This window comes from Engystomops pustulosus, chromosome 9 (genome assembly GCF_040894005.1).
Source record: "Engystomops pustulosus chromosome 9, aEngPut4.maternal, whole genome shotgun sequence".
Lineage (NCBI taxonomy): Eukaryota > Metazoa > Chordata > Amphibia > Anura > Leptodactylidae > Engystomops > Engystomops pustulosus.
The window spans coordinates 26,029,888-26,098,131 of NC_092419.1; the positions used below are offsets into that span (position 1 = coordinate 26,029,888).

General features: G+C 42.6%; 1 long non-coding RNA gene across 1 annotated transcript; it reads right to left on the minus strand.

Moving 5' to 3' along the window:
* Positions 1-37,829: 37,829 nt before the first annotated feature.
* On the minus strand, positions 37,830-39,504 carry LOC140077237 (uncharacterized). Its single transcript, XR_011849737.1, has 3 exons — positions 39,025-39,504; positions 38,328-38,422; positions 37,830-37,876 (listed from the first exon to the last, which is right to left on the minus strand). It is a non-coding gene; the product is annotated as an uncharacterized lncRNA (long non-coding RNA).
* Positions 39,505-68,244: the final 28,740 nt, after the last annotated feature.

Here is a 68,244-nt window from a genome sequence, read left to right on the forward strand (position 1 = left end):
CGGCGCGGGAGGTTCGCGGCGGCAGCATCAACAAACACAGGTGCAGATCACAGGTGCTGTATCTCATTTGCCATTGGCGGATCAGGTGAGTAAATTTGTATATATATATATATATATTCTCATTGTACTAACACCTTATTACCCCTGAGAAAGCCACGGACGTGGCGATACGCGTGGGGCTTTTGCCCACTCTACACCCTGTTGCAAGCCAGCATTTAGGTAATATCAGCACACCAAGGTGGTTTCATGACTTGTTCGATTTCAGGCTATTTTAGCCTTTATGCTCTGCTTGGATTGATGTATCTTACTAGCACTGGTGTTTGCATGTGATTCATTTGTATCTTCTGCTTATCCAACATTACTGCTATGGGGGTATTGTGGAGGGGTTTTATTTTGGTTGTATTGCAACCAAACCCTGATTCAGCATGTTTAGGGTACATGCTTTTTAAGGGTTTTTAATGGTGTTTGTTTAATAAAATTGATGATTTTTTGCTACATATCGGATAGTATGTGGACATTTGTTACACACCACCCTGGTCTTTTGTAAATCTAAATTGGGCTTCAGAACACAGAACTTTTTTATGTTTTTCCCTGCTCAAATTCCAAAAGACATAACTTTTTAATTTTTTATCTGACATGAGAATATGAGGGCTTGTGGTTTGCGGTAACATTTGTATTTTCCAATGGGTTCATTTTTATGGTAAAAATACCACGATGATTCAAATTTATTAACTTTTTCCTTTCAGCAGAACAGAATAAAACAGCAGTTTTGCCACTTTTTTCTAATTAAAACTTTTACATAGTTCACCGTGCAGTACAATAAAGATGATAAAATTATTCTATTGGTTAGTACGATTAAGGAGACAACAAACGTTACAGGTTTTCTTATGTTTTTACACTAGGGAACTTACACTGCACACCTTGATCTCTCATGCAATACATTGCATTACTGTGCTGAAATGTATTGTATCTATCAGTATTTTACTGACTTGTGCTGGGTCTCTTAGGCCACCGTACATAGCAGACACAGTGGTCTTTGTCAGACCTCCGGCTGTTATGTCAACCCTGAGACCCCACAATTGCGCTGTGGGGGGCTGCGGGAGTGATGGGGGGAACTGTGTTCCCTCTGTCTCTCTCCTTAGCTGCTGCAATCGTGCTTGATCGCTGGATTAAACTGCCCGGCAAGGAGAGATATCCCTGCCAGGCATGGACAGACGGTTTTCTGCTGTGGATTGCACTGAAACACTGACCAAATATTTTGTCCTGTGTCGCCAGGTAAGGCGAGTATGGTGTACATTAGAGATGGGCAAATTTTTCGAAATAATTCGATTCGACACGAATCTGTCAATCACTTTAAAAAACAGGTATTTTCTGGCTCCAGCGAATCTGTAGGGTGTTGTAGAATGTTGTGCCATGTTCAAATATGCATAGGGAGTGGGGTTTGGTCTTCAAACAATGCTGTGTTTTAGTATGACACGCACATGACAGAGGTCAGAGAGTGGCACAATGACAAATTCTTTAGCTGACAGCAACATGGTAGGCCACAGAGTGGCACAATGACAGAGTGTGGAGGTGGGTGACAATTCCAGTCCCTGGTAAAGATTGTGGGAGGCAGATGGAAGAACTGGCAGCAGATGTGTGGCATTAGGTGGGTGGCAGCATCAGAATAGTGGCGGAGGCAGGTAGTTAGAACCCAGACTCATTTCACAACATTTGGAGGAGGAGGCATTATGGCTGACCTTATCTGATGCATAAGGCATTGGTGTGTTGAAATCCTGGCCGATCCAAGCCTGATTCATTTTGACAAAGGTCAGTCTCTCCACTTTATGGGTGGACAAGCGGGTTCTCCTTGGGGTAACGATGGCCCCTGCCGCACTGAACACCTGCTCTGATGCTGCAAGTTTGGCTGCCCAGCCGTCCAGGGGATTCTCTACCTGGGGTGGTACAGTGCTGTCCAAGTAGGCCACCACCTTCTGGTGCAGAGTCTGCTTTATGTCCTGCTGCTGCTGCTGGTGCCCTACTAGGCAAGTGAAGGAAGCTGCTCATTAAGGACTCTAGACTTAAGCTGCTGCTGATGGAGCTGCTACTGCTCCTACCCCCCCCCCCCATCTCCCCACAGCAGCCGTGGCAGCAGTACGTGAGTGATGACTGCCAGGTATCCCCTGGTCAGACCTGACAGAGTATGGACAATGGTGCACATAGGCAGTGGACAACTGTCTGCACAGTATTTCTCTATATGCGCAACTTGTTGCTCACTTTTGGCAGCTGAAAAAAGGCACCCATTTTGGACCGGTAGTGAGGGACCAAGAGGGTGGAGAGCCAAAAGTTATCCCTATGCTGGATTCGGCTGTCACTAGTTAGGCAAAGCAGCATGATGCAAGTCATGTGCGCAAGTGACTCTGAGGGACTCCCGGCTTCCATCTCCACTGTATACTGCCACAGTGCTTCTGGGTCATCTGCCTCATCTTCTACGTCCTCCGGATACTCCTGCTCCTTCTCTCCTGTCAGGACATGAAGCAGTGTAATGACGTTGTTCATCCCGCAGTCCTGGCGACTGACAAATAACGTGGCCTCTTCAAAGGGCCTGAGCAAACGGCCGGTATTACGCATGAGCTGCCAGTGGCTGACAAGTTACACAGGGAGTATTCCTGTCCTCTTGCATCATCAAAAAATCATTAATGGCTTTTCTCTGTTCATACAGGCGGTCTAACATATGGAGGCTGGAATTCCAATGGGAGGAAGCATCGTATACCAGCCTTTGTTGGGGGAGGCCGTTCTGCAACTCGAGGATGGTGTGCTTGGCTTTGTAAGAATGGCAGAAGTGCATGCACAGTTTCCTGGACATTTTTAAAATGTCTTGCAGATGGGTGGAAGACTTCAGGAGGCTTTTGACAACCAGATTGAACACATGCAGGGCGCATGGACCATCCCTACGCAGTTCAGTGCGGACACCATGTTCCTCCCATTGTCTGTCACCATGGTTCTGATTTGCAGTTGTCATGGAGAAAGCCACACCTTGATTTCTTCCTGCATGACGTGGACTTCGTGCGCCCAGGCAAACCAGGTGTAGAACTGCGTGACACCGCTGTGCCCTGCACATGTGGTATGATGGAGCAGCACTTAGACATGTGGAGGCTGGGGTGGTGGTGAAGAAGGAGGAGAAGGAGTCGAACATTAGAGCAGGAGCAGCAGTTTGACAATGTGGAGGAGAAATAGGAGGTCTCCTTTTCAAGTTGTTGGTGTGGCAGGGCGGGAAGCACATTCACCCAGTGGGCCGTAAAAGACATGTACTGGCCCTGATCATAATTACAGCTCAACATGTCCTCGCTGACATGCACCTTGGAAGAAACCGATAAGCTCAAGGACTGACACCTGGGAACCTCAGAAAAGGATGGAAACAACACGGGAATGGACAGGAAACAGCAGGGGCAGCATGCATGGATGCCTCTGAGGCTGCTTAATCGTACCATTATGCCAAAATGATGGGCAACAGCATGGCCGTGACAGAGTGACCGAATGAGGCTAGATAGCATCTAAAACATGCAATAATTGACCCTGACACTATAGGGGACGGCATGCAGAGGCAGCAGCAGCAGTGGCAGGCTAGAGAGTGTCATGGCGACATACCCTAAATGGACTCAGGCTTCACCAAAGGAGGTGAGCAAGAAGCGCTGAAATGATTTCCTTTGTGAACAAAAGGTTGACGGTATATTTAGTTGATAACACAGCATTGTGGCGACATAGTGACCAAGTTCCATAACGTATCTGGTGAAACACCCTAAAAATTAGCCTTACACAGCTCTTTTGATAAGGGGACGACATGTGGAGGCAGCCATGGAGACGACTTCCATGATTAAGAGTAACAGTATGGGGCATCCATATTGCGCTGCTATGATTGCAACTTCAGGTCTCCAGCATGGCGACGACAGATGGGCCGAGTTCCACTATGTATCTGGTGAAACACCTGAAAATTCTGCCTGACACAGCTCGTTTGATAAGGGGATGATGTGCTGCATATCCTCTCGTGCTCCAGCGTCTGGGGTATAGAGAGTTGAAAGTTGCGCATGGAGACATTGGTGTACGCTGTGGAGGATCGTGGAGGCAAAATGGACAGGAAACAGCAGGGGCAGCATGCATGGATGCCTCTGAGGCTGCCTAATCTTGGGATGGAGCTGGCGGTCCGCTGCCAGGCGAGCTTTCGCCTGTCCAAGCCCCTGTCTCTCGGCTCCTCCCCACCCAAAATGGGCCTGGGGGCCAGAAGCGTTTACTTTGAAAAAATTATAATTTTCAAAGCAGGCGGGGTCGTTTGAATTTTCACCTAGGAATAATGGAATAGCATAGTGGTTCTATTTTTAATTGTTTTTTCGGAAATGGTTCCATGATTAAGAGCGACAGTATGGGGCATCCATATTGCGCTGCAATGATTGCAACTTCAGGTCTCCAGCATGGCGGCGACAGATGGGCCGAGTTCCACTATCTGGTGAAACACCTGAAAATTCTGCCTGACACAGCTCGTTTGATAAGGGGACAATGTATGGAGGCAGTGAACTAGTAATAGATTAAAGGTGCTGCAGTTAAAACTATGTTAGTTGGATCTTGGGATGGAGCTGGCGCTCCGCTGCCAGGCGAGCTTTCGCCAATCTAAGCCCCTGTCTCTCGGCTACTCCCCAAACAGCACTTCTAAGAACCTTTTGTATAAGATCAAGTGTAGTAGTGTTCTTATAAGTTTTGGTTATGGCGGGTGAGAGGAATGTAAACAGATGCGCAAGAAGTGCTGAAATGATATCGGTAAATGATAAAAGTTTGCCAGTATATTTTGTGGATAACACAGCAGGGTGGCGACAAAGTTAACAAGTTTGATGTGGAAGCCATGAAAACAACCCAAAATTCTGCCTGACACAGCTCATTTGACAAGGGGACCATGTATGGAGGCAGTGAATTAGTAGTAGATTAAAGGTGCTGCAGTTAAAACTATGTTAGTTGGATCTTGGGATGGAGCTGGCGCTCTGCTGCCAGGCGAGCTTTCGCCAATCCAAGCCCCTGTCTCTCGGCTACTCCCCAAACAGCACTTCTAAGAACCTTTTGTATAAGATCAAGTGTAGTAGTGTTCTTATAAGTTTGGGTTATGGCAGGTGAGGGGAATGTAAACAGATGCGCAAGAAGCGCTGAAATAATATCGGTAAATGATAAAAGTTTGCCAGTATATTTTGTGGATTACACAGCAGGGTGGCGACAAAGTTAACAAGTTTGATGTGGAAGCCATGAAAACAACCCAAAATTCTGCCTGACACAGCTCATTTGATAAGGGGACCATGTATGGAGGCAGTGAATTAGTAGTAGATTAAAGGTGCTGCAGTTAAAACTATGTTAGTTGGATCTTGGGATGGAGCTGGCGCTACGCTGCCAGGCGAGCTTTCGCCAATCCAAGCCCCTGTCTCTCGGCTACTCCCCAAACAGCACTTCTAAGAACCCTTTGTATAAGATCAAGTGTAGTAGTGTTCTTATAAGTTTGGGTTATGGCAGGTGAGGGGAATGTAAACAGATGCGCAAGAAGCGCTGAAATAATATCGGTAAATGATAAAAGTTTGCCAGTATATTTTGTGGATTACACAGCAGGGTGGCGACAAAGTTAACAAGTTTGATGTGGAAGCCATGAAAACAACCCAAAATTCTGCCTGACACAGCTCATTTGATAAGGGGACCATGTATGGAGGCAGTGAATTAGTAGTAGATTAAAGGTGCTGCAGTTAAAACTATGTTAGTTGGCTCTTGGGATGGAGCTGGCGCTACGCTGCCAGGCGAGCTTTCGCCAATCCAAGCCCCTGTCTCTCGGCTACTCCCCAAACAGCACTTCTAAGAACCTTTTGTATAAGATCAAGTGTAGTAGTGTTCTTATAAGTTTGGGTTATGGCAGGTGTATTCTGCCTGACACAGCTCGTTTGCTAACGGGACGATGTATGGAGGCAGCTATATGGACGACTTTTGGAGGCAGCTATGGCGATGACGTGTGGAGGTAGCAATGGAGACAACGTGTGGAGGCAGCTAAAAAGACGACGTGTGGAGGCTGCTATGGAGACCATTTAATTTGGATAGTGCCTGTATGTGTCAGTCCAAAAAGTTTTCAAACCAGAGGAGCAGGTAGGTGGTCCTCCAGAAAAATTAAATAGATTGAGTGCCTGTATGTGGCACTCCCAAAAATTGTTTAAAACAGGACCGGGTAGGTGGCCCTCCGGAAAAATTAAATACATAGAGTAACGCCCCGGAAGAAGCCTTGCCGGCGAAACCCTGGGTCGGGCGGATAGAAAGCTAGCGTCCCGTTATGTGAATTTGTGATATGCGCATTTTTTATGGATTTTTGTGAGTATGATGAATTGGAATAAATTTTAACCTTATTGGAACGTACCACACCATCTGCCTGCATATTTTCTTCCAGTTACAATACAATTAAAAGAGGAGAATGAGAATGCAATGGTGCTAGTCTGAATGGTGACATACTTTTAGCAGGAGAAATTAAAGATTGGTGCTATTCATCGAAGTTTTAAGATAAAATAAGAGGGAGAAGAAGAATCCTTGGAGCTCCGGTCATAGTGAAAAATTTTTTCTCTATTTTTTGTGTACATAGAGTACTGTAGCTAGAGCCAGTTGGCCCTGCCAAAAAAAAACAAGTTTCCTCTGCTTTAGTGTACAAAGAGGAGGAGAAGGAGGAAAATGAGGAGGAGGAGTGCATAAATTATTCAGGTTGAGCTTCCTTCTCCTGGTGGAGAATGGAAATCCTGAGAAATCCAGGCTTTATTCATCTTGATAAGCGTCCGCCTGTCAGCGCTGTCAGTCGACAGGCGTGTACGCTTATCGGTGATGATGCCACCAGCTGCACTGAAAACCCGCTCGGACAACACGCTAGCGGCAAGGCAGGCAAGAACCTCCAAGGCGTTCAGCGCCAGTTCGTGCCACATGTCCAGCTTTGAAACCCAGTAGTTGTAGGGAGCTGTGTGATCATTTAGGACGATGGTATGGTCAGCTTTCAGCTTGTGCACCAGGGCCTGCTGGTATTCATGCATTCTCACACTCCTTTCCTCTCCAGGGATGAGAGTGGAAAGATTTTGCTTGTACTGTGGGTCCAGGAGAGTGAATACCCAGTAATCGGTGCTGGAATAAATTCTTTGAACGCGAGGGTCACGGGATAGGCAGCCTAGCATGAAATCTGCCATTTGCGCCAGAGTACCAACACGCAAGAATTCACTCCCCTCACTGGCCTGACTCTCCATTTCCTCCTCCTCCAACTCCTCTTCTTCTGCCCATGCACGCTGAACAGTGAAGGACTGAACAATGGTCCCCTCTTCTGTCTCGCCAACATTCTCCTCCTCTTCCCCCTCCACCTCCTCCGATATGCGCTGAGAAACAGACCTGAGGGTGCTTTGGCTATCAACAAGGGAATCTTCTTCCCCCGTCTCTTGTGACGAGCGCAAAGCTTCCGACTTCATGCTGATCAGAGAGTTTTTCAACAGGCCAAGCAGCGGGATGGTGAGGCTGATGATGGCGGCATCGCCACTGACCATCTGTGTTGACTCCTCAAAGTTACTCAGCACCTGACAGATATCAGACATCCACGTCCACTCCTCATTGTAGACTTGAGGAAGCTGACTGACCTGACTACCAGTTCTGGTGGAAGTTGACATCTGGCAGTCTACAATCGCTCTGCGCTGCTGGTAAACTCTGGATAACATGGTTAATGTTGAATTCCACCTCGTGGGCACGTCGCACAGCAGTCGGTGAGTGGGCAGTTGGAGGCGGCGCTGCGCTGCCCTGAGAGTGGCAGCATCTGTGCTGGACTTCCTGAAATGCGCACAGATGCGGCGCACCTTTGTAAGCAAATCAGACAGACAGGGTATGTCTTGAGGAACCGCTGGACTATGAGATTTAACACATGGGCCAGGCATGGCACATGTGTCAGTCTGCCGAGTTGCAGAGCCGCCACCAGGTTACGGCCGTTGCCACACACAACCATGCCTGGCTTCAGGTTCAGCGGTGCCAGCCACAGATCAGTCTGCGCCATGATGCCCTGTAATAGCTCTTGGGCGGTGTGCTTTTTATCGCCTAGGCTCAGCAGTTTGAGCACCGCCTGCTGTCGCTTAGCAATGGCACTGCTGCTGTGCCTAGAGCTGCTGTGCCGTGGCGCCATGCCCGCGGATGGTAATTCGGAGGAGGAGGTGGAGGAGGGGTGGGAGGAGAAGGAGGCATAGTAGGCCTTTGAGACCTGGACCGAGGTAGGCCCCGCAATCCTCGGCATCGGCAGTATATGACCAGCCCCAGGGTCAGACTCGGTCCCAGCCTCCACCAAGTTAACCCAATGTGCTGTCAGCGATACATAGTGGCCCTGCCGGCAGTACTCATCCACGTGTCCGTGGTCAGGTGGACCTTGTCAGAAACGGCGTTGGTCAGGGCACGGATGATGTTGTTTGACACGTGCTTGTACAGGGCTGGGATGGCACATCGGGAAAAATAGTGGCGGCTGGGGACCGAATACCGAGGGGCGGCCGCCGCCATGAGGTTTCGAAAGGCCTTGGTCTCTACCAGCCTATAGGGCAGCATCTCCAGGCTAAGCAGTTTGGAGATGTGGACGTTGAGGGCTTGGGCGTGTGGGTGGGTTGCACTATACTTCCTTTTGCGCTCCAGCGTCTGGGGTATGGAGAGCTGAACGCTGGTGGACGCTGTGGAGGATCGTGGAGGCGAAGATGGGGTTTTTGCAAGGGAGGTGTTTGGGCCGGGGTCCTGGGCAGGGGCTGACTATCAGATGACACAGGGGAAGGAGCAGTGGTGTGCCCGGCCGGAAGTGAACGGGCTTGGTGCCATTGAGTGGGGTGTTTTGCATTCATATGCCTGCGCATACTGGTGGTAGTTAAGCTAGTAGTGGTGGAACCCCTGTTGATCCTGGTTTGGCAAAGGTTGCACACCACAGTCCGTCGGTCATCCGGTGTTTCATTAAAGAACCTCCAGACTTCTGAAAATCTAGCCCTCGCCACTGGAGCTTGACTACGTGAAACATTTGGCGCTGATGCACCAGCTCTGGCCCTGCCTCTCCGTCTGGCCCCACCACTGCCTCTTCCAACCTGTTCTGGTATAGGACTCGCCTCCGTCTCAGAAGCACTGTGTTCACCCGGCCTATGAACCCAGCTTGGGTCTGTCACCTCATCATCCTCCGATCCCTCAGTCTGCTCCCCCCTCGGACTTCCTGCCCTGACAACAACTTCACCACTGTCTGACAACCGTGTCTCCTCATCATCCGACACCTCTTTACACACTTCTCCCACTACGTCAATAATGTCATCATCACCCACAGACTGCGTCCGGTGGAAAACCTGGGCATCGGAAAATAGCTCAGCAGCTACCGGACAAGTGGTTTGTGACTCTGGGAAGGGTCCAGAAAACAGTTCCTCAGAGTATGCCGGTTCAAATGCCAAATTTTGCTGGGAGGGGGCAGACTAGGGGGAAGGAGGCTGATGTGGAGGAGCTGGAGGAGTGCTGATTTCGGTGACATGGGTGGACTTCGTGGAAGACTGACTGGTGGACAAATGGCTAGAAGCATTGTCCGCAATCCACGACATCACCTCTTCGCACTGTTCTAGCCTCAACAGTGCTCTACCACGAGTCCCAGTAACTTGAGACATGATGAACCTAGGGAGTGTAGCTCTGCGGCGTTCCCCTGCTGCCTCATCAGCAGGTGGTGTCTCACCCCGCCCAGGACCACGGCCTCTGACCCCTGCAGTAGTTGGATGCCCACGTCCACGCCCTCGTCCTCTACCCCTAGCTCTCGGGTTAAACATTTTCAAAATTAAAGTGTAAACTGTAAATTGTTTTTGTTTTTAGTTTTTTTGTGTTTTTTTTTTTTAAACAAAACGATGCTATCCTATTGCTATGGCTAGTTTCTAACCTACACTGACAGCACACAACTGGATTTTGTGCTGTGCCTGATGACTTTGAGTTATAAAAGTAAAGAAACGTAAAAAAATAAATAAATCAGCAGACTGTGCCTAATTCAAATCAAACCCCTGTTTGAGGTGGATATGTGTGTCACTAAGAGCTAAACACAACGGTCGCAAGTCTCCCTGCAAATTCCTCACAATATGGTACTAGCTGCACTACTAGTGCCAGCAAGCCCAGCCACAAGCAAATAAAAAAAGTAAAATATATAACGTTATTGTAGCCCTAAGAAGGGCTGTTGGGTTCTTGTAGAATCACTCCTGCCTAACAGTAAGCTAATATAACACCCTAACGCTTTCCCTGACCAGCAGCCGCTCTCTCCCTAACGGCATCCAGACAGAGAATGATCCGAGCAGCGTGGGCAGGGGCTAGTCTATTCCAGGGTCACCTGATCAGGCCAGCCAACCACTGCTATTGACGTGTAAGGGTACCACGTCATGCTGGGTGGAGTGCAGAGTCTCCTGGCTTGTGATTGGCTCTGTTTCTGGCCGCCAAAAATCACAACGGCGGGAGATGCCATTTTCTCGAGCTGGCGAAATACTTGTCCGAGCAACAAGCAGTTTCGAGTACGCTAATGCTCGAACGAGCATCAAGCTCGGACGAGTGTGTTTGCTCATCTCTAGCTGGTACTGTTTTTTTTGTAAAAGAAATTTTGGCTTGGAACTCTCCACCTCAGTTTTGCACAAGCCATTGGTTCTCTGAAGGGTGCCAACAACTTGGACAGGAGCACGGTCAGATTCTGCACCTTAAGATGGTTGGACGAATATAGTTGTCTCTTTGTAAACGCCTCGTGCAACGACTGCTGGCGCCATGCGTAGCGAGTAGCAGGAGCATCTGGACCGGGAGATGACGTCAAAGACAAACAGCTCCCTTCGGCAGAGGTGCTGGAGCCTTGACTGGCTGAAATGGCATGTGTGCCACTAGGTGCTGCTGCTGTTGCTGCCGCAGCAGCAAGATGGACCACCACATTTGATACATGTTTGTCCTAGGCCATTGGATGGTGACGCTGCATGTGTTGGCGCAGGGCCGTGGTGCCAACATTAGATGCCTGGCCACGCTTAACTTTCTGCCTGCAGATTCTACATATACACACGCTCGGCTCCTCTGGTGTCTTAACAAAAAACTGCCACACTGCAGAGGTGGTGATTTTACTGCCAACACTCTGCACTGAGTGACTACTAACGCCACTGCCACGCTAAGCACCTGTGCCACTGCTTACTTACCCCATACCCTGCAGCCGTTTGGCTCCCGTCCTCACAATGCTGCCAGCCTGTTGACTCACAGCCACATTAGCGACTTGCTGCCTGCTTTGCTGCGCAAGCTGACACTTTCTTCTCTTGACAATAATGATGAAGCCATGGCTTCACTCGGCTCCCAAGTGCGATTGGCTACATCATCATTGATTTGTGTTTACCTGTCACTGCTATTCTCCTCAACGGTCTCATTATGCACATAACTTCCTGTGTCACTCTCCACATTTCTACTTTCCCGCCTACTGCACAAAGCAGCAGATGTCTGGCCCACCTCTTCACTGCCAAGCAGCTGATGACTGTCCTCAAACACTTTGTCTTCGCTGTATAGTGTATAGCTCTCTGGCTGAGGGAAATGAACAGGACAGAGGCTGGTTGAGGACAGGTGAGGGCCGCTGACCTGCTCCTGGGCCATGCCAATTAAGGGTTATATCTGACGAACCCACAGACTCTTGGATGGGGTTGTCAGATGTCATATGGGAGAAAGTGGATGACCTAGTCAACCAATGGAGAACCTTTGGGTTGTTGATCAACACACTGCCGCTAGATGACAAGGCAGTTCTGGGCTCACAGAGTCACCCCTGCTGTGACGTCCCCTTACTGTGCTGAGACCTCTGCCTGCTCCCCCTGCCACCTCTCTGTCTGACATATTGGTTAATCAATTATGTTGATTTGACACAGATTTCTTGAAATGGGGAGTTTACAGAACCACAAAAACTGACACCCTGGACTTTGAGAAAAAATCACAGCAGTGAACAAAGTGAACTAAAATGATTAGCTCTTTTCAGGTGCTATTTCAATAACGGTAAACTATAGTGAATTGAGGGCATCACCTGACCCCAAAACTTTACGATGAAAATTATACCCTTTTAGCTGAAATCAGGTATAGACAAGAAGATCCTTACTGATTGCAGAAATGAATAGTTTGAGAGCAGTTTACATTCCATTTTCATTCCTTTACTGAGGATCACTCTTCCGGTGAGACACAAGTCGTCTTTTGAAGCTCTGAGGACATCTGCTGGTGATTTGGTGGAGATCTTCAGACCTTTACAAAAAGAGGAAGACCGTCAAATTTACTTTTATCCATTTTATCTTGTTTCTGTCAGTCACATGACTAATATGGCCTTCACTACCGAAAAGCAATGACAATCCTCTGTTCTCTAAGAAGAGAAGAAATAGAGTTAATATATATTTGAGTCAGCTAACCCAATAGATCCAAAAATCTTGCGTGTATCCACATGTTCTCATCCATGCACCCAAGAGAGGGGGGAAAAGGAATCCACCGCATCGGATACAGTAACACACAAAATGAATAGATGTTTTCCAGGACTCCAAATTCATATATATAAAAATCATCCTTTATTCCATCATGTTAAAATTCATATACACCCGATAGATGACCCTCATAAAACAGACTTTCACTATGACAGTGAAAAATGAGCAGGCCCATGCTCATTTTACATGCAACTTATGGCACCAATGGACATAATTGATCATTATTTCAGCTTATTTTAAGTTTTTTCCTAGGGCCCTGGAGTAGTAAATAGAGCATTTTACTATTTTGCTATTTTAGCTTTAAAAAAAAGACAAAAACAAAGACATTTATTATAAATAAAATGGACCTGCAGGGCATCTATAGCTGTGATTTGATGTGATTGCATTATGCAGAACTAATCTCGTTGACCTTCTTCTCCGATAGAGCGATTACTTAGAAAGCTTTTGTAAAATTAAGATTATGCCTGCCAGCGACAACACTCAACACTCAAGATAAGAAGCCAAGATACAAGACTGCAGAACGCCTTGAGTTCTCCAATTGGCTGGATAAAAACCAAATCTGAATTGTCAATGGTGGCAGCGAGGATAGTGGTTGCATTGTCGGTGTTAGTGATAATAATAGAGGTAGGGATAATGGCAGCTGTAGTGGTAGTTGTGGTAGGCTGTAGTTGTTTGAGGATATTTTAACAAAAGTGGTAGTGGAAATGGTGCTTGTAGTAGGTGTCCTGGTGGTGCTGGTGGAGACAGAAGTTGTGGTATAGGTAGGTGGTGGCGATGGATATGGAAGTATTGTTGGTAGGTAGAGTGGTGGAAGAACCAGCGGTGGAGATAATGATTATGAGATTTTGGACGTTGTAGAGGTTGGTGTGTTGGAAGTAGGAAGTGTAGTGGGTAGGCATGTGGTAGTGATAAGTGGTAGTGGTGGTTGTGGCCATATTGTAGATAAGGGGTGTCAAACTAATTTACACTGAGGGCCACATCAGCCTCATGGATGCCTTAAAGGGACCAAATTTCATTTTATTACTGTATAAACTTGAGCTGTTAAGTAGTTAAATTTATACAGAATTATCATTACAATCAAACACAAAGCTGAACATATTGTTAAATAACCAGAGGGACTGGCACCTCAAGTATGTACCCCCACGGTAGCCAATAGTCAGAATGCCCCACTCACACTAGCCAATAGTTAGAGTGCCCTCACCACAGCACTCCAAAGCAGCTGGAGTTCCCACAGAGTGCCCCCTCAGCAGCCAGAAGGCTCACAAAGTGCCCCCTAGAGCAGCTACGGTGCCCCCAAGGACTGCCCCCTACAACAGCCAGAGTGTCCCCACAGAGTGCCCCCACAGCAGCCAGAGTGCTCACAAAGTGCCCCCGAGGCAGCTACAGGGCCCCCAAGGAGTGCCACCTACAACAGCCAGAGTGTCCCCACAGAGTGCCCCCAGAGCAGCCAGAGTGCTCACAAAGTGCCCCCAAGGCAGCTACGGGGCCCACAAGGAGTGCCCCTACAACAGCCAGAGGGTCCCCACAGAGTGTCCCACAGTAGCCACTCCCCAAAGCAAACAAAGTCTTTTTCTTTACTCCCATATGCACTGGCTGCACCTGCGAGCATTGAAGCGGGCAGGCATGATGTGATGAGACCATTACGTCTACCGGCTTCAGACCGAACACACATAGGAAGAAAGAAGGAGAATGCTGTAGCTTTGTGGGCACGAGGATTGGGGAGTATCGGAGTATTGTAGTGGAGATAGTGATTGTGGTTTAGAGTGAAGTATTGTAGCTTGATTAACTGTAGGCAGGTGATCACAAGTGGTCTTATATCATCTCCACCACAACCCTGTTCATGTGGAGGAGCTTCAATTTCCCAAGTACTATAGGTCAAGACCAATAAACTCCAAAAATCGGGACTTAATATCATTGATGTCCTAGTTGATGGTCCTCCTGAGGGACCATGATGGAGATGATGCATCACATAACAATGGCTTTGGTTTTGTCTCATTGTTTTCCTGTGGAATATGTATATAATTATATATCGTCATTATCCCTGATCACAGGAATCAATATAAAGAAGGTTTTGTTATTCGGGTAGATGTTGTATCATGCTGAGACCCGTTCACCATCACTGAACCTGGAGAACCAGATTGTAGGTGTGGAGACTTCTGTGCACAGCCGATCAAAACAGTGTCCTAGCTTCTAAATATGACAGATAGAGCCATGTGACATGACGCGGGCTTAGGAATGTCTGGAACTTTCTTCCAGCTCATAAGAAAGATATTTTGTGTCTCTCATGCATTCAATCTATTTTTATCAATCATTATTTATTTATCATGACATGTGACAGGGTATCCCCAAATATCCCGTGCTGAAAAGATTACCAGAAAGTTTTCGCGTATGTAAATTATTTCTCGTGTAGATTGTCTATCTGTTTATTTAGCTATCTAACAATCTAATTCTATCTCTCATCTGTTTATCTATCCCTTAAAAGCTGATTTTTGTTGATCTTTGTTGATCAGATCATTTCCTCAATGGCAAATCATCTGCTTTTATAAAGGTGGTCACACCTGCTGAATATCAATTTAAAGGCAAATTGACTATTGGTGGCTGCTTATCTTCTTAATATCTGTGGAAACCATTGTATTTTGTTTAAGTTTTTGTTAAATAAATGACAGCGTAATGGGATGTATTATAAGTTATTGCTTGTCTAAGATTGTAGCTACTTCATCAAAAGACATTCTAAGCATCTAAGGGCATCTGTCCTATTACATAAAACCATAGAATTTACTGCATTCTGATGTATAAATTGATTGTTCTGTCTTTCTGGCCACAATATCTACTGTAATTACCTACTGATCCAGTATTTTGGGAAAATAAAAAGAATCTAATATGTCATAAAGTATCTATTTCCCGTATAATTTCGCTATCCAAGTTCTTGTGAAAAAGGAATTCTTTTATTCCAAAAGTGCTACGTTTCAGCTCCCATATCTGACTTGAGAAAGGCTCCAGATATAGGAGATGAAACGTAGCACTTTTGGATTAAAAGAATTCCTTTTTCACAAGAACTTGGAGTGCCACCGTTTTTTTGATTTCTATCTATCTATCTATCTCATATCTATCTATCTATCTATCTATCTCATATCTATCTATCTATCTATCTATCTATCTATCTATCTATCTATCTATCTATCTATCCATCTCATATCTATCTATCTATCTATCTATCTCATATCTATCTATCTATCTATCTATCTCATATCTATCTATCTATCTATCTATCTATCTCATATCTATCTATCTATCTATCTATCTCATATCTATCTATCTATCTATCTATCTCCTATCTATCTATCTATCTATCTATGTATCTATCTATCTATCTATCTATCTATCTATCTCATATCTATCTATCTATCTATCTATCTATCTATCTATCTCATATCTATCTCATATCTATCTATCTATCTATCTATCTCATATCTATCTCATATCTATCTCATATCTATCTATCTCATATCTATCTCATATCTATCTATCTATCTATCTATCTATCTATCTATCTATCTATCTATCTATCTCATATCTATCTATCTCATATCTATCTATCTATCTATCTATCTATCTATCTATCATCTATCTATCTATCATCTATCTATCATCTATCTATCTATCTATCTATCTATCTATCTATCTATCTATCTATCTATCTATCTATCATCTACCTGTCTTTTTCCTATCATCTCTATAATTTCTTTCTTTCTTTTCTTACTTTCTTTTCTTTCTTTTCAAAGATCTATGACCATCTGTCATTAAAATCTTCTCTTAAAGAGAACCCGTCATGCAAAATAACCCCCCTAAACTAAATATATTTTCCTAAACTGCCATTAGAGAGCATTGCCTCTATCCCTTCATTGTCCCTCTACATGCCTGTAAACCTAAGCAATGAGGTCCTAAAGCTGTATGCAAATGACCTGTGAAATGTCCAATGAAGCATTAGCATATTCAAGCTGTCCACTCTATTCATGAGTGGGAGGCACAGCCACACCCCCAGTGCATGACTGACAGCCTGTATAATGATGTGAGGCTGTATAATGATGTGCTTCCTGATGCTGGCGCCCCCTGCAGCCTGTGTGTGCATGTGTGTGTATAGGAGAGATACAGCAGCTCCAGGCAGCCATGTTACAGCAGAACATGTCAGATTCATGTGTGGCTGATGTCTGTGTCTCTCACCTGTATATTAGGAGGATGCAGCATGTCAGCAGATGTAGGACACACACTAGCCATGCTTTACTATACATTACACACAGACATGAGCAGGGGGAGGAGAGGGGAGGGGTAACAGGGGTGACATCACTGCCTCTGACCATGTGACCAGCCTCATTTACATGATAAAGAATAGATGATTTTACAATGATTAATGTATGAAATAACTAGATAAAGGCTGGGATGGGATCCTTGTGAGCTGCTCCAATAGGTAGTAGTGACAGGACTAGTGGCAGAGACCTGATGACAGGTGTCCTTTAATGTATGCTCCATTCCTGGTTTTGGCTTACCGTGCTTTCTATGGAAACTGATTCAGTATTTGGATATTTGGTTGTGCTTTTGTGAGTCATTGTGGTTTATCATTTGGGAATTGAAAACAGTCATAATAAATCAGATGTATCTGTCTGTATGAGAAATGCTTACTAGAAACTGAATAACAAAAAAATGACATATAGAAAGAAGATAGATATATATGAGATAGATGGATAAATACATGAATAGAAGATAGATGTGAGATAAATAGGAGATAGATGCAAGTATAGATGTGCTCTACAGCAGTAAGAATACAGCAGCTCTCTATGGGCCAGATGTATCACTTTTTTTTCTGTTATTTTTGCGCCTTTTCATAGTGTCACAACTGTTTTTGTGCCAGTTTTGCGACTAAATACCAAACGAGCCACGCAGCAAAAATAACCATGTTTTCCTCCTTTTTCCTACCAATTCAGATGTTTTGCTGTGCCTAATAATCATTCATCATTAGCAACTTGTTCATTTAGGCGCAAAAACACTCCAGCCTGAAGATGGGTAAAAGGAGAAGCCATTGTGCAGAGCAGCTTATCCCCAGCAGCAGAGCTTATCCAGACACTACAGATAATATGTGCAGCCTCTGTTTACAGTTCTTGACATTATATTTACAAACAATCTGCAAAAGCAGCAACTCAGAGCAGGATAGAGGAGAAGTTTGTAGGATTTTACAGATACTACAGAGAGGTGTAGCAGGATGATTACGAAGGTTTCTGAGGGGTAATACTGGCCAGAATTACAAGGGGCAGCAGAAGATTAGCACTGGGGGATCCCATCCTGGAGAAGCCACTGCTGAGGAGATGACTGGGTGCTGGGTGTCACACCCCTGAGCTCTGCTGTGAGGGTTATCTTCATGCTGGGGTGCGGGAAAGAAAGAGAGAGGAGCTTGTAGGGGGATCATGTAACTTCCCGAATCTAACATTGCACCTATATTGCGCCTAAACTGATTAATAAGAGCCAGGAACTCAATTCATCACAGATGGTTGTAGCTTGTGATAATTCTGGCCAGAATACAGGCGCAGCCATTACACTTAAGCACAGAACGGTGATACATCTGGCCCTACACACCTTCAGGGTCGGCACCAACACTGGGAACACCTGAGCTTTTGCCAGGGCCAAGAGCTGCAGGAGGGGCCCACATAAGGCTGTTCATGAGGAATCAATGTGGGCGAGAGGGGAAGCTGTAGTTAATTACTCGATAGGGTGTCAGGGGGGCTCATATTAAATGCTATGATATATATTTGGTATGATTAACTAGGAAATATTTTAAGGAACATGAGACTGTTTTAGTTATTGAATTTTTAATGCTGCTGCATGAGTTCACGGAAAAGGGGCCCACTTAGGCTCCGTCACCAAGGGGCCTTCTGAAACCTGGGATTCAGTATGCCCCTGTGTACCTTGACAAAGGTGGAAGACAACGAAATGTTGCCACACTTCCTGTAAACTTCATCTTCAAATGAATTTTAGAAACATGAAGTCCTAATTATTGGAGGCGCTGCCAGGACCTGCAGGATCTTCTCCCCTTCTTTTCAGGAGTCATTTCCCTGTGCTGATATGGACTTTTCATGTGTTGTATAGAGAGATAGATAGATCTCGGCCAGTAAGGACAGACGGTGATAGAAAGTGATTATTCTATTTTGTAGTAAACGGCAGCACTGCAGATTTTATTGCTCTCATTTATTGCAGTAGGTTACGGTTTATTAGTGTTGTTTAACAAGATCATAAATTCAATCTTTTTAGCTCGGGATACTAATAAATGGTGTAATACCCAAATATCTCACGGCGGAGCTCAGCTATCTCTCTATGTGCCGTCCCGGTGGTAGAGCGAGTATTGCAGTGGTGATGGGAGTACAACTGTTTTGTTGAGTGTGAGGCTTTTTGAGTCTACAGTGGGGTTGGATGTGACTGTTGTGGTTGGACAACAGCTAAAAAAGTTGGACACCAGGTTTGGTTGGAGAGAACCTGGAGATGCAGCTTCAGATTTATCTACACCAAACTGATCTTTAGTTTACTTAACTAATAAAATATTACAGAGATAAACTCAGCACACCTCCTTTACTTTGTGTTGAACTGTTGGAAGATCACGCTTAACTTGTGATGCTCATATCTTGACATGTCCACCCAAGAGGACATGTTAAAGACATCAGCATTTTCATAGAAGTACAAGTGGTGTGGAAGTTCTACAGCAGTTGTGGCTGTTGTATAAATGTAATGAGAAGATGTGACTATTTTTAGTGGTAGAATGGCTATTTTGGTGGGAGTGAGGCCATTGTTGTAAAAATTTCTTTTTGTAAGTAGTTGTGAAGACATTGAGGTCGGAGTATGGCTACATTCACACTGCCGTTGCCCGCCCGTACCATACCGTAGTGCACGGTAGTGCACAGCTTACCCCCGCCCCTCTCCACTGTGGTAATGGAGTAAGACTTTTTCAGTCCAAATATAGTTGCTGCGGTGGGAATGTGACCTATGTAGTGGGAGTGTAGCTGTTGTGGTGGGAGTTTTTGAGGGTTGATGTGGCTGAAGAGCAGTAGTTTTGGTTTTGGTAGTGGGACTTGTGTTGTGGGAATCAGGATTATTCGGTTTGAGTGTAGCTGTTGTTATAGGAATATGACTCTTGTTCGGACTCTTGTCTTGTTTTAAAAATTTTTAAAGTACTACTTAGCTGTTGTGGTAATGTATGAATATGATTATTGTGGTGGGAGTGAGGGTTCTTCAGTCAAGCCATAGCTGTTTTGATGGGAGTTGTGGTGGGATTGAGGCTTCTTAATTGGAGAGAAGGTGTGGTGGAAGTGTTGCTGTTGTGGTGGAGTCAAACTTTTGTGATGGGTTTACGACAGGCAACGGGGGTATGATTCTTATGACGGGAGTACAACTATTAAGATGGAAGTGTGATTGTTACAATAGGAGGAAGACTTTTGTGATGTTACGATAGGAATACAAATGTTGGACTGGAAGCACGAAGATGATTGTATTGGTGAGAGTGAGGCTTCTTCAGTCCAAGCATAGCTGTTTTGATGGGAGTATGACTGTTGTGGTTGGATTGTGTAGCTGTTTTAGTGGAGTCCAACTTTTGCAATGGGAGTAGTATGACTGTTGAAATAGCAGTCTGACTTTTGCATTGGCGCATGATCATTATGGTGGGATTAAGACTTTTTAGGTCGGGGAGCAGAACTGTTGTGGTGGGAGTGTGACTGTTGCTTTCTTTAATTGGCAAGACAAATAGTAAATTAGTAGAGTTCAGTTGTGGAAGGTTGGTCCATAGTTCTAAAAATGTCACAGGCAAAGATTTCTAAGATGCCATTGATCACATCATTGATTTATGATGTTGCTAATTGTTCTCCTTAGAATTCCTGAGCTATGATTGTTTGAACGTGATTGGGTCTAATTTGATCTCAACTCTTTGTAGTGAATGTGACTGTAGTGCCATGAGATAGAATGCATCCAAAACTGTTCATACATCTGACAAATCAAAATATATAACCAGAAAATAAAAGCCAAATATGTACAGTACATTAAAGAGCATGGGGGCAGGGTCGGCTCCAGGTTTCAGTAGGCCCCTGGAGAGCCTCACTGAGCACCTTTGCAGTGAACTCACGTGGCGGCATTGAAAAATCAGAAACTAAAACAGCCCCCTAGTTATTTATATAGAGCCCCCTCATGGTTATATTATATACAGAGGCTACAATGATAATCCAGCCCTGTCTACACCTTCTTCTTCCTACTTTAGTCCCAGGCGGCCCAGGATCTGATACTTTAAAATAGCACCTAGTTTAGTTATGTCCTGGACTTCCTTGGACTGCAGGAGGATACCTTGAATCCTGTCTCATGAACTTGATTGGGTTGATGGCTTGGGTGCCCACAGAGAGGGCTCTGAGTGCCACCTCTGGCACCAGTGCCATTGGTTTGCCACCACTGCCCTATGTATTCATTAGATACAGCAAACGTCACCCCATTGATTCCTTATATACATTCTTTTTTTTATTTTTTTGTATTTTTTTTATTACCATTATACATGTATAATACATAGTTTAAAATTCATGTATTACAACACTGCACAGATAAAAAAAAAACATCCTACTACAAGTCAATTTTTATCCTTTTTTTTCCTCTTTTCTTTTCCCCTTTTTTCCCCCCCTTTCTTTTATACATACAATTAACTTTAAGTATTTAATAAATTCAATTGTATCCCCCTCCCCTAGCCCCCCCCTTCCAGGCACCGCTGGGAAAAAAAAAACAAAAAAACACACTACCTATACACATGTCCCAAAATATACCTCCGGCTTCAAAAAGGAACCATCACACTGCTTACATGAATGTATCTACCTTGTTAACCACTCCAGCCAGCAATTGGGTTCTGTTCTATTGTTTACATTTCCTCCTGTACCGTCACCACATCCCAGAGGGATTACTTCATAGTGCCTCATTTTTTCAACTGAAGTGAACCAATCTTTAATGTTCAAACTTTTTTTCCCATTCCAATTTTTAACCAGAACCAACCTCCCATTAAACAATAATCTATGTATTAACTAGGTTTTTCCCCTTGATGTCCTCAGAAATGGAACGAGACCCAAGATAGCCACTAAGACATCAAAAACCAAATTGATCTTCAATCTCTCGGATATACACTCATAGAGCTCAAGCCAAAACTGTCTATACTCATTCTTATGTGGGCCCCACCAGCAGCTCTGGGCCCCCCGCACATGCCCGAGAGTGGCTAGTGCTAGCGCCAGCCCTGTATGGGGGAGTCAGAAAGAATTAGAATAAAAGTATAAAACAAAAAAATATATATCGGATGGCAATACCAGTTTTGCTAAACCCCTCATTGACTATTGACTATAAAAGTTTGCAAAAGTTGTATGAATCTGCTAATAATTTGGTTACTCAGAGGTTATTTTGTTTTTAATCAGAGGCTTTAGGTACCCAAAAATGAAAATGAAGTTATAGTGGGATTGCAGCTACAATAAGGATGTCTTGTAGGTCTGAGAGTGAAGCTGTGGAGATGTATCTATATGTCTGTCATAGATATGTGCAGAGATATATTTATTAATGGTAAGTACAGATGTGATGTAACCTTCCAAGTGCCTGAACATGTCCAGATCTGTGAGTTACAAATTGAACACCTTTCCCAACCATGATGTGCGAGATTCTGTCTACCTTATAGTTACTTAAGTGCTGCCTCCCAGTGGTTTTGCCGTGAGGTGAAGCTTATCAGTGGTTTTGTTAGAGTGTGACATTATTGTTTTTAACAATTGTCAAATAGTGAGTGCAGCTCTGGGGTATAATACAGGATGTAACTCAGGATCAGTACAGGATAAGTAATGTCATGTATGCACACAGTGACTGCACCAGCAGCAGAATAGTGAGTGCAGCTCTGGGGTATAATAAAGGATGTAACTCAGGATCAGTACAGGATAAGTAATGTCATGTATGTACACAGTGACTGCACCAGCAGCAGAATAGTGAGTGCAGCTCTGGGGTATAACACAGGATGTAACTCAGGATCAGTACAGGATAAGTAATGTCATGTATGTACACAGTGACTGCACCAGCAGCAGAATAGTGAGTGCAGCTCTGGGGTATAATAAAGGATGTAACTCAGGATCAGTACAGGATAAGTAATGTCATGTATGTACACAGTGACTGCACCAGCAGCAGAATAGTGAGTGCAGCTCTGGGGTATAATACAGGATGTAACTCAGGATCAGTACAGGATAAGTAATGTCATGTATGTACACAGTGACTGCACCAGCAGCAGAATAGTGAGTGCAGCTCTGCAGTATAATACCGGATGTAACTCAGGATCTGTACAGGATAAGTAATGTCATGTATGTACACAGTGACTGCACCAGCAGCAGAATAGTGAGTGCAGCTCTGCAGTATAATACCGGATGTAACTCAGGATCTGTACAGGATAAGTAATGTCATGTATGTACACAGTGACTGCACCAGCAGCAGAATAGCGAGTGCAGCTCTGGGGTATAATACAGGATGTAACTCAGGATCAGTACAGGATAAGTAATGTCATGCATGTACACAGTGACTGCACCAGCAGCAGAATAGTGAGTGCAGCTCTGGAGTATAATACAGGATGTAACTCAGGATCAGTACAGGATAAGTAATGTCATGTATGTACACAGTGACTGCACCAGCAGCAGAATAGTGAGTGCAGCTCTGGAGTATAATACAGGATGTAACTCAGGATCAGTACAGGATAAGTAATGCCATGTATGTACACAGTGACTGCACCAGAAGCAGAATAGTGAGTGCAGCTCTGGAGTATAATACAGGATGTAACTCAGGATCAGTACAGGATAAGTAATGTCATGTATGTACACAGTGACTGCACCAGCAGCAGAATAGTGAGTTCAGATCTGGAGTATAATACAGGATGTAACTCAGGATCAGTACAGGATAAGTAATGTCATGTATGTACACAGTGACTGCACCAGCACAATAGTGAGTGCAGCTCTGGAGTATAATACATAATATAAGTTAGGATCAGTAATGTCATTTTATCATCCGAGATGGCAGTAATCCAAATTAAAAAACTAAAAAAAAATTGTTATGTTTGGGAATATTTACTTCTTCAGTGATAGAAGGTGAAATGTAGGACTTGTAATGAATCCATTTGTTGTTGCTTTCTCTATTTCTGCTATAGGGATCAGTCCCCATTGTCGTGCTGCCTCTATAGGTTTAACTGTTTGTAGCTACTTGGCTGTGGATGGAGGAGATGAGTAGATATGAGATGGAGAGATAAGGATAATTAGTGTCATTATATTAGGAGTAGATGCTTTATGACATGCTAGGGCTCTCACATATCTATGTCCTCGTGTCACATAGATACTGACTGAACCTGCAATTAGCAGCTATTGGGAAATATGGGGCACCGCGTGTGGATATTTGGGATGCCAATATCAATCCTCTCACTCAGCATTCCTTATCATTAGTGATGTCATCACCAACAACACAGACACCAGAGGAAGAGGAGGTGACGATGACACTGGATAGTAGGGTGTATAAAAGCCCTGCCACGGGTCCTGTGTCCTCACTCCTCTGTACTACACCCTCACTGCTCCATCACCAACAGACACATCATCATGGTATCTAAGGTAGTGTCCCGGGGGCTCATCCTGCTCGTCTTCCTCACTCTACAAGCAAAAGGTAAGAGTCAACTCAAATATTACTAAAGTGTTGAAAACCTTCCATAGACATATTCTTTGTTTTATGTTGGGCGGAATCCGAAAATTTGGGGTGCATCCTTTGTTAAGCACACAGGGATACACTATATCCAAATAAGAAATAATCTATTGTGTGTCTTCAGTTCCTCTGTAGACCTATGCGTTTCCATAGTAACAGACTACAAAGTGAAAACTCTGTATTCTACATTCATTTTTTTAAAAAAACATATCTAAAATAGAATCTTATTAATACTTGATCAGCAAAATTAATTGATTAAGCTACCATTTCACTACAGTACGAGCTGCTGAAGTAAAATTACAAATTTCAATGCTGTATGTCTAAAAATATATGGAAATTTGGAATCGAACCCCATGCATTTTTTTTTTTTGCACAGTTAAAGATAATAATTGTATGGGCAACTGTTAAGGTCCTTACAGCAAATAGATGGGCAACTATATAGGTCCTTACTAAAGAACCAGCACATTGCCTGGCTACAACTAATTTTAATTAACTCTGAATGTGAGCTACAAATGTCTCTATAGGGGGGCAGAGCTCTATCATTTTTTATACCAAGTCCAAGATTACAAAAATTATAGCTGGTGATATAGAGATGTGAAAGTCCTGCCCTGTGGTCCACTTATGGACCTGCCCCCGTGCACCTGAGCCTATTCTTAAACAATATGGCAGTGCTCATTTTGGTAAAGAGTTTCTGAACCCCCCAAATATCATGCTGGGTTATACCCAATTTTCCATAAATATTTCAAAAAATTGGTAACTGTTCAACATCTATAGAACCATTGATACGTTCTAAAATCTAAAGTTAGATTTTAAAATTTGGGTTATCTGCAGACCCTTGAGGAGGAGCTTCAGAGACAACTCCTTATAGCTTTTACATAATAATGTACAGTATAATGTAGCAGTATCCAGTAAACTCCTAAAGCGCCCTCTAGTGGTGGCTGCTGTCTTTTAATTTTTGATACTTATATTTTGCTCTGCATAAGGAATAGTTTACCAAAGATTGTGTTTATAAATGATTCCTACATATTAAGATCATTAATGGTTTCTCTTTCTTTGTTTTTTTTCACAGTGTTCTGTCAAAGTAAGTTAATATTCACTTACCATTGCCATAATATTGGATGCAGCTATTTAATTGCATATAAAGTAATATAATTGAATCAGAGGGGAATAGTCACATTGTTAAGCAGCTCTTCAGAAGAGTTGTCAGTTTTGTTATAGGATTTTAAAGAAAATAACCCCCCCCCCCCAAATTATATTGATGACCTATCCATTGGATAAAATGGTTTCTGATCCCTCGAGGGGAAATTCAAGACCCCTCTAGATGTTGATTTCTTCTGTCTCTAGATCCAGACTACACACATAGAGTAGATTCTGCAATTCTGGTATCAACACCACAATCAACACATGGAATGGGGTCAAAGAACAGTTCTGATCAGTAGTCAATCATAATATAGGCGGTTTGTGCCGTAACCTGGGGCCCAAGCCTTCTAGGGGGCCCATGGTTACCCAAACCACCCACTAAATTTGGTCACCCATGATTTCCTCTTAAATCTGTTCCTGCTCTCAATACACATGTATACTTGAGCCTTTGGTGGTCCTCAAAAGCTCCTGAAACCGCAGATTGGAAGCAGCAAAAGGGGCACATCCTCCATTCCCCAAGAAGCTGGTTCTAGTACCAGATGTAGAAAGTGATTCCAGACTTGGGGTCTTTAATATTTATTATAATATTTTGGCAGTCTTAATCGGCCCCTGGCACTGATATTATTTCATCTATAGTGACAGGATCTAGTTGAGGGTAGACCAATCTGAAGTACTTTATGCACTCATAAATGTTCTCATCAATTACAGATACCACGACACCAGGAACTAGTAGTGCATCTACATCTAATTCTACAGCAACTACAACAACTTCCTCATCATCCTGTAAGTACTTCCATTTGTCACCTTGTAGTAATCCTATGTGTCTACACATTTATATACTGAATGTCCCATCATGTTTTTGGAATCATCTTCTCCCATCTTATCTGCTTTCATCCCCTACGGGAAGCTGCTCCGCTTGTCTGGGGCCCCATTCTCCAACAGGAGTTATGCAATTTGGTTGTAATTTTGTTTTTCATCTTTTAGCCGATGATAGAATTACTCGTGCTGAAGTGGCCATCATTGTATTGACCGTATTGGACCTCTTCTTCCTACTTCTATTGCTTTTCCCCCTGGTAAGTGAATATGTGTGATATTGGTGAATTTATTGAATTTGAAAACTTCTCGGTATTGTTGCTATGAGGCCACCACTGCAAGGACTTGAAGACCATCGTTTTCCAGAGTTGAGGGCTACAGAAAACAGCAGTTCACAAAGACAATATCCAAAGTGGTGAACTATATATGGGGAGTAACAACACATCCTTAATACATGTCCTCCAGAGTAGGGGTTGCTAAAAATGGTTGGCCTTCAGCCTTGTTCATGCACCCTTCATGATATCCTTAAACGCTAGCAGATTGTATGGTTGGAGTTTATCTTTATGTAGAAGGCATCACAAACTTACTTCACTGCTACTCTACACCCCCCCGTGAACACTTTCACCAACTATTTTATTTTTTGTAGTTTTGCTTCATGAGAAGCTGCTAATAATTGAAGACCCTGGAGCCAAAGAATCAGCATGAAGAACCCTTACTTTGTACAGTACCTCCTGAATGGCATAACGGGTGAAACCAATGGAGGTGCTAAGAACCAGGCACCAGTATTGTAGGACTAAGCACCTTCATCAATGAAGGTTCATGTTGATGTCCACCATCTGCTTCTGAGCACGACTTGTATTTAAGGGATCTGATCCTCCACCAACCTTTGCATTGTATTTATTTCTTGTGTTCTTCAAAATTATCTTATAATAAATTATCTAAATAACCAAAGTGTGATCCATGTATCTAAATCTATTATCTATTAAAGTGATGATCTCATATGGGACAAGGTCCACTACATTGTAGCTTATGTAAAATGGAATATTGATCTACATCTCCACTTTCTACTTTATAAAAAAGAGGTTTAGATATCATAGAATTAGTCATGGAACTTGTAGACCAATGTTCTGGACCATTGAATGATTCCAAAGGGCCACCAATTTGGTAAGACTAGATATCATCTGGTCCAGGATTTCAGAGCTGCTCAAATCCTATGCTCAATTACACCTGCTTTTTACAAAGGACCATCACTTGAGACCGGTTGAAATACATATCAGTACACCCTTAACTGCAATACCGTTAATAAAAGCCTTCCAGTGTATACACAACATTTTGCACCTTCACCCCACATGTCCCTTTAAATCGTACTATGTGCCTTTTTTATATACCTTACATTGATAGAAATTGATTCTTGTACAACTCTATCTTCCTTCATATTTTGCTATCAATCCCATAATGCCTAAGAACAAAATCACAAGACCATTTAGAGTCGGATACTTTAACCTAGACATGCCAAACCAAGAGAAAGGTAATGAATGACACATCTTTAAGGTTCTCAAAGTAGACTTTTCCATCTTTATCTTCCTCTCCACTTTGCTATCAATCCCATGATGTCTAAGAACACAATCACAAGACCATTTAGAGTCGGATACTTTAACCTAGACATGTCAAACCAAGAGAAAGGTAACGAAGGACACATTTTTAAGGTTCTGAAAGTACATCTTTATCTTAATCTCCACTTTGCTATCAATCCAATGATGTCTAAGAGCAAAATCACATCACCATTTAGAGTCATTCAGTGGCCTCAGCAGTGCATGGGGCTGGTCAGGTTGATGGCTCTGGGCACACATGAGGCCATTGTTATTCAGAGCTTGAACATGACCAATCAAAAGGAAGTTAAGGACACATCTATAGCTGTGAAAGTGGACTAGTATAGTACACCATCTCATCTACTTTGGCCCACTGAAATATATATCTTATTATAAGGGTGAAGTAAGTTTGCATACTAGCACAAATAGGGCATGCATGTAAGAATGAATGCATCAATGTGTACTGTAAGAGTATGAATGAGTGCACCTATGTATATATTGGGGGGTATTTATCATACTCCGGCACTCGAGCACTGGCTAATGATAGACCCACCACTGTTTCAGTGCAGCTGGCCGGCTCCGGCCTCTTTTCCCGACTTTTAACCCCCAGCCGGCCGCATCCCTCCTTCCCCCCCCCCCTTGCGTGGTGCAGAAGCACTGATAAATACCCCTATTGAGTGTATGTATGAGTATAGCCCTCTACAATATGGGGTGTCTTGGCAATACCAGATAACTAGTTTTAGGTCACTTAAATAGGTGTTTACTTTCTGAAGTGTGCAATGAATAGTAACAGATGGATAACTATCTGTTCTAGGAAAACATATTTGCATATTTCCCAGAATCTCACAGTGGGGCGTCAATGGCTATTAATCTCCACACGCCCAAAAGGTGACCTTAACTGGCAAAGTCTTCATAAGAAGAACTCTTACTCCCTGAACCTATATAAAATCAAGTAATCCAATGAAATCCGAAGGGTATGAACATACATGGATCAGATGTGGTAGGAGACGAACATCTCAGATGCTCCTGGTGGTATTCATCTGTTTTCAAGCATGGGAAGTAATCGTGTCCCTAGAAATTGTTTTGTAATCCCTGAGACAGACCCCCCCCCCATGGAAGGTATACCCTGTATGGTGGGTGCAGAGCCAAAACTGGTGTCCTGTCATGATATCTGGGTCAGTACTACGGATTCAGTGATAGATAGATATATTATACAACTATCAAGAAGGATTTATCATATACACATTTACATTCTATGACTCAACCGGTTTCATGGAAGGATCTCTGATCTGTAGAATACAATATCTATGGTCGTATACTGACACCCAATGGATGGAAAACTGAATGACCTTGTACATATGTAACACTCCAGGAAGGTTAAGGTGGGTCTCTTTTCGATATGAAAGGCAAGGAATAGCACCAAGTGTTTCATGAACACCTCACCAAATCAAACCCACCGTGTCCACCAGCACCATACATGGTAAGACTAAGGGTTATTGCCATATTTATGCCAACACCTTTCCCCCCATAAACACTTGAAGCTGCCCCCTTTGGACCTATAAAGCTGGTGCCAAAAAAATTATTGGAACTCAGGTCTATCAAAGCCTCAGAATTATAGTGGTCTAGTCCAACCCTCGATATGGCACATGATACACACATCATTACGTACCTGATACATCAGACTCTGGAATTCTTCATCAACGGAGTTTGCAGAAGTTTCTGGCAGGTTATAGAAAATCTGATGAACTAGTCCGCCTCCTCCCTCTAATCTTTCCTGTGATCTCATTATTAATATGGATAATCTCCCAGCTCTACTCATAATTATAATGGTGGTGGAATCACTGCCAACATTCATGAAGTTAATTGGCAGGGCTCAGAGGAATTTTAATGAAATCCTGGAAAAACTCTTGTCTACTTACCTCCCTCAGCTCCCAGTTCCAGTGTCTTCCATTCTCCACCTCTCAGCTGGGCCAGAAGTTCTCTAGCCGAGGGACTCACTTTACTTAGTCAAGGGTCTCAGTGGTGCCCAGAGCCATCAACTGTGCAGCCCCAGGCACTGCTGAGGCCACTCATTGGTCGAAGCAAGTACAATGTACCCAAGCACTTGCAAACCAGTTGATCATGCAAAAAAATGGGTTACCACGTGGTATTGGGACTGGAAACTGGAGCCAGAGAAGTTCACTGTATGTAGCTATCCAGCCCACAGTGGGCACCTAGGGGGGTAACCCCTTTATTAGTAATTAATTAATTCCACCATAGACTGAAATACATACATTTATGCATTAAATATTGAAAAAGTTAGGATCCTCTATGTCATCCCAAATAATTTTTATCAAAAGCAATCTAAAAGTCAAATCAACCCTTAAAGGGGTATTCTAGGAACAGGAACGTCTGATACAAAAACCCATGATGCTATAAATAAATAAATGTAACAAAACTCAATGTCATTAGTCACAAAATGGAGCTTCAATAGTTTGATTTTATGATTTACAAAAGTATGCAGAGTTATCACCAAGATGGCCGCCACTGGAAACTACAAGTCCCAAGATCCTTTAGTTCTCAGTAACTCCTCTTCCCTCTTATGCTCAGCTCCCAGTGATGATCTAACAGGTTTTCTTGCTTTGTTACCATAGTAATGATGTGTAACTACCATCACCACAACACAGGCCATACTGGATGAACTGCAACCAACCGACTACAGCCAATAATAGTGGTGATCACATGACCTGCCTAGGCAGGTGCAGGACATGTGATGTGGACATGTGACCAGCGGCCATCTTCTGTCCTGTGTTTTCTCCTTGCGGGAGAAATTAACGGATTATGTCAGCAGCATTTTGTGCTTAGGGGAGCAACATTTTACATAACAACTAATTACACATTAGCTTATATTTTACTGACTCATTTGTATATGAATTATGCTGATTCCTGGAATACCCCTTTAGAGGAAATCTACCCTCAACATCCATCATGAAAAACCAGGGACACTTACTAATAGATCCAGGCACTATGACTGTCGTAATCTTCTTTGTTTCTTTATTTGTTATCAATGGTCTCTTTCCTTCTAACATCAACTTTTATAATTATGTTACTTAACCTAAAGGGCCCCTGGTGGGTGTAACCAGATCCCCTTCTTACTGTAGCTTCACAAGCTGTTATCCTGTCTCCCTCTCACATTCTGCTCAGCACATCCCTTATCTGTTTGCCAGATATAGTTACACACATTGATAGGAATCTGCAGCATGGAGGGGCTCTGGTATCATCCTCAGGATCACTTCAGGCTTTTTTTTGCATAAGGAGGCCGTGGATAACAAATAAAAAAATATTACCACAGTCACTGTGCCTGAATCTGAGTTTGTGAAACCTTCCTACAGCCATGTAAACATATAAAACCGAAGAAAGGAAAAATAACACGGCTATTGGAAAGCAAGGAGTCAAAACTGGAAATACAAAAACGGAAATTGGGTACATACTCAAGATGATAAATAGACCAACCCCAGGGTTAGTCTGGCCCACCGGTGTACTGGTGAAAAAAACTGATGGGCCCCTGACACCTTTTGGCTCTACCCTCATCCCCATTGACTCTGCTCCGCCCCAGCTGACTCCGCCCACATGTTGTGGGCGCTGTGCCTGGACTTCATCTGAGTTTCCAGACACAGATAGAGTTAAATAAGATGATGGTGCAGAGAGCAGTCAGATCTTTGCATCATCCTGTTCCCCTGGTGCAGCTGTGTATAGGGACTGGCAAATGTGATATGTTGACGTCATCACGTCTGCTAGCATCACTGCACAAAGAAGCAGCAGAGACAGAGGAGAAGATGAGAGCTGCTGGAGAACGGGAACAGGTGAGTATCTGGTGTTTAGACATGACAAGGAAGAGAAGAGGGGCAACAATATAAAGTGGGAATGATGGGGGTACACAAGGTGAGGGAGATGAGAGGGAAGTCACAAGTGGATAGGAGGGTGACACAATATAAAGTGAATATAATGGGAGCCTATAGGGTGAGGGTTGCACAATATGCAGGGTGAAAGTGGCATAATATGAGGGCCACAAGATGTGGGGGCTGAGAGTGGCCCACAACATGAGGGAGAGAAGAGAGACCACAATATGAAGGGAAGAGGGCCACAACATGAGGAGGAGATGACAGGGCCATAATAAGGTGATGAGAGGGAGCCACAATATTATGGAGAGGTGGAGGTGCAACAATGTGAGGGAGAGATTAGTGAGAGGGAAAGATGAGAGGCCACAATATGAGGATCAGATGACAGGGACCACTATATGAGTGGGAGATAAGAGGTCACAAATGAGGTAGAGATGAGGGGGCAACAATATAAGGGAGAATTGAGGAGCCACAATATGAGGAACAGATGGGGGTGTGACAATATGCTGGAGAGATGAGGGGGCAACAATATGAGGAGAGCTGAGGGGCCACAATAGGAGGTAGAGATGAGTTGGGCAGCAATGTTATGGAGAGATGGGGGGAAAAATATGAGGGAGAGATAAGGTAGAGGTGGAGATGAGATGACGGGCCACAATATGAGAACCAGATAATAGGTGCCACAATATGAAGGGGGATAAAAGGCCATAAGTTTTAGGGGGGGATGATGAGGCCACACTATGAGGATAATATGAGAGGCACAATATGAGGAAGAAAAGAGGGACCACAGTGTGAGGGGTAACTGGCTGTGGCATAGATTTCAGCTCAGTACATACTCCTGCCAAAACATGGTGGTGATGTATAAACCTAACCATCACTTTTACTCTATTCTGACTAGATTCTATATGCTCATAATATAACGAGATTTTAAATAAATAAATCCCCTTAGTGTAGGATCTGTACCAGTCAGCTGACGGGAGATCAATACAGATCTTTAATAAAAAGGCCATAAATAAAAATCTTTATCTATATTGTGTTATCATATTCTGTAATTATTTACAAATGATACTGCAATACAGTATTATTACAGTATATGTTTTGAGGGATCAGATTCCTTAGGGCTCAGTTATCCTAGGGGACTTAAACATTTTTTTTTAAAGTTTCAAAATTATAAAAATAAATTAAAATATCCCACTCTCTAGATGAGAAATATGAAAAAAATAAACATAAACATATTAGGTATAGGCACTTCTAGAAACTGCCAATGTATCAATCTATCAAATTGGTAGCAACAAAAATTTCAACTAGTCCATCAGAAAATGACACCTTAGACATGGTCCATACAGTAAAGTATGAAAAGTTATTGGAGGCAGAATGTGGTGAATCATAGAAATATTGAAATATTTCTTCTTACAAAACATTACATTTTTTTCAATCTATTAAAACATAATGAAACCTTTGTTCATTTGATATTTCTGTGATTTTACTCAACTCATTTAGATCAATCTGTGAAAGCCGTAAAAAAAACACAATATAGTATACAGGTGGTCCCCGGGTTACATACAAGATAGGGTCTGTAGGTTTGTTCTTAAGTTGAATTTGTATGTAAGTCTGAACTGTATATTTTATTATTGTAACCCCAGCCAAATTTTTTTTGGTCTCTGTGACAATTGGATTTTAAAAATGTTGGGTTGTCATAAGAATCAGGATTAACAATAAATCTTCATTGTAGACACATCGGGTGCACGATCTTAGTGAATCACGGCACACTCCATTGTAGTCGGACAATGTACTTTCGGGAACTCGGAGGTACTGGTTAAGTAGGTTAACAGATGTTTTATGGGGTTGTATTTGAATATAAAGGTTGACACAAATGGTTAAAAAATGTGTTTGTTATATTTTAATAATGAAACATGACTTCATGTTTGAAATTCATTTCGTTGGGAAACCTTGTGTCTAAGGAGGACTTTGATGTAGGGGTCATTAATAAAAAGAAGTTCATTAGGGGTAATACCCGCCACCTCTGCGACCCATAATCTTGGGCATTGAGTGACTTAATGAGCCCCTCTGTGAATGTCTGCATTTACGAGTCCAGCCCCTAGTAGTCTTCAAGGCAGGGTATCTAAAAGATACACGAGATGTACTCAGGATGAAAATATGGAATGGTCCAAAGAATGTGTATGGGTCAGCTGTAACGCTCTACCTTTGTATACTTCTATACCTCATGATAAAGCCATGGTGGCTCTTAATTACCATTTAAATCGATACAGCACGTACAGTTCTGACCTTAAAAACTATATCAACGAGGTATTATGGTACTTAATGACACACATTTTTTTTCTTTATAATAACAACTTAACATCCAAATCAAAGGGGTTTCTATTGGGGCAAAATTTTCAGACCTCACAATGGTATGGTGGGAAGACCATTATTTGTATAATGAGGTTAATCCTCTTGTGGACGCTGTCTTCTGGTATGACAGATACATTGACGCTGTCTTCTGGTACGGCAGGTACATTGACGCTGTCTTCTGGTATGGCAGATACATTGACGGTGTGTTCTGGTACGGCAGGTACATTGACGCTGTCTTCTGGTACAGCAGATACTTTGACGCTGATTTTCTGGTATGGCAGATGCATTGACGCTGTCTTCTGGTACGGCAGATACATTGACACTGTCTTCTGGTATGGCAGATACATTGACACTGTCTTCTGGTACAGCAGATACTTTGACGCTGTCTTCTGGTACGGCAGATACTTTGACGCTGTCTTCTGGTACGGCAGATACTTTGACGCTGTCTTCTGGTACAGCAGGTACATTGACGCTGTCTTCTGGTACGGCAGATACATTGACGCTGTCTTCTGGTGCGGCAGATACATTGACAATTTGCTTCTTGTATGGCGTGCCGATGTATCTGCCGTACCGGATTTTGTAAAATATTTAAATAGCAATGGGTGCAATCTTACCTTTTTCAATCAATGAAAATAATATGGTATTCTTGGATCTCAACTTAAATGTTAAGATAAACAAATTTGTACCAACTCATTTGGCAACAAAGTAGCAGGGAATACTATATTACATGCTCATAGTTCTCATCCTAAACACACGATCAGATCAATAACAGTAGATGATCACAATAAGCCAAAAGGAATTGTAGCTGTGAACACGATTACATTAGAGAATCAAAGAACATCCAAAAAAGATTAAGCAAGAGAGGCTACACACATAGCATGTTAAAGAGAGCGGAAAATATAGCAGACAGTGAAACCAGAATTGAACTACTAATCGATAAACAGCAAAATCAGAAGAAACAGACTACTATCGTATTTTTCGGACTATAAAATCCTTTGATTTTCTCAGAAATAAAAGGTGCGCCTTATAGTCCAGTGCGCCTTATATGTGAACCGTACTTACAGACAACGGCTGCCTTGAACTGTGCACAGGTCTGCCACCTGCTGGTCATTCATCCTTACAATCAGGTGCTCCTTATAATCCGGTGTGCCTTATATATGAACCTTGACGTTTTAGCAGGCATTTATTGATGGTGCGCCTTATAATCCGGTGCATCTAATAGTCCGAAAAATACTATAGCCCCTTTATGGTTTTACAATATAGCAACCAATTTGAAGATATAAAACAAATAGTTTTAAAAGGAAACCTAACACTACAGATCTACAGATTAAGGTAGATGCGGTGGTAGGTGCATTTTACCTATGTAAGGATAGCCCTTTTTAGGGCTAATCCTTTACTCCCCTCTATCTTTTCTAATCGTTAATCAGGGTAATATGCAAATTTTCTAAAGAGGCTATTGGGGCGTGGAGTAGCTGGAGCTGAGACTACACGGCTCGGCTACTCCACCCCCCAGTAGCCTTTTTGATCCTCCTACCCAGACATCTTTGCCGCACAGCTACAAGGAGCTGCCGCACTCGTCTGTAAAGCCCGAGTTCTGCACATGCGCAGTAGATTTAGAGCCGAGATTGCGCAGTCGATGGCCTGTGTTCTGCGCACGTGCAGAACTCTGGCTTCACGGACAAGTGCGTACAACTCCTTGTAGCTGCGCGCTGAAGATTTCTGGGTAGGAGGATCAAAGAGGATAATGGGGAGTAGAGTCGCACTGTGTAGCCTCAGCTCTAGCTACTCCACTCCCCAGTAGCCTATTTACATATTTACATACTATTTACATACTACACACCCAAGTAGCCTATTTGCATATTACCCTTATCATATTAGATTAGAAAAGATAGATGGGAGTAAAAGGACTATCCTTACATTCTTTAGATGCACCTACCGCCGAATCTACCTTAATATGTAGATCCGTAGTGGAAGGTTTCCTTTAAACATCTTTTATACGAAGATGAGAAATTAGCTTATATACTCAAAGAGGGATGTAAAAAAAAGCAATGTTGTGTCAATAGAAAAATCACAAATTTCCATGCATTTGACATTAACACTTTCATTAATTGCACCAGTGACTTTGTTGTCTATATAATTGAGTGTACCATTCGTAACTCCAAGTATGTTGGAGCTACTACGCGTAAATTAAAAACAAAAATTTTAGAACATCTAGGAGACATAGGAAAAATAGAACCAAAAACCTTAGCCCCCAAAAACAACATTTCTGGAGCTTCCAGACACTTTAATGAGGACCATGGGGGAAATAAAACATGTTTTTAGCCTAAGGCATTGAACAGATTCGGCAATGTATTCGAGGGGGAAATCGTAGTAGAAATCTATTTGCCCGAGAAACGTAATGGATATTGACCATGACTAAGAACGATATACAATAGTTGGAAACGCGTTGGTCTTCATGGGTCACTGGACTGTATGTCTGTATTTTTAATATGGAATGAAATAAATGTTATGGATTTTTTAAGAAAAACTTAAGAAGATTGGAGTAGACTTTCATGCTTTAGCATTCCTTCTGATTAAATGTGAACACGCTCAAAATGCGTAGGCTGTATTTCAATTTCTAGTGCACGGACTTTGAGTTTTGAATCATGTGATTGTATGCTGTTTTATCCGGAGTTATTAAAAATAGTAAAGGTTCGTGCTGCTGATTCGGAGGTCCTTTGGGGAGACGCTTCATAGGGTGAGTGTTGTGTGCTTCCAATTTTCCCCTTCTCTTGTAAAAAAAAAAAAACAAACCCACAAGAAAATGGCACAAATGCGTTTTCACAACAAATATCACCACTATTTGATTTTTTTCAGTACCCTAGTACACAGATTGGGATATTAAATACTGATACTATAAAGTACAATTTGTTCTACAGATAAAAAAGTAAAGCTATGTACACAAAAATAAATACTTCTGATTTGTTTGAAGTTTGGGAGATGAAACACAAAACAGAAAAATGGTGAAAAAGGAAACACAAAAACGAAAAAAGGCCAGGTCCTTAAGGGGTTAAAGAAATTACAATTTCTAGAAGGATAGACAACATACAAAACGTTTTTAATATGATATTCATTTTAATTTAAATACCTTCGCACTTAAAAAAAAAGGAAAACAAAATAATAAATATATAAAATGCCCATCAAAACATTAAGTGGAAATACACATAATAAAATGAATCTTTATATGTACAGCGCTCGTATGAAACACTTTAATAAATTAGGATTTCAAAAATGACCTTTTGTCTTTCCGTTCTATAAAATATATACATTTTTTAAGATTACAGATATGTTAACCATTTTGTTTACTTTAACGTTTAAATATTCAAGTATTATTTTCTACACTATTCATGTATGTAAAACTAACACTTTAGTAACGTTTGGTTTAAGAGGATAAAAAATTTCAAGATTCGAGTAATAATACAGGGTTTTTCAAGAATTCACACTGTGTCCTGCCTTCTTGTGCCTCCACTGATCAGTAGAGTGAATGAGCCTCGGGCCGACTCCTTGCCACATCAGTTTTCATTGTGGTGGTGATCACACATCATTTCTAATTATTCCTGGTGCTACAGGACTGTTTCTTTGGCCGATTACTTGGGTTCAACTTCTCACGAACCTGGAAAACCCCTTTAAGAATCTTTATTTTAGGTGGAACCAGTGAATAGTATTTTCAAGTCAATGAGACCTCTGTGAGTGTTCCTTCCTCTCTTGTTGTTGTTTCCACTGTTGTTGGGTCGTTTCTTGTACAATATTCTCTGTAGGGGTTGCTTGCTTTGAAATTGGCAGATCCGCGGCATTTACAACACTTATAAATCTGCAAATTAAATGGAAAAAGTTATTGGGAATTCCAAGTTTTGAACGTTGGTTAACAATGTCTAATGTTTACTTCTATTTTCTAAGTTCTAACTCATAGTTCAGAAGTGTCCTTGGCAAAGTTTGTGGACAAAAGTCCAAAAGTTTGGCCTTTGTGGTCAAGATGTAAAAACTGTGAATTTACGAGTTGGGTCAACTAATATTTAGCTTTTGTGAAAGCTCAAATTTTTTAACACGGGAATCCTTGTGTGGCCTCTATTTAGAAGAAAATGAACCAATTATTTCTATTGGAAAAGTAAGTATGGTAAAGTAATTCTAGCCCAACAGACCTTCATCCATGGTCTTGGAATTAAGCAGAACAAACTACCTTTCCACCTTAACATCCGTCGGAGATGAAACCCTATAATATGTGTTACCTATTGTTAAAGGATTTAAGTCAATAAAAGTCTTACCGCACAGAATGTACACAGCAGGATGGGTGTAAGGATTGAGACCCCCAATGCAATGAGAAGGTATCCATAAAATGGCAGAGAAGATCTTTGAGACACTGTGTGATGCAAACATAGATTAGTATCGGAGGATGGAAAAGATGGAAACTATTAAGAGTAAATTCAAAAAACAATTCAGAGCAAATCTATAGATTTAAAACTGGTTGAGCTTCTGTAAGTACACACTCCCCCTCCCCTTAGCTTTCCAGAATTCCTAAATTTCCAGTAAAATTCCTTTAATACTTATTCTTGAGCAGCCTCCTTTACATAAATGTTAGTGAGTTTTGACAAAAAATTGGTTAGAACAAAGATTAGTGTCAAGTAATAATTAAATAATAATACAAATCTGTGCCCAAAATGGCTTCCAGTTAGTGGTTATTAGCCCAATCTGCAAGGGTTAAAATATTAACATATCTGTGAACTGGTTAGAATAGAGCAAGTAGTAGTTAGTGTTAGGTAGATGTGGTCATACAGTTAGTTGTTATTTAGCAAGTGTTTATCCAGTTAATTGTTAAGTTAGTCCATATATCAATAACTTTGTTATAAGGTTTAGTCAGTTTTTGTTAGTTATATTAGCCCATCATGTCCATTAGTGAAATCCATCATATTCCATGTGGTCGTTAGTTGACAATGTTAGTGGTTCATCTCTTGCTCCACTTACTGTTGCCGCTCAACGTCGTGCTGGTCTGTTGTGCCACTGAGCTGCTTGGTGTGTTATGATCAATGGATGTGATCATGTAGGATGTATTCTTCAGGTCATTTGGGTCTGGTGTGGTTTTAGATCCACCATTTGTGTCAGTGGTAGAGGACATTCTTGTATTTTGTGTGGTATTTGGGTCATTTGTTGTCGGGTCATTTGTTCTATCTACGCTAGTTCTGAAAACTGAACTAGTTGATGAATCTGTGTTCTTTGGGGTGCTAGAACCAATAGATGTGATGGCGTGGGATGTTGTTTTTGATCCACCGTTTTCTTGGGTGGAAAAAGACGTTTTTGTACCTTGTACAGTAGTTGTGTTATTTGTCAAAGCAGTTGACCCTGTTCGTTCTTCTCTACTTGTTAAGATCACACTGGTTACTGTATTTCTACTTGTTGGAGTGCTAGAGCCAATGGATGTGCTAATGTATGATGTATTTTGTAAGTTGTTTGAGTTCATTGTTGTCAAAGATTCACCATTGGTAATGCTGGTTGTTCTAACCTGCGTTGCAGTTGCCTGTGTTATGTCGGTTCCAGATGTTAAGACAGGGCTAGTGGGTTGTATCATGTTTGTTGGGGTGAGAATTGATGTGAAACTGGTTGATGTACTCTGGAATTCATTAGGGCTTGATGTTGTTTTGGAACTACTCTCATTTTGAGTGGTAGGGGAAGTTCTTGGACTTAGTGTGGAAGATATAATGTTTGTTGTAGATGTTGGATTTGTTTCATTTATTCTAGTGGTGAAAATTGATTCGGTGGGTGAATTTGTGATTTTTGTTCTATCCATTGTGATGGCAGTTGATTCAGTGGGTGAATTTGTGATTTTTGTTCTATCCATTGTGATGGTAGTAGATTCCATTTGTGTGCCTAAGGTGGACATCTCTGTTTGAGTAGTAGATATGCTATGGCTCACCGTAGTATCACTTTGGAGATTACTTTTTGTAATAGCTGAATTTGTAGATGACGTTAAAGATGTCGGTTGTGTATCTGTGTTTAAATTGGTTACCATTGTACTTTGTAAAGAACTGGTTAGTTTGGACCCTATGGTGGTGGACATTAAGTTCATGTTTGTTGTGTCAGGATCCAAACTAATTCCAGGGGTAGTAGCTTCTATAGTAGCTGTTTGGCCAGTAACCTCTGTGGCAGGACTTTGGATTGTACTTGTCATGCTACCACTGAACTCCGACATTGTGGTAGGAAGAGTTGTTTTGGTAAAGTCTGTATTTGTTATTGTAGATGTTAAATCTGCTGTGGTTCCACCAAAAGTAGAGATGACACTAGTTCCAGTAATGGAGTCAACAGTTTGTGTCAATGGCATATTATTTCCTGTATTTAGAGTAGTAGTTTCTGTAGGGTTTCTTACTGTCGTAGATGTTTCTATGGTAGATTTCCCATTGAGTAATTCTGTGGTCATATTTGTGGTTGATCTAATAGTTGTCTGTGTACTAGTAGAATTTTCAGTATTCATTGTGTTGGAAGTTTGTGTGCTCTCAGACGTTGGATTGGCTCCTCTTGTGGTGGTATCTGTAGTGGATTCAGATACAGTTTCCTTGGAGGTTGATTCAGTTTTGGTCAATGAAGTAGACTTTGGACTGGTCTGTGTCGATATAGAATTTGTATTGATCCCAGTGGTTGTTCCAGTGCTGGACTCAGTGTTGGTGGTTTCTTGCTCCGTCCCATGTGTTGAAGATTCCACTGTAGGTTCTTCTGACGTGGTTGGAACTCTCGTTGTAGAGGATCCTGGAGTGTTGCTTAGAAGGTTTTCTGTGGTAATAATTGTTTTCATTTTAGCCCTTTAAATGAGAATTGGTAACCTCTTCTATGCTATAATGGATACCTCTATATAGTATCCAGTATTTTTCTTTGGTGGTAGACCGCCATCTTCAGAGATAAGCGTCAAATGAAGACTAAGATTTTTCCCAAAGCTCATTCCTGTGGCTAAACAGTAACTTGTAAAATTGTTAATTGAATCACTTTAATATGCCAAATTAGGAATTTTCTCTTTAATATTTTTTATGGACTCCATTAGTGGGCTCCATTGCTCTCACATATAACACAATCATCACTATAGTAATAAAATGTAAACTCATCAATGAAATATGCAGTTTATGCTAAAGGTCCAAAGAGAATATTATTTCTAACTTAGAAACCTTAGAAATGTATGATAGTCAGGGCTATCATACAAGTCAGGTCACTCATAAAAACTCTACAATATATGTATAAATATTCACCACAATGGGGAAATAGCTGAAGCTCTCTGTAAGGTGTGTTATTTAGGAATAATTTTGAGATCTAAGCTAACCCACTTAATTTACTTGCTCTACTGATATACATCTTAGAAGGTCAAATGTGTCTGAATTCTCTTTAAATAATAATCTTCTGGGGTTTTTAATAAGAACCGAACTCATAAATCAACTGATATGTATCTTGTTGATTTATAATCTCCACATTCTGCATGACTTTGGATATTAGAAAGGCTCTGGCACCCAGATCTACTAAGAAGCTCAGACCACTCAGTAGATCTGAACACAATTTCTTCCAAGTTCGACCTGTTTAGGCCAGATCGCACCTGGCAGAGATTTCAGCTATAGACTTATAGTTTTAAAGTTTCCTGCCTAAGAACTCCTGTCTTATCACATTACATGGATCTTGGTTTAGAAATACCATCAGAAAGCCCACACTGCTTGGTTTTAGAGATTTCTTTTGGATAGAACCAAAGTCCATCTTTATGTGAGAGACAATGTCATTACTTTTGTTTTGAGGCCTATAATGTGTTTTTAGCAACTCTACAAATACAGTCTACAGTTCTCTGTAGACACCACAAAATTATCTAGTCAAAAATCTTTGTTCATGATTCACTTTTATGCATGAGTGCAACAGTCCACAGATAACGGAACTAAAAGTCTCTATAAGAAGAGTCTGGAGGGAGGAGTCTGTGGAACAGTGGACCCTTTGGACCCCCGTGGGCGGTGATGCAGCTAGCTGCAACCTGTGAGGGATTCTAAGTGGCACCTGGTCTTCACCAGAGCCCGCCGTAAAGCGGGATGGTCTTGCTGCGGCAGGGTGCCACCAGGTCGTTCCATGGGTGTGACTAGGCCCGTGGTGGCAGCCAGGGATACAGGGGTAGCAGGACACAGTCCGGGCCTGGGATCACAGCAGGAATGCAGCTTAGAAGGATGAGCTGGAACTCACGGCAGGCAAGCAGGCAGGAGCTGGCACAGGACCCAGGTGGGCAGGAACAGAGAGGACCTTGGAGGAGAGCTGGTGGCTTGGAGGCGTCAGGGAACGCAAGAACAAGGGTGCCACCAGAGGCGGAACGCTGGAGACAGGAGCATATGGGAACCCTGGAAACACAGGAGACAGGAGTGTATGGGAACGCTGAAGACCAGAGTGTCTGGGAACGCTGGAGACCTGAGCATCTGGGAACGCTGGAGACAGGAGCGTTTGGGAATGCTGAAGACAAGAGTATCTGGGAATGCTGGACACTGGAGCATATGGGAACACTGGAGACACAGGAGACTGGAGCGTATGGGAACGCTGAAGACCAGAGCGTCTGGCAACGCTGGAGACAGCAGCATCAGGAGCAGCAATGGAAAGCTAGGTCTGGAAACCTCGGAAGAACCTTGAAGATCCGGCCAGGAAGGGAGGCAGGTGCCAGATTATAAGGGCGAGTAGGATTAGCCAGCGCCATTCAGGAGACGCTGGCCCTTTAAATCTTAAATAACCGTTTCATGCCCTAGTCAGGCAGCAGGAGGGCTGCCTATATGGGACTGGAGCAGGGCCAGGAGAGGTGAGTATGGGCTGGGGGGACACCGCGCCACATGGAAGGGCACAGGTGTACCCGCAATCCGTGACAAGGACCACAGGTGCATCCATGACAATACCCCCCATTTAGGGCCTCTTCTTCTTCCACTTCTTCTTCCTTCTCGTCCAATTCTTCATGGTGACGGGACCGACAGATTTGGAGACACCGCATACATACCGAGGGAAGTCTCACCCAGGACCCCAAGGTGTTGGTGTCTACTAGACCTGGAGCTGACACCATACAGGCAGAGGTTTTGCTGGAGACCACTGGAACATCCCTTGGCCTTGAGTTGGGCACTCTCAACTTGTATAGGCACCTCTGCGGACTGTTCAGCCAAAGAGATTGGAGCGGCTATGGAAAGCCGGAGACTGGAGTGGCTTATGGAAAAGCCACAGACTGGAGTAGCTCTGGAAAGTCGGAGACTGGAAAAGCTTCTGGAAAAGCCGCAGACTGGAGCGGCTCTGGAAAGCAGGATGCTGGAGTGGCTTCTGGGAAAGCAGGAGACTGTAGCAACTCTGGAAAGCCGGAGACTGGAGCGGCTCCTGGGAAAGCTGTAGAATGTAGCGGCTTTGGAAAGCCGGAGGCTGGAGTGGCTCTGGAAAGCCGGAAGCTGGAGTGGGTACTGGGAAAGCTGGAGACTGGAGCAGCTCTGGAAAGCCGGAGGCTGGAGTGGCTTCTGGGAAAGCCGGAGACTCCAGAGTGGATTCTTGGAAAGCTGGAGACTCTGGACCAACTTCTGGGAAAGCCGGGGACTCTGTAGTGGCTTCTGAGAAAGCCGGAGACTTTGGAGTCGTTTCTGGGAAATCCGGAGACACTGGAGTGGCTTCTGGGAAAGCTGGAGACTCTGGAGTGGCTTCTGGGAAAGCTGGGGACTCTGGAGTGGCTTCTGGGAAAGCCGGGGACTCTGGAGTGGCTTCTGGGAAAGCCGGAGACTCTGGAGTGGCTTCTGGAAAAGGAGGAGAATTGAATGGCTCTGGAAAGCCAGAGACTGGAGTGGCTTCTGGAAAAGCCAGAGACTGGGGTGGCTCTGGAAAACCAGAGGCTGGAGTGGCTTCTGGGAAAGCTGGAGACTGGAGCAGCTCTGGAAAGCCAGAGGGTGGAGTGTATTCTGGAAAATCCGCAGACTGGAGCAGCTCTGGAAAGCCAGAGGCTGGAGTGTATTCTGGAAAATCCACAGACTGGAGCAGCTCTGGAAAGCCGGAGGCTGGGGTGGCTTCTGGGAAACCTGGAGACTGTAGTGATGTGGAAAGCCGGAAGCTGGAGCTGCTTCTGGGAAATCTGGAGACTGGAGTGGCACTGGAAAGCCGGAGGCTGAAGTAGCTTCTGGGAAAGCCAGAGACTCTGGATTGGCTTTTGGGAAAGCTGGAGACTCTGGAGTGGCCTCTAGGAAAGCTGGAGAATCTGGAGTGGCTTCTGGGAAACCCAGAGACTGGAGCGGCTTCTGGAAAGTCAGAGCCAAGCGAGGCGGACGTTGAAGACAGCCTCGAAGTTGCTGGGGTTCTAGCAGATGTTGAGGGAACTCTGCTGTGTTGTTCTTCCTGGAAAGTGAGCAGGCGGGACTGCTGGACAACCAATCCAGAAAAAACTGTCAGAATCCTTGGCGGAGTCCCTGATCCTGGCGGAGTCCATGGCCAGATCTTGGCCGGATCTCCACAGACAGAACTAAAAGTCTCTATGGGAAGAGTCCATAGGGAGGAGTCTGTGGACCAGTGGACCTGCTGGACCACCGCAGAAGGTAATAGAGCTAGTCGCAACCCAGAACCGAAGTCTAAGTGGCACCTGGTCTTCACCAGAGCCTGTCGCAAGGCGGGATGGTCTTGCTGAGGCGGGATGCCACCAGGTTGTTTCTCGGGTGTGACTAGGCCCGCGGTGGCAGCCAGGGAAACAGGGGTAGCATGACACAGTTTGAGCCTGGGGTGACAGCAGGAATGCAGCTTTGAAGGATGAGCTGGAACTCAAAGCAGGCAGGAGCTGGAACAGGATCCAGGCAGGCAGGAACAGAGAGGTCCTTGGAGGAGAGCTGGTGATTTGGAGGCGTCTGGGAATGCAGGAACACAGGAGCCACCAGAGGCATCTGGGAACACTGGAGACATGCAGAACACAGGAGCGTATGGGAATGCTGGAGACACAGGAGACAGGAGCGTATGGGAACGCTGGAAACACAGGAGACAGGAGCATATGGGAATGCTGGAGACCGGAGCGTTTGGGAACGCTGGAGACCGGAGTGTATGGGAATGCTGGAGACCATAGCATCTGGGAACACTCGAGACAGGAGAATGGAGTGTATGGGAATGCTGGAGACCGGAGCGTGTGAGAACGCTGAAGACCGGAGCGTCTGAGAATGCTGGAGACAGGAGCATTTGGAAATTCTGGAAGGCTTTCTCTTCAACAGGAGCAGCTATGGAAAGCTAGGTCTGGAAACCTGGGAAGAACCTGGAAGATCTGGCCAGGAAGGGAGGGAGGTGGCAGATTATAAGGGCAAGCCGGATTTAGCCAGCCCCAATCAGGAGGACACTGTCCCTTTAAATCCTAAGGAATTGGCGCGCGCACCCTAGTGAGCAGGGACGTGCGTGGCCTAGTCAGGCAGCAGGAGCGCGGCCTAGATGGGACTGGAGCGGAGCCAGGAACGGTGAGTACGAGCCGGGGGGACACAGCGGCACATGGAAGGGCACGGGTGTACCCGCGAACCGCGACAAGGACCACAGATGCATCTGTGACAATGAGGATGTCATCATTTTCTAGCCCTTACACAAGTTTATGCAGAACATGGACTTGGAGTACTCACCAGTTGTTGTGATAGGCTTCCTAGTCGACCCATCGGTATTTTGCGCTGTGACTGAGGTGAGTAAAGTTGTGGAAGAACTTGATGGTGCTGATAAAGAAACAACTTGATCAAATTTTCAGTTCTAATAAATAATTGCTCAAGACTATGCTTATCATGTGGATTCTAATAATAATTAAACAATCTTCATAGTCATGCAGAGTCTCTCTGAAGAGGGGTGGCTTATTACAGTGGCTATTTCTGGCTCATAGCTTTAACTTTCAATGTTCTTATGGTCTTATGACTATGTACACTCATGTTCTAGTTCTCCATCTCCAGATACATTGCAAAGGATGCCTAAAAGTGTCTAAAAAGGATGCCTAAAAGTGTCTAAAAGGGATGCCTAAAAGAGGGAACGCCAGATTCATGAGGAACGGTGCATAACATTCTGGCTGCTGATAGGACACTTTGTACAATCTGCTCTGCTCCTCCTATAAGAAAAGATGTAGCACTTACTTGGGCAAGGAACACAAAAGGAAGGACGGAGGCAATATCCTAAATTATAAGCACTACAAGGACAGAAACACAGGTCATTTTCGGGGGACGTAGTTTTCACTGATGTGGTGGTTGCAGGACTTGAAGTGGTGGCTGTGGAAAATATAAAAGGAACTAAAATATAAAAGTACTAAAATACTTAATTTTAGCTTTGTCCCTGAAGCTCAAGTGATTATAATTATAAATATAATAATTCAACAATAATGAACCATGCAATATTTAGAAGGTTTCTTACTTGTACATGGAGAACATTGGGAAGGTCGGTCACAGAAGTTCATTAATTGACCAGTGCAGGTGCATAGACATTGAAGGGGATCGGTGGACTTTGTGGTCAGGGAGGTTGCCATAGGTGTGGTAGTTGTAGCTAAAAAAAACATATTGGGGCAGATTCATTAATCTCCTGTGCATATTTCTGGTGGGTTTGCACCAAAATGCAATCTAAAATTCCTTCTGATACATTTATGAAGGCTTTTAGACCATTTTTGGCCATTTTTCTGTAGAGGTTGTCAGTGTTGCTTTATAGTGTTAGTTTATAAATTATGTTTTACTTACAGGTAGGAGATATATTGCTAGGGTTGTTCATCAAAGTTGTTGAGGGAGCCATAGATGTGGTTGAAGTTGTTGACGCTAAAGAAATAAATGAAGAATTATGTTTATTTACAAGACAGATATGGATGGGACCTTTGGTGCTTGTTCTGCTTATCAAAAACTTCAGTAAATACACCAGTTGGATTGGGCAGTGAACTAATGCTTCCTAAATCTCCCCCAAAGGCAAGTTTTGGAAGAATAAAAGTGTGTATGTTGCATTTTTTCATGTGTGGTCCAATGATCCCAAGACATATGTCCATATCTATCATCACGGTGCACAACAGTGGCTTATTTTGTACATTATACTTTGCTACTATGATAGTGTGCATATCTTGTTTTGGAAGAGCGAGTGTGTAAACATAGATAAACTTTTCCTAGTTTAAAAAGATTTCAATTTTATAAAAAAAATTGTAACTGGTCAATATTTTCTGCCTCCTGATGTTATAAAAAGCATAACATCATAAACATAGAAAAGAAATATATTGGTTTCTCCCTTTCACACAGAGGATAGTTGGATGGCCGAACACAATAATTCATTGCTGGACCAAGGCAGGTACATGGACAAGTTGGGGATGAGGTGGTGGACCTGGTGGTTGTGGTGTTTGTTGAAGGACTCATGATAATAGCTGAAATTCAATAAATTTATGTTATAAATTCTGAAGAAAACAACTATTGTCAATGGACAGGGTCTTCTTTAACACATTTCTGGTGGAGTATCATCACAAACAAGAAATGTTAATAGTGAAGGAAGATCCTAGACATACCTCGTGCACTAGTGAATATTGACTCTCAAAAGAAGATGAAAAGCTACATTTTGGGGACACAAAATAGGAAGAAGCTGGTTTCTTACGGTCACATAAAGAACAGTAGGATGGCCGGACACAGTAATCCATATATTGACCAAGACCTGCCTTGGTCAATATATGGATTACTGTGTCCGGCCATGGGCCCATAGGCAATCTGTAGTTGTTCTAGTAGTTGTGGAGGTTGTAGAAGGATTTGTGGTAATAGCTGAAAACACATACATTTAATTTAATTAATATATTAAATATTTAATTAATATAGGTTGTCCATTCAGAAGGAAGCACATGAAGAACATGCCAATACACAAGATGCTAGAGGGGGACATTGTAATACATAAAAGAATTTGTCTGGTGACCAAACAGAGAAGCAATGTGGAGATATTCAATGGTGTTTGTTCGACCTAGGTCGTGTGGGGTCTACAAAGTGGGGCATTACACATATAGAGTGTGAGGCCACAAGAGGTGCATTGTTTATCAATGGGGCTACAGAATGGGGCATTAAACAATATTGGGGCACATTTACTAAGGGCTGTGCACCAGTTTTCTGGCAGACTTTGCACGTTCTTTTAGGTGCACAGGTATTTCAGAAATGTCTGCTCCACATTTGTGTTGCCTGCGACCCTTTTGTGGCGCAACTGCACTAGTCATCATGCGACACAAATTAGGGGGCATTCCAGTGCTCAGTCGGATTGTGCGCCAGATGCAAAGTGACCCATGTTAAAGGTGCACTAAAATTTGTTGGTGAACTCTGTCGGGACCGTGCAGGGAACGCCAGATTCATGAAGAATGGGCGAATCCTGAATTTGGCGCACCTTCTGATGCATAACATTCTGGCTGCTGATTTTGTACATTCTGCTCCGCTCCTCCTATAAGAAAAGATGTAGCACTTACTTGGGCAAGGAACACAAAAGGATGGACGGAGGCAATATCCTAAATTATAAGCACTACAAGGACAGAAACACAGGTCATTTTCAGGGGACGTGGTCTTCACTGATGTGGTGGTTGCAGGACTTGAACTGGTGGCTGTGGAAAATATAAAAGGAACTAAAATATAAAAGTACTAAAATACTTAATTTTAGTTTAGTCCCTGAAGCTCAGGTGATTATAAATATAATAATTCAACAATAATGAACCATGCAATATTTAGAAGGTTTCTTACTTGTACATGGAGAACATTGGGAAGGTCGGTCACAGAAGTTCATTAATTGACCAGTGCAGGTGCATAGACATTGAAGGGGATCGGTGGACTTTGTGGTCAGGGAGGTTGCCATAGGTGTGGTAGTTGTAGCTAAAAAAACATTTTGGGGCAGATTCATTAATCTCCAGTGCAATATTTCTGGTAGATTTGCACCAAAATACAATCTAAAATTCCTTCTGATACATTTATGAAGGCTTTTAGACCATTTTTGGCCATTTTTCTGACTTGTATGACAATAAAGCATAGCCTTGAAAAAGGGGGCATGGTCTCCAGAATAGGGGACCTAGCCAGTTGAGAAATAGTCAGTGCACAAAAAAATAAGGAGGGTCTAAACTAGGACTCAACAGTCTTATACTATAAAAAATTCAGCAACACAATCACAACTACAACTACAGTCATTGTGGGGATTTATTTGGGTTTGTGCATCAGTTTTCTGACACACAAGCCTTGAAATGGGCACAATTCCTGATGTACAGCCAAATGGACAAGGAAGGTTGTGAAGGGGCCATGACTAGTGGCAAAGTGGGCCGGAGAGTGGTGTAACTGCCCAACTACCAACAGCCTGTGCCAGATTAGTCAAGCGCAACCCTCGCTGCATATTTCAGGAGGCCTGAGCCCGCATCATAAATCCCTTCCATTGAATCCAAACTTCTGGATACAATCTTAATTATGAAAATGGAAAGTTAATAATTAATATCAATAGTGAAAGATGGTTTCTTCCTTGTACATGGAGAACAGTACGATGGTCGCATACAGTAATTACTCGATTGACCATAGCAGGTACATAGACATAAAGGAGGTTCGGTGGGCAAGGTGGTGGTTGTCTCAGCTGGAAAAGGTCAAAATAATATTGTGATTAATTGAAGGCCAAACATTTAAGGAATCTAAGTAACAGGACGTAGTTTTCAAAGATGTTGTGGCCACTGAACTCCTAGTAGTCTCTTCAAGGGCTCATTCACATGAACGTAGTGGGGACCGATATAACAGTCCCCATTAACGTACATGGTGTCTGGTCGCTGTGTAGTGAGCACACGTTGTCTCATTGCACCGTGACCATGCACGGTGAAATATAGGACATGGCCTATATTTTGCTGTGTTACAGTGCTGTCTGCTCGCTTCTCTATGGAGAGTGGAGGGTGAACAGTGCTCAACACTTCTCTCAAACGCATGGCTGTATGTTCCACCATGCCTTAGCAGGCTGTAAGAATGTACCCTAAGAAAGATACATTTTAACCAAGTGAGGATGCGTTATTATAATAAAACCACACATTTATAATATAAATAAGATTCCACACAAATTGGGCTAAGCCACGACAGAACCAACCCCGTAAACCCTCCAAGTTACAATGGAAGGAGCTGATTGTAGCCAGATGGAGGCAGATGTCTCTCCACTTGATCCCTGCCGAAACTTACCTGGGCAAGGAGAACAGTTGTTGGGGCGAATGCAGTAATTCATGTTTTGACCATCGCAGGTGCATTGACATTGATCCAGGTAATCAGGGTTGTCTGTCCATGGGAAGATCACTGCATCCTTAGCTACAAAAAAGGTATTGAGATATAGATAGTGAGAAGATATTAGTAGAGTAGATTGAATAATACTAGAATGCAACAATCCATACAATGAATCATTTCATAGTACAGTAAAGGTCAATTCCTTTGCATTAACAGAAAAAGGTAACCTGTCCTCAGGGAAGTCATTTTTACATAATGACAGGTCCCAATAGCCTCTGGTAGGTTGATTTAAACAAAAAGCCTTTTGTGGAGTATCTGAATAATTCCACAGCTTTTTTATTGTTTCTATAACATGACCTGCTCCCTGCTAGCAGTGTGCTGTGAGTCCAGGGGCTGTTAATGTGGCATGAGTACACTTTTACCCCCCTCCTTCTTTTTCATCACCCACCTGCTCCATTAGCCTCACCCCTGCTCCCTTACCCCACTTACGTCAGCTCACAGCTCCAAGAAAATATCACTTTAACTGTCCCCCCCCCCCTGAACTCACTATACGCTCCTGGCAGGGAGCAGGGATTGTTAAAGAAACAATAAATAATCTGTGGCATTATACACCACAAAGGCATTTTTTAAATCAACATACCAGAGGCTATTGGAACGTGTCATGATGTAAAAGGACCTTACTGATGACAAGTTAAAGTGGTTTTCAGGTCTGGTCTGCTGAGGGCTAGTTACATACAACTATAGTCTCTGTACTGCCCCCCACCTTTTAATAAACTTCCCGTTTAGGACACACTAACAGCTCTAATACCGGTAGTAACCAAAACAATCATAAAATGGAGAAAGCAAAAGAATCCAGCACTCAACCAAGGAGTTCCTCTTTCTTCAAACTTTATTGTATAACAGTTGTAAAATCATTCATACAGAACAGCTATCAACATGTTTCGGCTATCAATGTGAGTCTAAGCCATGATCAGATCTAGTTCATCTGTTCCCCATCATTTTACTTAGCTTTAAACTCCTTTAAAGAAGATTTTTGATGTCATTAATTGATAATGAATTGATCACAAAATCTCCCCCTTTTGGAACATCATAGAACCACCACAATGATAATACCGATGACCTATCTTTAGGATAGACCACCAATTTTCAATTGATGTGGTCCTGACTCTTGACATTTGAGATAGTACATGGGCTAAGTAGAGGATAGAGCTGGACAATAGACTGGGATAAGCAGTGAAGAGGCTGCAGCTCTTGGGGGTGAGCTGTGACCCTACAAACAGCTGATCAGAGGGGAGTACCAAGTGTCGGAACCCTTATTGATCTGATGGTCTGTCCAACAGACATATAGGGTTGTTTATCAGGTCTCCTATGGCAGAAAACGGGTGTAGAAGCTCTGAAATAGTCACAAATGCTAGCGAAACTGCTACCACTTGTGTTGGTGATATATTCCACTACGGCGGCCATCTTGAACAGATGCCATTATTACAGGTCTGGCCTGGTGGGGGGGGATATGTTGCCCACTCAGAAGCTATAGAGTTAAATGTTTTAATTCAGCTATTTTTCTTATTTAAACTGTTGTTTGCCTTTTCACAATATCCTTGGCATTTCTTACCGTCCTTCAGGCCTCAGTATTCTTGTTATTTATTTTGGTTATGAAGAAGCTTCTAGGAGCCATTGTGTAGATAAGCATGGCTGTAAACAAGGCCTGGTCATTTTTCCCAGAATGTGCTGGTAAAAATCATAATGGCCAATAGAATCTAAGTGCCTTATCTCCTTTCATACAACACCCCAAATGCTGATTTCTATGTGTTAAAATACAGCTGGTTTTTTTTTAAATAAACAGTGTGATTTGAGTGCATCTAAAGACCGGACTGTGTCTTTCTTTTACTCTGTCATCTCGCGGCCGGCAGCTCATCCTCCCTCAAAGGGTTAATTAGGACTCACCTTACAAAAGTCAAGAGGACTGTTGGGGCCCTGCATAAAAATCCCTATCACTTGCAACTATTTTTCTTGTTACCCCGGTTCAGGGCTGGGCGGAATGTGGAGCGGGTCAAGACCGAACACAGAGCGGGCCAGCTCGGAGCAAGAGCTGCAGCGAGCGCACAGACTGAAGTGAGCAAACTTTCAAACGTAAAAGTTTGTAAGCTGCTGACTTTCTACACCAGGTACAAATAAGCGCTCCATGGGTGGCCACCAGCCACAGACTCTTGTTGTATTGGGCTGCACCTGAGGGGCTGCAACACTATCATATGCCATTATGTCAAATATTGAAAAATAATCAGATGGGGCGCATTGTACTTACGTGGGCAGTCACATGGTATAAGGGGGCACTTGTAGGAGGAGAACATATCCGAACTGCAGTCATCAGGTACACACCAGCAGTGCTTCTTTACTATAGAGTGTTAAAATACAGAGATATTACATATTTAATCATTATATATCTATATTTTATATGTATTTAATCATTTATATGTTGTTGTCTATGAAATAGCTTTAGTCACATCATACAGATTTATCAAGGTTATGCAAATCCATTGAATCTCTATCCTTCCTAACCGGCACTCTTAAAGTCTACTTACATCTTTGAAAGCAGTTTTTATAGCTTTTTATCATTAGAATTTTTTTAAATTAATGTTTTACATGGTTTTTTCTCTCAACTCATGAAGTTCTTCTTGTATTCTATAGCAAAATATCTCCCTCTCAGTTACTTACCTGTAGTAGAAGGTGGAATGACTGTAGTCGTTTGACTTTGGGTAGTAGTAGCTCCTGGATCCAGAAACAACACAAAAAAAGTTATTTATTACAATGGAGGACAAAGACATTCTAAAAATACCACGGACACACAACATATGTAACGTTGTCATGGAGGCGATTCTGTGTTACTTTCAGTCATGTGTCTAGTACTACAGTTGTTCGTCTACTTATCTACGACCTACAACGGAGGAGTCCATTTACATCGTGATGGCAGCTCATCTCTGTTTAGGTGCTGACCAAGCCAAATGTGGGAATGGGACATTTTTGTAGGCCCTTGACCTGGGCACTGACCCACCAGCTCACAAGGCCTTCTGGTGGATCACACAATGGTACCATCATGAATGATCCAAGTTTGGCTTTGTTACTAACATGAAGCTCACAAATACCATGGGATCTCTAGAAAAAGACCTTGTTGTGCACTGTCATTGGTGTAATGTGCCCACTAACAACTGAATCCTCAAAATTGGGAAACTCATGCTTCACTCTGGGTTGCCCGGGATTGCTCCCAATTTTGGGGCAAATTCAAATTTTCTAAATCTTTGGAGTGAAGTGATTTCTTTAGAGTCAAGAATAGAGAAAAAGCGAATGGAGACCACTACATACTTACTTGTAGTGGTTGTAGTTGTTGTGGAGGGTGGACGAACGGCTGCACCAAAAAGAAAAGGTAACAATTATCAAAGAATGAATAATCAATTTCCAAACGTCTATGGAGAAAATATTAAGGACTTCATGCACATGCCATGTATGAGGATCCTGTGTAGATTCTGTGTCTAAGATATTATACTAAATTCATTAAAGGGGTTTTCTGACCTTGGGGTTGGGGCAGTGGTAAGAAAACAAAATTATATCCCCACAGAGTTCCATCTCCCAGTGATGTCCTCAATGGTTTTGTGACTGCTGACGCCTCTGGCCCAGGTGGAGGGTGAGAGAACCCGACCCAGATCCCTAGAAGTTTTATGAAATTCTGGGACAACCCCCTTTGCTAATTGTACTTACGTGGACAGTCACATGGTAAATAGGGGCACAGATAAGAGGAAAACATTTGTGGAGTGCAGTCTGCAGGAAGGCACCAACAATGTTTCTTTTCTGTTTAATGTAAAAAAGATAAGATAATTATAGTGTTGCCCTTTATTATATGTTTATTACCCAAACTGTCTACACCAACTTTTTTGACACATATAAAAGTTTATTTAAACAATGAAAGGGAATAATTGCAATTTGTTATTTTGAAACGGTAAATTTATTTGAGGTGGTTTTCTGATGTAATCTATTATAAAAAGTTTATTTCTGAAGTTTTTCCTAAGCACTAATATAGCTGAGCATTGTCTCTCTCTCTCTCTCTCTCTCTGTCTCTCTGTCTCTCTCTGTCCCTCTCTCTGTCTTTGTCTCTATCCCTGTCTCTGTCTCTCTTTCTCTGTCTCTCTCTCTATAGCTATCTATCTACAAAAATTGAAAGTAAGCAGCACTCCAATGTCCAATTGTTGTAAAAAAAGTAGTTTCCTTTTATTCCATGTGTAGCAACGTTTCGGCTCGGATAGAGCCTTTTTCAAGCTATTTCTATCTATCTAGGCAGGAACTTCTTGACTTGACTTGCCTGCTCACTACCTACCAATCAGCCTGAAGACTAACAGCACCCCTCACCCTCCGCACTCCTCTACCCCCCACTGGAGCTAGATAACCAACTATCATTGAATAATCACCTGTAGTTGTCTGAGGAGTTGTAGTTGTTGTTGGCTGTGTTGTTGTTGTAGTAGTAGCTAGAACAGTAAAATAGTCTATTGGTTATTATTCCAATTATAGTTCTAAAGTTACTAAAAATAACCCAACACATAAAAACAGTATCGCAATTTCTATGAATAAGATGGCTGTCCTTATAATGATAAAAACAGAATATGTTCACACCCATAACATAATAACCAGTAACTTATTGAAAACAATATTTAATAAATAATTCATCCCCTTTAAGCTTAAAAAGCAATTTTAACCCTGACTCCAATTCTTTTCCTCTTATGGGTGTCACTCTCCGATTCTCCCGTCCAAGGTAACCAATGCCATTAGTTTTTGTTGTCCATTATGCTGTCTACTATCAGGTGGGTGGCCCCCAGCGGGAGCAGACCACCTGACTACAACTGAGAGTGCAACAAGTGGAGTTCACCATACACAGTCTGCTGTGCAAGGCTTTAAGGGAATGGTAGTCCTTAGCATATAAAAATACACAATCGAAATTTATTGGGTTATTATCACAGATAAAAGTTAAACAAGAGTAACATGGAAAGGGGACATGATTGTTAAATATGTATATTTTTTATTTCCGAGTGCCATTTGGACCTGCGAATCGGGATTTGTACCCCGCGGACGTTTGGCTCCCGTCCTCGCACTGCTGCCACCCTGCTGACTTACAGCCACAGTAGCGACTTGCTGCCTGCTCCGCAAGCTGACTCTCTCTTCGCCCGACGATGATGAATCCCCTGCTACACCCGGCTCCCAAGTGCGATCGGCTACATCATCGTCAATTTGCGTTTCCCGGTCACTGCTATTCTCCTCACCGATGTCAGTATGCACAGCCTGCCTACTGCAGGAGGCAGCGGAAGTCTGCCCCACCTCTCCACTGCCAAGCAGCTGCTGACTGTCCTCAAACACTTCGTCCTCGCTGAATAGTGGCGCGGAGACCACCTAGTAGCTCTCTGGCTGCGGGAACGGAACAGGACAGAGCCTGGTTGAGGACAGGTGAGGGCCGCTGACCTGCTCCTGGGCCATGTCAACTAATTGTTGAATCAGAGGAACCTACGGACTCTTGGCTGGGGTTGTCAGATGTTATATTTGAGGAATTGGATGACCTAGTCAACCATTCAACAACCTTTGGGTTGTTGATCAACACACTGCCACTAGATGACAACGGCAGTTCTGACCTCAGAGTCCCCCCTGCTGCGACATCACCTTACTGTGCTGCCACCTCTGCCTGCTCCACCTGCCACCTTTCTGTCTGACATAGTGGTTTATAAACTACGTGGATTTGACACGTAAATCTGGCTGTATACTAGAGCCCCCAAAAGGTATTGCAATGTGCATTATACAGATACCCCACAACTGACAGTGTAATTTCAGCGAAAATCACTGTATAAACTACGTGGATTTCACACATAAATCTGGCTGTAAACTAGAGCCCCCAAAAGGTATTGCAATGTCTGTTATATAGATACCCCACAACTGACAGTGTAATTTCAGCGAAAATCACTGTATAAACTATGTGGATTTCACTCGTAAATCTGGCTGTAAACTAGAGCCCCCAAAAGGTATTGCAATGTGCATTATACAGATACCCCACAACTGACAGTGTAATTTCAGTGAAAATCACTGGATAAACTACATGGATTTCACATGTAAATCTGGCTGTAAACTAAAGCCCCCAAAAGGTATTGCAATGTGCTTTATACAGATACCCCACAACTGACAGCTCACTACTGCAGATGCATGAATGCCAAGCAGATTTCTTCCTATTCGTTTTTGTCACTAAATAGAGCTGCTATTTGGGGTATACAGACCCCCCTTAGAGAACAGCGAGGGATTGCAGCAAGAATCACACAGCACAATAGCAGCAGCTGGACGCTACAACATGAAGTGTGAAGTGCTGAGATAGAAAATGGCTGGTTTTATAGGGCTGTGTGACATCACATAAGCCTGCCGGTCTCTGATTGGCTTACAGGTCTGCAGATGTCATCGGGGGTGTTCCTTTCTCCTTCCCAAAGTTCTCTGCCCCATGCAACACGTTGTTCTCGCGCCCATTTAGCAGAAACATGAGGGGGAAAAAAACCAACTTCGTTCCCGCGAATCAGCATAAACTTCGACTTCGTGGCGAATCAAATTTTTCCTGAAATTCTAACCGAAGTTAGAATCATTAGAATCGATTCGCCCATCTCTAGACATGACCTATATTTTGCTGTGTTACAGCTTTGTCTGCTCACTTCTCTATGGAGAGTGGAGGGTGAGCAGTACTCAACACTTCTCTCAAAGGCATGGCTGTATGTTCGACCATGCCTTAGCAGGCTGTGTGAATGTACCCTAAAAAAGATACATTTTAACCAACTGAGGATGTGTTATTATAATAAAACCACACATTTATAATATAAATAAGATTCCACACAAATTGGGCTAAGCCACGACAGAACCAACCCCGTAAACCCTCCAAGTTACAATGGAAAGAGCTGATTGTAGCCAGATGGAGGCAGATGTCTCTCCACTTGATCCCTGCCTAAACTTACCTGGGCAAGGAGAACAGTTGTTGGGGCGAATGCAGTAATTCATGTTTTGACCATCGCAGGTGCATTGACATTGATCCAGGTAATCAGGGTTGTCTGTCCATGGGAAGATCACTGCATCCTTAGCTACAAAAAAGGTATTGAGATATAGATAGTGAGAAGATATTAGTAGAGTAGATTGAATAATACTCATACTGTACTTTCATATTAGTAGAGTAGATTGAATAATACTGTACTTTCATAGTACAGTAAAGGTCAATTCCTTTGCATTACCAGAAAAAGGGAACCTGTCCTCAGGAAAGTTGTTTTTACATAATGACAGGTCTCTTGTAGTTTGATTTGAACAAAAAGCCTTTTGTGGAGTATCTGAATAATTCCACAGCTTTTTTATTGTTTCTATAACATGACCTGCTCCCTGCTAGCAGTGTGCCGTGAGTCCAGGGGCTGTTAATGTGGCACGAGTCCACTTTTACCCCCCTCCTTCTCATTCATCACCCTCCTGCTCTATTAGCCTCTCCCCTGCTCCCTTACCCCACTTACGTCAGCTCACAGCTCCAAGAAAATATCACTTTAACTTTCCTCCCCTCCCCTGAACTCACTATACGCTGCTGGCAGGGAGCAGGGATTGTTAAAGAAACAATAAATAATCTGTGGCATTATATACCACAAAGGCATTTTTTAAATCAACATACCAGAGGCTATTGGAACGTGTCATCATGTTAAAGGACCTTACTGATGACAAGTTCCCTTTAAAGTGGTTTTCAGGTCTGGTCTGCGGAGTGCTAATTACATACAACTATAGTCACTGTACTGCCCCCCACCTCCTAATAAACTTCCCGCTTAGGACACACTAACAGCTCTAATAACGGTAGTACAAAAGCAATCATGAAATTGAGAAAGCAAAAGGATCCAGCACTCAACTTAGGAGTTCCTCTTTCTTCAAACTTTATTGTATAACAGTTGTAAAATCATTCATACAGAATAGCCATCAACATGTCTTGGACAGAGTCTAAGCCATGATCAGATCTACTTCATCTTTTCCTCATCATTTTACTTAGCTTTAAACTCCTTTAAAGAAGATTTTTGATGTCATTAATTGATAATGAATTGATCACAAAATCGCCCCTTTTTGGAACATCACAGAACCAATACAATGATCATACTGATGACCTATATTTAGGATAGACCACCAATTTTCCATTGATGTGGTCCTGACTCTTGACATTTGAGATAGTACATGAGCTAAGTAGAGGATAGAGCTGGACAATAGACTGGGATAAGTGTTGGAACCCTTATTGATCTGATGGTCTGTCCAACAGACATATAGGGGCACATTTACTCACCCGGTCCTGTTGCGATCCAGCGGCGCGTTCTCCGACGAGGATTCTCGTCTTCCGGCGATTCACTAAGGTCATGCGCCCGATGTCCACCAGATGTCGCTGCTGTGCCGAGGTCCGCCAACCTATTCCTGGTGAGTGATTGATTTTGCGACACAATTAATTTTTTAAATTCTGGGGTTTTTCCGAATCAGTCCGGTTTTCCAATGGCTACACTCCCCGATTTCGATTGCGTGCGCCAAAATCCAGGCGGAATTTGACGCAAAACGGAAAAAGTCGGGAAACCTGACGAAAGTGCGGCCGTGGAGCCATTACTAAACGAGCCCCATATGGTTGTTTATCAGGTCTTCTATGGCAGAAAACTGCTAGCACTTGCGATTAATTTTCTTGTTACCCCAGTTCAGGGTGGGGTAGAATGTGAAGCGGGTTGAGACCGAACACAGAGTGGGCCAGCACGAAGCAGGAGCCGCAGCGAGCGCACAAGCTGAAGTGAGCAAACTTTCAAACGTAAAAGTTTGTATGCTGTGGACTTTCTACACTAGGTACAAATAAGCGCTCCATGGGTGGCCACCGCCCAGAGACTCTTGTTGTATTGGGCTGCACCTGAGGGGCTGCAACACTATCATATGCCATTATGTCAAATTTTGAAAAATGATCAGATGGGCGCATTGTACTTACGTGGGCAGTCACATGGTATAAGGGGGCACTTGTAGGAGGAGAACATATCCGAACTGCAGTCATCAGGTACACACCAGCAGTGCTTCTTTACTATAGAGTGTTAAAATACAGAGATATTACATCTTTAATCATTATATATCTATATTTGATATGTATTTAATCATTTATATGTTGTTGTCTATGAAATAGCTTTAGTCACATCATACAGATTTATCAAGGTTATGCAAATCCATTGAATCTCTATCCTTCCTAACCGGCACTCTTAAAGTCTACTTACATCTTTGAAAGCAGTTTTTATAGCTTTTTATCATTAGAATTTTTTTTAATTAATGTTTTACTTACCTGTAGTAGAAGGTGGAATGACTGTAGTCGTTTGACTTTGGGTAGTAGTAGCTCCTGGATTCAGAAACAACAAAAAAAGTTATTCATTACAATGGAGGACAAAGACATTATAAAAATACCACGGACACAAAACATATGTAACGTTGTCATGGAGGTGATTCTGTGTTACTTTCAGTCATGTGTCTATTACTACAGTTTTTCGTCTACTTATCTACGACCTACAACGGAGGAGTCCATTTACATCGTGATGGCAGCTCATCTCTGTTTAGGTGCTGACCAAGCCAAATGTGGGAATGGGACATTTTTGTAGGCCCTTGACCTGGGCACTGACCCACCAGCTCACAAGGCCTTCTGGTGGAACACACAATGGTACCATCATGAATGATCCAAGTTTGGCTTTGTTACTAACATGAAGCCCACAAATACCATGGGATCTCTAGAAAAAAAAGACCTTGTCATGCAACTGAATCCTCAAATTTGGGAAACTCAAGCTTCACTCTGGGTTGCCCAGGATTGCTCCCAATTTGCCCAGTTTTGGGGCAAATTAAAATTTTCTAAATCTTTGGAGTGAAGTGATTTCTTTAAAGTCAAGAATAGAGAAACAGCGAATGGAGACCACTACATACTTACTTGTAGTGGTTGTAGTTGTTGTGGAGGGTGGACGAACGGCTGCACCAAAAAGAAAAGGTGACAATTATCAATGGAAAGAATGAATAATCAATTTCCAAACGTCTATGGAGAAAATATTAAGGACTTCATGCACATGCCATGTATGAGGATCCTGTGTAGATTCTATGTCTAAGTTATTATACTAAATTCATTAAAGGGGTTTTCTGACCTTGGGGTTGGGGCAGTGGTAAGAAAATAAAATTATATCCCCACAGAGCTCTATCTCCCAGTGATGCCCAGGTGGAGGGTGAGAGATCCCTACCCAGACCCCCAGAAGTTTTATGAAATTATGGGACAACCCCCTTTGCTAATTGTACTTACGTGGACAGTCACATGGTAAATAGGGGCACAGATAAGAGGAAAACATTTGTGGAGTGCAGTCTGCAGGAAGGCACCAACAATGTTTCTTTTCTGTTTAATGTAAAAAAGATGAGATTATTATAGTGTAGCCCTTTATCATATGTTTATTACACAAACTGTCTACACCAATTTTTTTGTCATATATCAAAGTTTATTTAAACAATGATTTGGTACAATTGCAATTCGTTATTGTGAAATGGTAAATTTATTTGAGGTGGTTTTCTGATATAATCTATTATAAAAAGTTTATTTCTGAAGTTTTTCCTAAGCACTAATATAACTGAGCATTGTCTCTTTCTCTCTCTTTCTGTCTCTCTGTCTCTGTATCTCTCTCTGTCTCTGTCTCTTTCTGTTTCTCTGTATCTCTCTCTCTCTGTCTGTCTCTATCTGTCTCTCTATCTGTCACTCTCTCTTTGTCTCTCTCTGTCACTCTCTCTCTGTCTCTTTCTGTCTCTCTCTCTCTGTCTGTCTGTCTCTCTCTTTCTGTCTCTCTGTCTCTGTCTCTTTCTGTGTGTCTCTCTATGTCTGTTTCTCTATGTCTCTCACTGTCTCTCTCTGTCTCTCTCTCTCTGTCTCTCTTTCTCTCTCTGTCTCTCTGTCCTACCTCCCAATCAGACTGAACACTAACAGCACCCCACGTGCCCCTCGCACTCTTTTACCTCCCTCACTGCAGCTCGATAACTAACCATCATTGAATAATCACCTGTAGTTGTCTGAGGAGTTGTAGTTGTTGTTGGCTGCGTTGTTGTTGTTGTAGTAGAAGCTAAAAAAGTAAAATAGTTTATTGGTTATTGTTTCAATTGTAGTTATAAAGTTACTAAAAAATAACCCAACACATAAAAACAGTATCACAATTTCTATGTATAAGATGGCTGTCCTCATAATGATTAAAACAGAACGGGACACATTTACTAAGGGTCCAAAACCTGCATTTTCGTTGGGTTTCGCAGTTTTCTTCTGTTTTGCCCTGATTTGCCCCGGGTTTTTGGCGCACACAATCTCTCTCTCTCTCTCTCTCTCTCTTTCTGTCTGTCTGTCTCTGTCTCTGTATCTCTCTCTCTGTATCTCTCTGTCTCTCTCTCTTTCTGTCTGTCTTTCTGTGTCACTCTGTCTCTCTCTGTCACACTCTCTCTTTCTGTCTCTCTCTGTCTCTTTCTGTCTCTCTCTTTCTGTCTCTCTCTCTGTCTCTTTCTGTGTGTGTCTCTCTCTCTGTATATATATATATATATATATATATATATATATATATATATATAGTAATAGGCAGGAGCTTCTTGACTTTGCTCTGTATGCCTGCTCACTACCTACCAATGAGCCTGAACACTAACAGCACCCCCCGCACCCCTTGCACTCCTCTACCCCCCCCCCAACTGCAGTTAGATAACTAACCATCATTGAATAATCACCTGTAGTTGTCTGAGGAGTTGTAGTTGTTGTTGGCTGCGTTGTTGTTGTTGTAGTAGAAGCTAAAAAAGTAAAATAGTCTATTGGTTATTGTTTCAATAATAGTTCTAAAGTTACTAAAAAATAACCCAACACAAAAAAACAGTATCACAACTTTTATGGATAAGATTGCTGTCCTCATAATGATTAAAACATAATGGGGCAAATTTTCATAAGGGTCTGAATGCCGCATTTTTGTTGGGTTTTGCAATTTTTTTCCATTTTGCCCTGAATTGCCCCGGGTTTTTGGTGCACACGATCGGATTGTGTCGCATCGGCACCGGCTTGCATGCAACACAAATCAGGGGGCGGGGACGTCAGACAACCCGACTGATTCGGACAAACCGCATAATTTAAAAAGCAAATTATGTCGCAAGATCACCACTTTCATGCACCGGGAAGAAGGTGAACTCCGGCAGACCTCAGCGGGGGAAGCGACAGATGCAGGAAATTGGAGGCACGATCTTAGTGAATCGCGGCAGCTCCGAATCCTCGTCGGACAACGCACAGCAGGGATCGCGACGGGGCGGGTAAGTAAATGTGCCCCAATATGTTCACACCCATAACATAATAACCAGTAACTTATTGAAAAACAATATTAATAAATAATACATCCCCTTTAAGCTTAAAAAGCATTTTTAACCCTGACTCTTATGGGTGTCACTCCCCGATTCTCCCCTCCCAAGTAACCAATGCCATTAGTTTTTGTCATCCATTATGCTGTCTACTGTCAGGTGGGTGGCCCCCAGCTGGAGCAGACCACCTGACTACAAGCGAGAGTAGAGTTCACCATACACAGTCTGCTGTGCAAGGCTTTAAGGGAATGGTAGTCCTGAGCATATAAAAATACACAATCGAAAGTTATTGGGTTATTATCACAGATAAAAGTTAAACAAGAGTAACATGGAAAGGGGACATGATTGTTAAATATATATATTTTTTATTTTCAAGTGCCATTTTTTTTAACAAAAAAATTATTGAAATCTTACCAGCCGTGGATGTAGTTGTAGTTGAGGTTGTTGTTTCAGGAGAAGCTGTCAAAAAAATTTATAATATATCAACATCAAATATTAGAATTTGTGATAGGCCAACCCGCTGAAATTTCGAATAGAAAATTCCTGTTCGGACCCCAACCAGTAACACCCGCGATGGTTGATGGCACCAATTGCAGGTGTTAGCTGTTTAAATGCTACTGGGGTCGGGAAGTAAGAGTTGTCCTTACAGAGATTGCCAATTAAGGTCGCAGTGTAGGCGTGTGAAGTCTCATAGCCATAGATACTCCACTCGAGAAATCTGGGAAAATATGCTAAGTTTTCCAGGATGGTATAGCTAAAAGAGGTGTTATTTTCCTTATCCTATTCTGGAGAACTTTGCATGTTTTCTCTAAATTCTGCTGGCAAAGTCACAAGCGGCATATTACCGGAAGAGCTACTCAACGCTATTTTCTTGGGGGGGGGTCATGACATCATTAGGTAGAGACAACATTCCCGAAAATGTCTGCGCCAGTACTGCCAGCAGACTAGTGCCGACACACGGCCATTGTAGTGAGGATGAAGCCTTGGCCGACGGCATTCTGCCAACAGGCAGCAGGCATTGACTGAGGGAGGGGGGGGGGGGATTGATCCAAACCTTGTGCTGGTACGTAACGTCTAATGAACCCTAAAGTTTGGCATGATAAATAACATACCATAACAATAGCAAACTCAAAAATTCTATCCAATGTATCTCTAATATGTGTGTTAGTGTTTCTTTCAAGCAGAATACAACTGAATGTTAAAGGACATCTATCATTAGGATGAAAATCTCTATGCAAATGAGTCTGAGGGGGTTCCAGGCTCCATTAACACCTATGGAATCTGGAGCCCATCAGGCCCATCAGGCTCATCTGCATGCAGTCCTTCCTCCTGATGGAAGATGCCCTTTAATTATACCAAAAAAAATTTGACGCAGAAGTAATTGTAGCAAATTTAGCCAAATTTTTTTTCTAGAAGACATGGCGCCAGATGTATCACTTTTCTGCGCTTAAGTGTAGTTGTTGCACGTATATTCCGGTGCACTGTTGCGCCAGAATTATCACAAGCTACAACCATCTGTGATGAGTTGAGTTCCTGCCTTTTATTAATCACTCTACTTTAGGTACAGTTTAGGCACAATATAGGTGCAATGTTAAATTCGGGCAGGTACATGTGATCCTGCTACAAGCTCCTCTCTGCTTCTCTCCCGCATCCCAGCATGAGAATGACCCTCACAGCAGCACCCAGGTGTGTGACACCCTACACCCAGTGATCTTCTCAGCAGGGGCTTCTCCTGGAGGGGATCCCCCAGTGCTGATCTCCTGCTGCCTCCCCCCTGTAATTCTAGCCAGTATCCTCCTCAGACACCAGTGTGATTATCCAGCTACACGGGGGACATCTCTCTGTAGTATCTGCAAAATCCTGCAAACTTCTCTTCTCTCCTGCTCTGAGCTGCTGCTTTTTCAGATTGTTTTGTATATAGAAAAGCATGAACTGTAAACAGAGGCTGCGCGTAGTGTCTGTAGTGTCTGCTGATCTCTGCTGCTGGGGATAAGCTGCTCTGCACAAGAGCTCAGTGTTGCTTCTCAGTTTACGCCACCATCAGCTGGAGTGTTTTTGCGCCTTAATGAAAAGTTGAATATAATGAATATAATTAGGTGCAGCAAAACATCAGGATTGGTAGGATAAATGAGGAAAACATGGGTATATTTGCTGCGCGGCTAGTTTGGTGTTTAGTCGCAAAACTGGCACAAAAACTATGCGCCAGTATGAAAAGGCGCAAAAACAACAGAAAAAAACGAGTGATACATCTGGTCCATTGTTTGTCATCTTTACTGTGGCAAAACAAATCAAACCTTACCAGTTGTAGTTAGTGATATGGTTGTAGTTGGCGTTGTGGAAGAAGATGGAGCTGTTTTAATAAATAAAGAGAGTTATAGAAAAAAAAATCACAATTAAATTCTATAAAAAATATTCCCAATATTATTTTTATTTTTTGCCTTTGACATACGAAATAGATTTTTTTCTGTGGGAAACAAAGTAAGTGTGAAAACTTCTCTGCAATGGCATCATAAAAAGGGTAAGCAGGGGAATTTTAACCCATTCAATAAAACAATAAGTGGTTTATTGATGTTTTTTCTACTATTCCTCCCTTTTTTACTACTGATTTTAATGAGAAAAATATTAAAATCTCAAATGATTAATGTTATACTTTTAAGGGCGATCATTTAGGACAAATCAAAGTTTCCCACTTAGGGTTTAAGTATAAACTGAAATAACGTGATTTTGTTCTATAAATATTGTTGTTTTTAATGTCTAATCTCATGGCACCAAACGTTCTCACCACTAGGTGGTGCAATGCGCTGAGGTTAGTAGGGTAAAACTGATGAAAGAACTTACTTATCTCACTATAAAGCTGCAATGGTACAGTAAAAACCATACAGGACTGACAAAGCAATTAAAGGTAATTATGACGGTCAGTAACTAATTGATGGGCACCTTAAAGTATCTGTAAATTTTATTCAAAGCAAGAACATTGTAGGGATTTAAGCAAATTTTCATTTGAATGAAACTGAGCTCCAAATTTTTATGTATGGGTCTGACAAAAATAAATATTACAAATGAATAATGACTGGTAAGAGCTGTATGTTGTTGTCATGGTCAACCACTAATGTCTACATGTAGGGGATTAACCAGGGGTTAATAAAAGACTTTTAGGGTCTAATCTGGGGTTTAAAAAAAATCAGTTTCTGAAATGATAACTTCTTGTTGTAGAAGGTAGGGTTGGACTTAAAAAATATTACAATACTATAAACTCTATAGGACGTCTGGGGACGGTGGAAAAAAAGTAAAGCAAGTCTCCTCTCAATTACAGTTCATTTTTGCTGTTCCTGACAACTGTTAGGGTGACATTTGTATGAAGTTGGGTGAGGAGACAGCATGTGCTTATGATGTGTTTAAAAGGATTTTCTAATAAAAGGAAATTCACTGTACGGACATGAGTGTTTATGGTATATCTTAAAGGAAGTCTACCACCAGGATGAAGGATTGTAGACCAAGCACACTGACATACAGGTCTGTGCATGCTCTGGCAGGATCTTCTCTTCTTTCAGCTCCACGTGTCCTAATTTTTACTAAAAAGGCTTTAAAAATTGTGCAAATGAGCCTGAGGGGCTCAAGACTCAATTAACAGCTATAGAGCCCAAAGCCCTTTTAGGTAAAAACAAGGGCAAAAGCAGTTTAAAGAAGAGCAGATGTGCTTAGTTTACAATCCTTCATCAGTTGCTTTGCAGCCATTGCTTAGGCCAAAACGTTGATACTTCCTGTTATGTTTTACAAAATGGCCGCCAAATAATGGCAGTATGTGTTTAAAGAGTAACTGAAAAGGTTTTTTGTTTTCCATTAATCAATAGCTCTTGGGATGTAAAACAACTTTGCCTATTATCTTTATTACCTATATGCAGCAATTTCTTTGCTATAGCCCTCTGATTACCTTAGTGTTGCAATGACTTCCTCCTCTCCATGTGCTGATAAGCCCTGGAGTCCGTCAGAGAAACAAAGTGTAAACAAACTACGAATGCATGGAAGGTGAGGAGCTGCTGCTCCCTGCTCACAGGGGAGGAGGCCATGTGACAGTGAATATAGTAGAGCTGGATGTGTGCTGAACAGTGAGTGCAGATGTCTCCTGCACAGAATAGTGAGGTACAAGATCTCCCTGTTCCCTATCAGTCCCTTCATCCCAGTCTGTGATGCTACAGAATTTTTTCTGTCTCTCTCTGCTCTTCTCACTGCTCTCCCTCCCCCACTTTGTCATCGGCAGTATCAGCTCTGTCCAGATAAGCAATTAACCCTTAGTTCTCACACAGCACAGGCTACAGACTTCATGTACTAATGATTTCTACCACTTATTACATGTTCCCTGCTCCTTCATGTGATAGAAGCTGCCAGGCTGTCACCATATACATCCTGTATGTGCTCTGTTGACTGGATTTACTTGTGGGAAACTAAATGGATTTAATGCTAAATTACTTTGAGAGAGAACACCAGGCATCATGGGATCTGTGGGCAAACTAACTGGTCTCAGCCTGAGGGCATAGACTGACAGACATTAGTCTCCGCCCACACCACCTCTGATGAGAAAGATTTTGTCAAACACTTTCAGAACACAAAATGCCATAACTTTGGAAAGAAAAGAGCGAGCAGCACAAAGTAGGCATCATTCTGTTTGTTATCATGGTTGAGATGATTGGAGATGGCACTGATGCTGGGGTGGACTTGTTTGTAGATGTGAAAAATGACCCTATAGAACAGTGATGGCTAACCTATGGCACTGGTGCCAGAGGTGGCACTCAGAGCCCTTTCTGTGGGCACTCAGGCCATCACCAGAGAGGACTCCAGGTATCTTCCTGCAGTCCCAGACAGCCCAGGACTTGCTGTGCACATAGTTATTTTAAAGTGACAGCTCTACCTGGGACTATTTTCTGCTTTATTAGTGTGCTCAGGTGCTGGTATCAATGAAAACTGTGACAGAGAAGGGAGTATAAATCACAAATTAAATTTCTGTGTTGGCACTTTGCGATAAATAAGTGGGTCTTTGTTGAAGTTTGGGCACTCGGTCTCTAAAAGGTTCGCCATCACTGCTATAGAAGGAACCTCGAGACATTGAACTTACTTGTAGTCACTGTTGATGTTCCAGAAGTTTGAGTTTGTGTCGTAGAAACAGCTGTGAAATAAAAGCAAAGTTATCTTAGAAATCACAATATATTAATATTTTGACTACCATGAAAAAATATATATTGTTTCAGGGTTTTTTTTGATGGAGAGCTCCATGCAGTGCTCAGATTTGGTGAATAAATTATAATCCCTTCACTAATCCTTGTATTACTGCCATACAATTTTTCAGGGGGGGGGGGGGTTTATCTTCATGGGCCCCCAAATAATCAGTCACCCACCAGTAACCCATGCAATAACCATGACACTTGTACATTGAAGGGACTTCTGATGTCTCCATTTCTAATATTAGAACATGGGGGCGAAGAATGGAGAAGTTACACATATTCCTGTACCCGAATTGACCTGATGATCTGAGGATTAGAAATCCTCTCCTATGGCAGAAGTGTTTAGTGCCGCTTTTTTGTAGGTTTGGAGGATTTTTTTTACCATGAACTTACTT